This window comes from Panonychus citri, unplaced genomic scaffold (genome assembly GCF_014898815.1).
Source record: "Panonychus citri isolate SS breed McGregor unplaced genomic scaffold, ASM1489881v1 Contig00013, whole genome shotgun sequence".
Taxonomy (NCBI): Eukaryota; Metazoa; Arthropoda; class Arachnida; order Trombidiformes; family Tetranychidae; genus Panonychus; species Panonychus citri.
Genome location: NW_026515418.1, coordinates 1 through 71,301, shown reverse-complemented (window position 1 = coordinate 71,301; position 71,301 = coordinate 1). Strand labels below are relative to the sequence as shown.

General features: G+C 31.2%; 7 protein-coding genes across 12 annotated transcripts; 4 read left to right on the top strand and 3 right to left on the bottom strand.

Annotated features, from left to right (window-relative positions):
- The first annotated feature begins 34,202 nt into the window (after positions 1-34,202).
- On the top strand, positions 34,203-43,898 carry LOC128393439 (uncharacterized). Its single transcript, XM_053353627.1, has 9 exons — positions 34,203-34,683; positions 34,760-35,346; positions 35,408-35,732; positions 35,795-35,980; positions 36,565-36,694; positions 39,464-39,600; positions 40,313-40,454; positions 43,179-43,411; positions 43,891-43,898. Exons 1-9 carry the CDS (start codon positions 34,203-34,205, stop codon positions 43,896-43,898), a joined length of 2,229 nt encoding a protein of 742 aa, XP_053209602.1.
- A 1,247-nt stretch (positions 43,899-45,145) lies between these two features.
- LOC128393404 (regulation of nuclear pre-mRNA domain-containing protein 2-like) lies at positions 45,146-49,329 on the bottom strand. 2 transcript variants are annotated; one of them, XM_053353583.1, is made up of 4 exons: positions 48,738-49,320; positions 47,174-48,105; positions 46,878-47,000; positions 45,146-46,740 (listed from the first exon to the last, which is right to left on the bottom strand). In XM_053353583.1, exons 1-4 carry the CDS (start codon positions 48,883-48,885, stop codon positions 45,961-45,963), a joined length of 1,983 nt encoding a protein of 660 aa, XP_053209558.1. In that variant the 5' UTR covers positions 48,886-49,320; the 3' UTR covers positions 45,146-45,960. The 2 variants fall into 2 exon arrangements, with proteins under 2 accessions (XP_053209558.1, XP_053209565.1); XM_053353590.1 differs by lacking the exon at positions 46,878-47,000 and having other exon boundaries at positions 48,738-49,329.
- A 277-nt stretch (positions 49,330-49,606) lies between these two features.
- Positions 49,607-54,314, bottom strand: LOC128393417 (uncharacterized). 3 transcript variants are annotated; one of them, XM_053353611.1, is made up of 9 exons: positions 53,696-54,314; positions 53,486-53,580; positions 53,087-53,199; positions 52,328-52,450; positions 51,666-51,733; positions 51,432-51,511; positions 51,212-51,316; positions 50,513-51,125; positions 49,607-50,142 (listed from the first exon to the last, which is right to left on the bottom strand). In XM_053353611.1, the coding sequence occupies exons 1-9, from the start codon at positions 53,850-53,852 to the stop codon at positions 49,958-49,960; spliced, it is 1,539 nt and encodes a 512-aa protein (XP_053209586.1). In that variant the 5' UTR covers positions 53,853-54,314; the 3' UTR covers positions 49,607-49,957. The 3 variants fall into 3 exon arrangements, with proteins under 3 accessions (XP_053209586.1, XP_053209579.1, XP_053209592.1); XM_053353604.1 differs by having other exon boundaries at positions 51,212-51,321; positions 51,432-51,733; positions 53,696-54,313; XM_053353617.1 differs by lacking the exon at positions 53,696-54,314 and having other exon boundaries at positions 51,212-51,321; positions 51,432-51,733; positions 53,087-53,234; positions 53,486-53,550.
- A 1,043-nt stretch (positions 54,315-55,357) lies between these two features.
- Positions 55,358-59,233, top strand: LOC128393494 (uncharacterized). The gene is made up of 3 exons (XM_053353680.1): positions 55,358-56,908; positions 57,310-57,469; positions 58,073-59,233. The coding sequence occupies exons 1-3, from the start codon at positions 55,802-55,804 to the stop codon at positions 58,894-58,896; spliced, it is 2,091 nt and encodes a 696-aa protein (XP_053209655.1). The 5' UTR covers positions 55,358-55,801; the 3' UTR covers positions 58,897-59,233.
- A 412-nt stretch (positions 59,234-59,645) lies between these two features.
- On the top strand, positions 59,646-62,953 carry LOC128393519 (N-chimaerin-like). 2 transcript variants are annotated; one of them, XM_053353712.1, is made up of 6 exons: positions 59,646-59,884; positions 60,235-60,879; positions 61,176-61,333; positions 61,410-61,694; positions 61,816-62,205; positions 62,300-62,953. In XM_053353712.1, exons 2-6 carry the CDS (start codon positions 60,611-60,613, stop codon positions 62,584-62,586), a joined length of 1,389 nt encoding a protein of 462 aa, XP_053209687.1. In that variant the 5' UTR covers positions 59,646-59,884; positions 60,235-60,610; the 3' UTR covers positions 62,587-62,953. The 2 variants fall into 2 exon arrangements, with proteins under 2 accessions (XP_053209687.1, XP_053209683.1); XM_053353708.1 differs by having other exon boundaries at positions 60,231-60,879.
- Positions 62,954-63,084: 131 nt separating this feature from the next.
- LOC128393535 (protein dj-1beta-like) lies at positions 63,085-64,011 on the top strand. The gene is made up of 2 exons (XM_053353724.1): positions 63,085-63,302; positions 63,403-64,011. Exons 1-2 carry the CDS (start codon positions 63,120-63,122, stop codon positions 63,871-63,873), a joined length of 654 nt encoding a protein of 217 aa, XP_053209699.1. The 5' UTR covers positions 63,085-63,119; the 3' UTR covers positions 63,874-64,011.
- A 90-nt stretch (positions 64,012-64,101) lies between these two features.
- Positions 64,102-71,295, bottom strand: LOC128393503 (nuclear receptor corepressor 1-like). Of its 2 annotated transcripts, XM_053353696.1 has the most exons (6): positions 70,914-71,295; positions 70,373-70,483; positions 70,126-70,182; positions 69,141-70,050; positions 65,890-69,065; positions 64,102-65,816 (listed from the first exon to the last, which is right to left on the bottom strand). In XM_053353696.1, exons 1-6 carry the CDS (start codon positions 71,145-71,147, stop codon positions 64,323-64,325), a joined length of 5,982 nt encoding a protein of 1,993 aa, XP_053209671.1. In that variant the 5' UTR covers positions 71,148-71,295; the 3' UTR covers positions 64,102-64,322. The 2 variants fall into 2 exon arrangements, with proteins under 2 accessions (XP_053209671.1, XP_053209665.1); XM_053353690.1 differs by having other exon boundaries at positions 65,890-70,050.
- Positions 71,296-71,301: the final 6 nt, after the last annotated feature.

Genomic DNA, 71,301 nt, shown 5'->3' with positions numbered 1-71,301 from the left:
TGAAATGGACCGCGATTAGTCCCTAGTGTCGAGAATAGGAAGAAAACTGATTTCTGAGACTACCCTAATATGGATTAAAATCGTGGATCGAGCACTTTTTTCATTTGATCGACAATTTTACCGGGATAAGCGAGTGGCCTTTGATCTTCGAGAGTAGTTATAAAACCTCCGTTTCTGAGCCACTCAGAAGAGGATGTGTGGGAAAAATAATTATCTATTTTATTTATTTTGCATCGAAAGATTCTTATTCACCTTAAGAATATACTAATATTTAACTAATTAATATCAATAATCACAATTATTATAAAAGACTTAAACTTTAATGTTGATGTTGATTAAAGGAAGAGGGAAGTGGGACTGAATTAACAATACAATATAACATTGATACAATGTATAACGAAGGTGATCATGATCAGTGCATCATGATCACCTTCTAGAATATTCTAATAATCGATATCATATCGTAACAATTAATGATGACCATGATATTCATGGTCATCATCATGGTAACGTCCTAGACGAAACAACTAACTAATCAATAATTTTGTTACAATTTAAAGAAAATTATTCAAATGAATGCTGCCGAATGGTCACGTGATTTTTGTTACTGAGCAATACATGAAGTGACCATTCTGTTTACTGTTTACTTTTTCCTGTTAACTTTTTTTCTTGATTACTTTTTTCCTGTAACCTTACAACTAAGAGTCAGCGAGACACGAGACTTGAGTGGTATGAAAATGAGCGATACTCAATTGGCATATCAAAAGATCAAGGTCATTCAGGTCATCGGTGAAATAACACGCAAAAAACATCGGCGAAAATAGCTGAATTGCCCTGTGAAGACAATCGATGATTTTCATTGAACTTATTATTTTTATAAATTATTTGAATTCGATTCTGTTAGTTAAAAGTCTTAATGACTACGATTAACGTTCCCAGAATGAACTAATTTTACATGGTTGCGCTTCTACTTTTATACCCAAAAATCAGGTACAAAGTTTCTAATTTTTGACATTGATTGATTAGGTTTTCGTTGGCAAAAACAAGCTAATTAATTAAAACTTTGACAATTTTCAGTATATTTATATTTTTTTTGAAAGTGAAGGTGACATTGTGCTATTTTTGTTACATATTCCGGCCACCATTCAAAACAGCCACTGTTTGATCGTGAATCCAATCGTTTATGGTCTTCTTATGGAAATGTAAAGTTCTTAGATCATTTCCTACAGGAAATTCACCATAATCATTTTGAACCGAGTAAAACTTTCGATATAATCTAATGATAAATCGAGAATCTATATCTGCATCGTTACCAACGTTTATACCGTCCTTATTCAGTTTGTCGATTGATTCTGGAAACATGAATTCTACTGCTTTTTTTAATGAAACGCCACATTAAAGATGTTGTACGTTGATGACATTAGCTTTGTGTATTTTAATTTCGTTGATGTTTATGTTTAATCTCTTTAGATCATCAGTATATTGATCATACGTACAGAGACGCTTCTGCGAACAATAATTGAGTAGAATTTGTTTTACACTCTCCAGGCTGATCCCTTCAAGAACAATATCATTAGCGTGAATTTTTGTATCCAGGTTTCGATGATCATTAGTTTTGATGAGTGAGCTCCACATTGTCTTAACACCACCCATTCTATTCGGGAAATAACCAGATAGAGATACCTTAACAGCGATACCCAATGTTGTTAAACCTTCCGTGGTGATAGCTACCGTTTTTTGTCTATCATCATTGAACCCAAAAGGTGATAAATCGTTTACCAAACTTATATTGTAATTGTAACCTTTTTCCAACCCAAATCAACCCCAAGAGCTGATTTTAGTTCATCCCTCTGCCGTTGAAGTCTACCTCTCGCTCCGGTAAACCTTGGTCTGGATTCAATTGTGTTTGTTACATTTTGACCACAATACTTAGTCTGGTGTTTTCCATTGCACTTGGTACATTGTTTACATTCAAGATGAGTGTGATTATCAGCGTAACAAATACTGTAATGTCTGAGATTTAACACCTTGTGAAAGGTCGTATGATGTTCAATTTTACCTTTCAACAACGACGCAGCAGCCGCACATTTCTCTTTACTGTAACTAGAAATGGTTACCTTGGTGTATTTTTTTCCTTTCGAATTGTCACAGTAAATTGAGAACCAATTACCTCTTAATTCTGGATCAATCGAAACTCGATACTTGTTGAAAAATTTTCGGATCTGGCTGGATAAAAACAACACAAAGGCTACTTTATTTAATTGTAACCAAACTGGTGGCCTCTCCTTCGGTTCTTTAGAGAATCTTAATTCAATGGCATGAATATTCTCCATCTGAATAAATAAAATAAAAAGAAATGATTAAATAACTATTAATCTAAGGGTTAGTAACGATTGTATATTTCCTTTGATTTAATATAATGAACTAAGAGGAGTTAATTGAGTTTTTTTCTATTTCTTCTGATAGTTAATTGTTGAACTTCTGGTTTCAGGAACCACAGTAACATTGACTATCGGTTTAGTAATACAATGTATTAGAATTGTTAGTAATTTAGATAAAATGATTAATGAAATTAAAGCCATTAGAGCAAAAACCCCTAATTTAATTAGTTCATTTTTGATTCCTTTAAGCCAATCGTCTCCATCTTGTGTAGCTTGAGATGCTTGAAAAGTAAGATTTTCAAATGCTTGAAGATCGATCTGGTCCAACTCGATTTCTTGAGGATCATATGGCAATAGTTTCCAATTAATTTGATTAGACATTGAGGTTACTTTATGAGTATCTAATTGATTTAATTGCGATGTTACATAAGTATGACCATCAATTGAAAATGAAGAATCTCTTGGTATCTTCAATATCTTGTTTGGACATGATTTGGTGATGTTAAACATTTCAATTGTATGACCAAAACAGTAAATATAAAGTTCATTGTTCACCACTTTAATTTGTGGTCCACCAGGGATCCAGCTTGAAAGTTTAATACAATTATGTGCCTTCCAATGTTTACTGTCACTGGAATTATATTGATCACAAGTATTAAATGGTGGTGGGTACAATTGTATATCCGGTGTTATCTTAGTTCCATCAATTGTACAAATTTTCTTTCCAGTTTTATTTACCACTACATATTCAGGTCCTTGATATGTGAGTAAACAAATTGTTCTATTCAACTCTGACACTAAAACAAATGAATCAACTTTTTCCACTTGTATTTCATCTGCAATAGTATCAACCATGAAGTCAACTGCTATGAAATTATGTGTGGTACCAGGTACTGAAGCACATTTTACATTAGTCATTGACTTAATTGGGCATTTATCTTTACAAGGTAATTTAACACCGAAATATCTGATAAATGAATCTGGAAGAGTATTTTTTTCGCTTATACTTTGATTAGTTTCCTTCATAACTTCTATTAATTTTTGCATTTGATAGACGATTTCAGCGTGACGAAAGGTGAGTTGAGGGATCGATTTTTCCAATAAATCAATTCGAACTTTTAATTGTGATAATTCTTTAGAAATCGTTCTCATGTTGTCCTGATGTTTCTGTATTGCTTCCGCTGTTGTGCTTATTAGTTTAATCATTAAGTCAGATTTATCAGCTTTTGTTTGCATTGATGAAAATATTAATCCACTGCCAATCACAAACAAAGCACCTAATGAAATCGCCCCCGTGATTCCAAAATCTCTTCGTTTTCTAAACAAGCTTTTCTTGGTTGGGCAAGAACTGGTGACCTGACTCATTATATTCTTTATATAATCATCTCAATATTTCACTGAATATTCGAAAATTTCTAAGGCTGGAGAAAGGTTAGCACAAATTTCATTCAATCTACTCTTACAGTCAGACCTTTCCATTACTTTATCTCTGCAAACCTTGTAACTTTCAACTTCCTCATCCTTCCACATCATAACACAATCCGGTGAAACGTTTCCAATGTTTGTAAAATCAATTACATCGGTAACTAATTGTGAGCATGGATTCGTTATTGTTACTGTGTAATTAACCTTAGTTACTCCGTTTCGAAATTTGTAATCTGTTTCGCGCCAAATTACATATGAGCCGTATTCAAATCCAGCGGTTAATTGAATGAGTAAAATGAATAATGTGATGAATAGAATATTTTTGATCGTCATAGAGTTTTTTTCTTTCAAATTTGAATGAAATAATTTGATTTGTGAACCATGAACTCTAATCGATTCCTCGGCCTCTTTTTTGATTTCATAGGTAGTTTCGCCAATTTTCGAGATGATAGTGTAAGGACCATCGTATTTGGAATCAAGTTTATTCATTCGAATAGATTTCTCCTTAAGAACTTGTTGTCCGATTTCAAATACTTTCACCTTTCTCTTTCTATTATAGTTTTTAGTTTGTTTTTCTTTTGATTCATCAGAATTTACAATCGCTTTTTCTCTAATTAATGTCCATTGCTCATTTACGAATTTACAATAATCTGATAAAGTCGTTTTTTTCTCTTGAGGATTCAATTGAACATCGACTGGGAGATTGGGCTCTCTCCCGTATAAGAGTGAAAAAGGTGAGTGTTTTGTACTTTTGTCCTTTTACTTCTTTCACTTTTACTTTACTTTTTTACTTTACTTAATTTGATTGCTGGTTACCATTTTTATTGTACTGAGTTTGATGTTGATATTGATAATAATTACCACCCTGTTCCTGAGCAATTCTGGCGCGGCAAACGTCAGCCGTGTGATTCGGTTTCTTACAGAATTCGCAAATTACCCTTGGTTTGGTTAATTGATCAACTTTTTCCACCAAACGTTTAACTGTTTGTTCTAAATCGTTATTACTATTCTGTTTCATGAACGGATCACTACAACAATGCATGGCCCTTTCGGCTACTCTTGTGGCTTGAATTAGACCATATAATGATTGTGGATCCTGAAGGGCTATTCCATACTTAATTTGAGGTAATAACCTTTCTTTGATCATACTAATGATGAAAGTTTCAGGAGTTTTCTCATCAATTCTCATGCAAAGTTCCTGAATCTCGTATATGAATGAGATCGTTGATTGAGTCGGTTGTTGTCGAGCTTTATGCAATTGTTGAGATAGATAAGATCTGTAATCTGCTGGGCAGAGATCTCTTATCATTTTGGTTTTTAGTTCATCGTAACATTTAGGTTGTTCTTCACCAAAAGTTAAACTGTTAAACCAACGCTTAGCTGTCCCTTGCAAATAAGCTGGAATAGCTTTGAACATTTCCTCTTGATTCCAGTTTAATGCTTTAGCTGCAAATTCAAAGTTTGAGTACCAATTTATCACGTTCTCATCTTCATCTGCTGAAAAGATCATGATATTGATTGGTATATTTGGTAGCGATATTGGTGAGGTTACTTTGGCTCTTTCTGAAAGAGAGAAACTTAGAGAAAGAGAGAAACTGAGAGAGAAAAAAAACTGGTTTACTTTTCGTCGTTACTGGTTCCCTTGTTTTCTCTCTCTTTTCTCTACTTGGAATTAAAAATTATCTCTACTCGTAAGAAAATTTATATATTTATACAAATATAAATATATAACATTAAAAGAAATTTTTTTCTATTTCTTTTTCTCTCTCTGTTGTCAAGAGACTGGTGATGATGATGATGATATAAGACTCCAAATCTGATGGTGAAGTTGAAGATGAAAGTACCAGAAAGAAAAGAAAAATTATTCTAATATGACAGGAAGAAGATTGTAGGTCAAGCTTTTTTAATATTTAAAGACTTGAGAGAGAGACAGAGAGAGAGACAGAGAGAGACAGAGAGAGAGTGAAGGATAATGTTGGTGATGGCGGAAAATCTGGTTATGATGTTGTTATCAAGCTTGTTGTTAACTGTGGTTAAAGTTGAGATATCAACATGAACGCAATCACTTGTAGACTGATTATCATTCAATAAATCACTTTGCTGATTATTTTTGGTATATTTACAATTTTTAAATTTTTCTCTATCCTTACACTGATTATTATCTGATTCAGGTAAATTGTTATTACTAAAACTATTTTCTGATGGAGATAAATTGTTCAACTCTTTCAATGAAGATAACCTAGATAATCTACAGATGAATTATTTTCTTGGGAAAGTAATTTTTTCTTTCTACTAAATTGTTTTGTTTTCTCTTCTTTTCCTAAACAGTTACTATTTTTATCGTCATCAAGATATTTAGATTGATTGAATAAATTCCTCTGACCATCATCATCATCCACATCGTTATTATTACAATAGATTAATTGTTGATGATTAGATTGTTGCACATCCAAATAACCATCACTTGAATTGAACACGAGACAATTATTTTCACTAAAGATGAAACTTTATCAATACAATTATTGGTTAGTTTATCCTTTTCTCTGATAAATTTTTCAACAAGTGAAATTTTTTATTCCAAGTAGAAGATGATGATGAAGAACAAGAAGGAGATGATGAAGATAAATTACCACAATTGTAGGTAGAAGATGAAAATCCTGATTCTTTGTTACCGTTGACTGGTTTAAATGGTTGACTTTTAATACCACCAATTGTTTGCTTATTGTAATTGTTGTTTCTCAAATCACTGTAACCAGATGAGAGTTTACTGGTTATCGGTTCTATTAAATTATCCACAAGTTGATTATCACAATTAGTTGATTGTCCATGGAACGGGTTACTAGGTGATTGTCGAACACTTCTATTAACATGGAGCACCCGAAAGGTAGGGACGAAGATGATTTTATAAGCAAGTAAAAAGAAGAGAAATTAGAAGAGAAGAGAGCGAAAAAAACCAGAGAGTTTTGTTTGTTAATTTGTTGTTCAGTTGAACACAAAACTTAATAGAAAATGCAGGTTTCTCATTAACTATTATTGAAGGTGTTGGTGATAATTTTGGTAACTCTGTTGGTTTTACCGTTGAGTAGAGATGAAATCGGGCGTAAGTCGAATCGGTTGCATGAAAATTGACCAAGTTCAATTATATTTGATTATCGTTGTTGATAAAGTTAATTGTTGCTGGGTTGGTGTTGAACAAATTTAATTAAAATGATGAGGATGGAGATTTATTATCACTAATAATAACAATTACGCTAGACTCTCGGTCGGACCTCCAAAATGAAGACAATCGATGATTTTCATTGAACTTATTATTTTTATTAATTATTTGAATTCGATTCTGTTAGTTAAAAGTCTTAATGACTACGATTAACGTTCCCAGAATGAACTAATTTTACATGGTTGCACTTCTACTTTTATACCCAAAACCTAGGTACAAAGTTTCTAATTTTTGACATTGATTGATTAGGTTTTCGTTGGCAAAAACAAGCTAATTAATTAAAACTTTGACAATTTTCAATATATTATTATTTTTTTGAAAGTGAAGGTGACATTGTGCTATTTTTGTTACACCCTGTATTAATGAATATAATCTTCATCGAGATAATCAAAATATGATGATGAAAACCTTCATTGAAACAGCTTTTATCAATATATATATCAAATTTATAAATCAATTAATCGAATAAATTCATCAATCAATCAATCAATCAATAATCAAGTAAATTGGTTATTTTTAACGTTTGAACTTAATTAAGATTAATAGTTAATTAACACTCACTGATCCCGTGTAAGCCGTCGGCCAATTCAATTCAATCTTAGTCGCAATTAATTCAGTAGGGGCAAACCATCCGCCTCTGGCACAAAAAAACCCTTCCCCCTTTTTACTTTCCTTTCTCTTTCTTTACCTCTCCTGTTCTAATTCCCTCTTTCCTAATTTCACCTCTTCTTATTTATCATCATAAATTAAAAATGGCCCGGATAAAAGAAAAACAAAGTAATTATCTTTAATAATTAGTATTAAATGAGATTATTTAATTTATGTGCCCTGTTGGTTTTAGTTGGATAATTACTTCAATTTTAGTGATAATTAGAACACAATCAAGTAATTGATTAAACAAGAAGAGAAATGAAAAGAGATGTTAACACAATTACGTTCATCAACTAAAGACAATTTTATTTAATTTGGTTTGGGTTTTTATATGGAGAGAAAAACAGTTGAGAAAACATTTTAAAGTTATTGGTTCGTTTGAATATTTGGATAATGTTGTCGGTTGGTTATTGTTGTTGTTTAGAGAGAAAGAAAAAGACAGAGAACATGAGAGAGAGTAAGAGAGGGAAAATAGACAAAGAGAGAGAGAAAGTAAGTTGGCGGTTGGAGCAACAAAGAAAATAGTTGAAGCTCCTAATGGATATTGGTAATGATAACAATCGTCTTAAGATGAATAATTATAATAATAATAATAATAATATAAAGATAATTAATTGATTATCGGGTCTGTGTCCCAAGTGTTCAACTGGACCTTAATTATTGACCAAAAATCAAAGTTTTTAGTTAATTACTTTTGAATCAATTAACCAATCAATTGTGTTTATATATTGTCTGAATGTACTAATCAAGAGCTACAAGTTGATGTACAAATGAGCATCTAAATAATAAAGGGGGAGAAAAAGAGACTCGAAAATAATGAGTTCCCATGTTAAGCTTATGAGTAAAAATGAAAAAGTTGAAAAACGCTAAACAAAATGATTCAAATGATTAAATTGCTGTTAATCAAGTAGATTTTACTTGAAAATTAACTCTAATAAACCAATATGCCCTAAACTAATTATTAAGATATGTTGAAGATAATTACTTTGTTTTTCTTTTATCCGGGGCATTTTTAATTAATACTGATGATGGAAAAGGAGAGGTCAAATTGCATTATGTAGAGGATGCATAAAAGTTGGTTAAAAGAAAAGAAATAATTTTCATTTAAGTTTTTCTCTTCAAACTTTAAAAATTGTAGTAATTTCATTTTTAATGTTATTTTTTGAAAAGTTTTTTTAAAAGAAGTGTTTGTGTTTTTGTTTTGTTTTAAACAAATGAATAATTATTAAATAAAAATAATTTAAAGTTGAAAAACAAAAAATAATAAAAACAACAAAGCATCAACAACGATAATGAAAAACAGCGATAACAGCGATCACAACTATAACAACTATAACAACAATAACAATACACAGCTAATCAACCCACATTTTCCGTTCATTACGATCAACATTATACCCAACAAACACACAATCAACCATATGAAAGAGATTATTACGACGATGATCATTACATGGTCGACCCATCAACTCAGACTGATCATTTGCTCCCACGGAGTGGAAGAAGCAGAACCCAGGAGACAAGAAATGATAACAATGAAGAAAATAGTATAAAAAGTAAATCGATTCATCAATCAAAACAATCAACCACCCCAAATAGAAAATCAAAACAGGTAAAAATGATAATCCAAACTTCTGATCCTAGTGATACTGACGATAATGGACATTTCGCTGAAAATAATACTATATTTAGTTTTGCAATCATGAATGGCAATGACTCAACAGACGAAAGTTTAATCCTTGATGATAATCCACCCCTAGGTGTTAATGCTAAAAATTCAATACACGATAACTGTCTTGTCTACCCAATAAACACAGATGATCGACCTTCAATCAAACAATCATCTGATCAACAAAATAAATCTGAGAATGGAACGGAAAAGTTGGTCGACAAATTCAAGCTTCGTGAATCTTTAACTCAATCGTATAAGCAAGAAAAACAACCAGTGAAGGGAAAACAGCCCTGTATTCGACGAACAATCAATCAATCGATTTATATCCTCTTGATACAATTATTTCTTCTCGCCGTTTATCAAAAACAAGGAACGGATCTAATATGGAAAAAAGTTGACCACAATTTCTTCATAAAAAAACATGATATCGTTTACCAATCGAAAACCCTCGAAAGTTGGACTTGACCAGTGGAATGGTCACCATAAGACCGGGGAGATGTTGGAAAATTGTTATCAGCTACAGCTCGTCTCCTTGGAAACGAGATGAGTGTAAACCAAGAGTTAAAAATAAAGATGAAGATGAAGATGAAGGTGAAATGAAAGTTAAAAGATGAGCATTAAAGCTCAATGAAAACCTTATTTATAATCAGTTGTGATGAATTACCCCTTCTCCTCGTATCTAAATGAATAAAGTTACATGTTAACCTAGTGAAGATAATAAGTATTTCAACAATGGTATTAATCATTACAAAAATTTAGGAAAAAATCTTAAAATTGAAGATTCAATTGCATATTTACATTAAATTAATCTGATTGATAATAAATAAATCATAATAAAAATTATGATTTAATGATTAAATTAATATTCAATCATAAATTCATTAATTTCCGGAATTTCCTTAAAAAATAGAACGCATAAAACTGCGGAGCTTTAGCACTACTCAGTCATAATTTTAAATTTTGACTTATTAAGCATGATTGCATTTGGGGTTCGGGTTTTGAAGGGACCGGGAGAAAGCGGAAGTAGTATTCCCATGCTCTGTATGTACCAGAGTAGTATGGTTTGCCCCTACGCAACTCCACTCTGATTTTACTTTGATGAAGGCCAGAGCGGAATGTTCAAGGTATAAAATTTTCATGTTAAAAAGAACGTCATTATCAACGCATTCTTCAGATTCCAAAAATCGATTCATGATTGATGATGGGACTATAAAGGTGACAAGATGATCCATTGGTTCACAGATACAATTGAAGTGCTTTATTATTTTTCAATGATCAATGAACCAACAGGATCGTAGTCATACGCAAAAGATGACTTGTATTTTTGACGTTGAAACGTGATAAACATGAATAATATTTAAGAACCCATATACAGTCTAGTATTCTCACTTATCAGCAATGATGACTCACTTCAATCATAGTCAGAATCAAATTTCATTTGTAGGTGAGCATTTAGATGAACATAAAAAATCATCGTAGTAACGAAATTGTTAATATCATGTCGTCTTGAATATAAAAATTTGAAAATCAAAATCCTAATCACCTCTAGTGACCATAAGAAATATTCATTATTAAATCGCATTGAAAAAGACAATAGGCTCAAGCTGAATAGCTTAATGGAGGATTAACAATAATATAATGATACTCTCGCTCACCTTAATACCAGAACTTTCATAAAATTGCTCATCATGATCATCTGATGGATGAATATTTCCTTTGTTTATCGGTGGAAGATCTCTAAGATTTAATATCATTTCCTTTGAGAAAGCTTTGATTCTTTTAGACTCTTACATCTTAATGATCTTCAAAGGAACCAGGGTGAAGAAATTTCATGATAAGTTCTGGATACATGATAAAAAAGAAGGAAAAAGATGAGCTTTTTTCTTTGGTAACTTCTGAATAAACTGGAAATGGTATTCATCATGATAATAGCCTGATGAAGTTCATGCATAACAATGTAGTTATTCTATCTAACAACAAACACCCAGAATTTTTTGCTCTTTGTTTATGAAACAGATAACCAGATAAATGGAGGCTAAAAAAATGAACATTCATGTATATGTTTTATAATGAAGTTACCATAGCACTTTCAGCTGATGTAGATTTGGTTTTAATTCAATTTCTAGTGTCAACTGAATCATTTCATGATACATTCTGGGTTGGATATGAAAGTGAAGAGAAAACCACTCCAAAGTTTAATATTTACATCAAGATTCAATTCCAACGGTTCCGGTTTCCATGATTCAGAACTTGGGAAATAGCAGAGAGGAAAAAACTTTTTATTTAAATTTACATTGGTTTTTGGTTGAGAAAGTGGTCATTAGGCAATTAACTGACCAAATAATCACCTAAGTCATTACAATGAAAACTAACAGTAGTATTAATACTAATGATTCGAGACTTAATTGTTGTAAAATGATTATAATAATAAAAAACGAGCAAAAAAATAACTTGATTCACATGGAAACTAGATGATAATCAATGGTTAATGATGATTATTATCATAATGAATTAATGAATAGTTGAATCAAAACAAAAGGAAACATATTAATTTAATGAAGATTATCCTTCGTTTGACCAGTTAATTGTTGACCATCACACTACTTTAACATGTAGTCAATTTTAATGAGTTATCAATAAATGTATGAAAATAATCAGGAAAGGAGAGACAATCAAATATAATATTTATACTAATTGCTGGTTATGAGTAATTACTCATGACTAACAATTAAATTGAAACAAAATAAACACACAGCTAGAATAATCAATTGAATCATTCAATTGATATTATTTAGTTGTTATTATTCATGAATAAATTACCCTGAAAATTAACTTGAATCAATATAAAACATTCACCAAAAAAAGCTCGATAAAATTCAGATTGGAAAAATCTATGATTCCAATCTGATTTTTAGAGCATTCATGATATAAACTGAATTTCTGTTTTCTCTCTCTCTCTCTCAAAACAAATAACAATAATCTTGACCATTCCAAGCGATATAAATTCATAACCGCCCACGAATTCACTCAAAGCTTTACTTATATTCATGATTTTTCATCCACATTTTCATGATGACTTTAAAAATATTTATTTTATTTTACATGGAAACTATTGAGTGATCATATATTTTTCAATATGGATCAGTTAAAGTTCATCTCAATCTTCAGCTTCCACCTCCTCATGAGTCATTTCCTTCTACCATGTTATCATGAATTTTAATAGTAATCATTATTTACCTTCTCTCACCTTTTACTAAATTTCTTTGAGTGAAAAGAAAAACAAAAAGCAATAATAAACAATATAATGATAACATTGTAACGATAACTGGGTAAAAAAATGATAACTCAACAGTTCCTGTTGCTAAAAATACACTTTGGTATCATGATGCTAATAATGGTGATATTTTTATGATGTAAAATTCATGGTAAAACTATGAGAAAGTCATGGTGATGACGATGATTATTATTATCTGCTCATTGATTTCCCTGTAAAGTTATTCTTCAAAAGTTGGATCATTTTCATCGCATCTAAATTACTTCTAGTTTAAATGAATCGTGATAATGTTCCAGCTCAATGGGAACTTATGTTACTGTTTCATGATAATTCTGAGAAAAGGATTTTCTTTTTTTCTTTTCTTTCAAATTCGAAGATTGCAAATTACTCTCTTCCTCTGGTTGTTGTTTCTATTAATAATACTTGACAATTGATTGAGAGTTTACAATTACCATTTCTGGAAACTCAAAGCAATTGATTGAACACTTTTTACTCTGGAGTTGCAAAAGTTCAGATAATTTCAAAATCTTTGGTGAACTTTTTTTTACTAACCATCATGAAAAGTAGATTTTTACCCTAAAATTCAATTGATTTGCTACATTTACTATTCAAATTGACTAAACCTTTAGATTTGGGTAAATTTAAATTACAAAGATTCAGGATGTTGAATAAATGAATGAATAAATTGCTCATTACTCATCATCATCATGAGAAAGACCATAAATATTATCATTGGATTGAGAGTAAAGTTTCAAATTTTGTTTAATTTCCAATCTCAGTTCATGAAGATAATTTCAGTCCCATGTTAATTATGTTAACGAGTTTTTTTCTTATTACATTCAATCTGACCCAAGTTCAATTTCATGACACTTTGTCTAGTAATTAATGGCTGTTCTTCAGTTGTTATTAATTTAGATTAATTAAGAAATTAAACTAAATAATCATTTCATGATGAAATCATTGTCTCTATTCAGTAAAACAATGAATCAAATGCACAAGTATCAAATTAAATCACCATTTGAACGAGGAAAGTTTCACTAATTAAAGTTACATCATGATGATGAATTAACATTTTAAACAATCAGATTATAGTATGTATAAAATTAATCATGATAAAGTTAAGGTCATGGACTGAAAAATCAATCAACATGAAAACCCGGAAACAAAATGAAGATAATCAATGAGCTTGACTTTGAATTGAATAAATTGATTGATTGTTGATACAATTTATCAATAACCTTTTGTAAAGGTTAAATAATCAGATCATAACATGAAGGAACAAAATTTCAGAGTTTATCTTGAAATACCCTGCAGGTACCAAAAATATACAGAAATTTGTAACCAGGAAAATTGTGAATGACAATGAAACAAGAAGAAAACATTGTAATAACAATCATTGATCTAATTCTCATCTAATTGTAACAATTGATAATCAAGTAAATTCTAATTTAATGAAGGATATTCCAATCACTATAGCAACTAAAAATCTTATTATTACAACGTCAATGAATTTGATTAACTTAATCTAACCAAATTGTCTCAATCTTTGATAACTAAAGTTGACTAAACTCAATTAAATCCTTGTAAATAATACCAATCAAGAATCAATTGTTATTATTACTAATTGTCAATAGATTGTAATTAATCACTTGCATGGTATTTATGTTTCAAATTGATTGAAATGAATCTCAAAATATAATCATAGAAAGTAAATAATTTAATGACCCAGTAAATTTCAATGTAAAATTAAAAGTAAATTAAAATTTTTTCATCATTATTACTCAATAAGTTTTAATCATTAATCATAATTGTTACGAGTTTTCTACCACTTGGGAACTATGGGTTTGCGTGATTGTTTAGTTAATTTATCATCAATTTAATTGTGGTGATGAAATCATTAAAATATAACTTCGAGCTGATTGTAATAACTTCAGAATTGTACAAAAAGTTTTTCTGTAAAAGTTTTGTAACTTTATCATTATTATTATATGGAAATTATCATTACAGGGAAAAAGTGATTCCAGTTAAGGATTAATTATCATTAATTGTTGACAATTGTCAGGTATTGTTACCTGGGAATGATTTGATTAACTAAATCCAGGTCATAGTGTCTAAATACTGTCGATGAAAAAGTTTAGTTAGGAAGTTTCGTCTTTCCCATTCAGCTCGCATCGTCTTCAATAAATTGGTGAGTTAATTTGATCTGTTGATTGTATTTGGATTAAATTGGAAGAGGATTAAGTGAACCAGAAATTGATGATTAATTGAATACAAACAATTGAGTCAAAATAAAGTTTCAATTGATTAAAGATAATGAGCTCAGAATGGGAGTGAGAGAAAGCAAGAAGATTGCAGATGAAGATCAAAATAATAACCATGGTAAATCATGAGAACGAACCGAGAATAGTCTGGAGATAATGAACATCAACAATCACTGAATCTTATGGAAAGAAAGGAAGAAAGAATAATCTAAGCTCAGAATCAAATAATAGATGAAATTAGCTCCATGATAAAATGTTGATAGAATTGAATCATTGCCATGATCATCATCATAGAATGTGAATTATTATCATGAAAGATGAAGATAAATCTTTCTTATAATTAGCATAATATTAATAACGATGATAATATCAGAGGAAAAAAAAATGAAAGATCAGATAAGAACTGGAATCAGGCTTGTCTGTTGTCAGAATTCAGATTTTTGTTGAATTAAGATGAAACCATTAAACAATTTGGTAAGGAAAAAAAAGAGAGATTCTCAGGGAATGAATTCTGCAGGGAAAATTAGGTTAAGTCAGAATTCATCTGATGAAAATGATTGACAAAGATAAGGGAAAAAATTCTCACAGAAATTTCATATTTCTTATCATGAGATAAATTCAGTAACAACTTTTTTTCCACCTCCATCAGAATCAGTTATCTAACTAGGAGTTAAATGGATAAGGTTGATAACTCCAATGGTGGGTGGAGGTACTTTCAACCCAATGATAATCATAATCATCATCATCATCATCATTATAATCATCATGTAATAACTGAATTGGGATAAAATCATGAGCCATATATATTGTAACATGACTCAGGGTTGATTGAAATTGTATATTTATTAATGAAATACATCATCAGGTAGCTCTTTTTAGCATTCAGGTGAAAAAAACAGAAACTATCATTTAAACTTATCTTCATGATATTCATCAAGTTTCATGAGTCTTTGTCAGATCTGAAATGTGTTCAATATGTTGAACATTCAAAAAGTGAGGTAATAAAATACTTGTTGTTATTATTATGATATTGAAATGATTATTAATATCAACTAGTTACCATGGTGTTTGAAACTGTTGTTGGCTCATGATCATCATGGTAATGTTATTAAATTAAACTGGATCGATAGTTATCTCAGAACTTTTCTTCGTTCTTGTTTTTAATTCTTTTCCTATGGGTAACCTAATTTCATATGTTGATTATTTTTCATTAATTTCAATATAAAACAGAATCACGATAACTCATCAATCCACCGATAGTTATCATAACTTATGTATATTAATAAATTATTTCATTTGTTTTCCATCACTGAGTAATTCATCATGAAGTATTAAAGTCACCATGTTTATTAAAATGCTTTGGTTCATGAATGATACTTGAAAAAAAACTAATGGTTAGATTATAAAGAGAAGATTAAATTTCTGGGTTCTCATCAAGGTAAAGAAAGAGAAGAAAAAAAATTAAGTTAATAGTTTCATGATATTATCATGATGATGGTTCAAGAATTTAAAGAATCTTCAACAAAGAAGATTTTTCTTCTTCATTTATTGATGATAATGCTTTTCCTATGGTGATCATCAACATGATAAGTCTTCATGGTGAATGAGTTGAAATTATATAAATATAATTTGTACAGGAAATAAGCATCATGATGATGAAGATAATCATGATTAAAATGATGAAAAGTAATGAACTTTATATTCAGACTTGGAACTTTTTTTCTCATGACTCTCTCTCTCTCTCTCTCTCTCTCACTCTATTTCATCATTTTACTAATAGGTTTATAAGTTTAACTCATTGATAAAGATGATGAAGATAATGATATTGAAGATAATAGTGAATAACAGGCTGATTATCTTCATCATAATGATTATCATGAATTAAATACATCATTGCAATTGAATCGTGAGGATGATAAATGTTTCCAAATGAATTTTAACCTTTTCAACTTTTCATCCTCATCTCTTAACTTTTTCACCATATTGATGAGAACTGAGCACTTGGAAATTTTATCTCCATTAATTACTCTAGTGGATTAGTTCAAGCTGGGAAGATAATCAACTCTAAATAAACAAATCCATTTGAAGACTTTGGTGGGAAAAAAATGTTACATTCAATTTCATGAGATGTCTCACTGATAGAAAGTCAACAAAATTTTGCTGAACAAAAAGTTCTGAGCTGAAACATAAACCCAAATACTGTGGTTCAACACTATTGATACTTTCATTTGCTAATAATATGTAAATGTTTATTTTGAGTTTCATTCTAGAACTTTTTTTATTATCATTTGAATGATTGTTCAATATAAATGAATATTTTGTCCATACTCATGGACAGGGAGGAAAAAAAGTGAGTACAAAATTCAGTTGCTATCATGTTCTCATTTCCATTACTTATTATTACTGTTTGTTGTCAAGTTTTTTTTACATCATGAAAAATAGTGTTTCCGATTTTCCAGCTTGGACTGTGAATCATTTATTGAATTTCCAATAGAAAACAATGGGAAATGATAAGACAAATGAGTTATTCATGATAAAGTTCATTTATCATCATTGGCATTTCATTTTGATTCAGTCATTTGTGTCTATTTTTAATACGATTCTTCCCACTGATTGATGAGCATTATCATCATGAAGAAAAATTTAGACCAATTAACCAAATTGAGTTCGGTGAAAATTGAATTAACTTTGTTTTAAGGTCAATAAGTTACACAGAAAAAGAAAAAAAAGTTCAGCCTTAGTCTTACTGTTCGTAAGTTTTATCATGAATTTTAATGGAATTGGTTTTGTGTTGACAAAAAAATCTTCATGAAATAATCGAAATTCATTCAAACAAAACCCATGGAAATTTTTTTCCTTGTATTTTTCATGGAAGATAAAAATTAGCATGATAATATTTTCCGGCTTCGAAATATTTTTTTGTCATTAGAATCATTTTTTCTTCCTCAACTTCTTTGTATTCATTAGATGCAATTGGAAAACAATTCTTAATGTATTTTCTTGATCTCACCCACAATCTATGAGATATTCATTTATATGATATCGATAATAATAACATAGGGAATGCTAATGATTCCAATTTATCACAGCAATAATAACGATAAAAAAAGATAATGATTAATCATATTTTTCGTCCTCTTCTCTAATTGAAAAATCGACCCACAATCAGCGTCCTACCTTTTGGAAATTATTTGATAATCTTATTTGAATTTCCAATGCGACTGAATAATTAAATTTGTAGTAACGTGAGAGTTCATCACCTTGATGACTTTATCTCTTATACTCAATTCCATATTATATCCAATGTGATGATCATCTCTCTCTCTCTCTCTCTCTCTCTCTCTCTCTCTCTCTCTCTCTCTCTCTCTCTCTCTCTCTCGTCTAGTCTACGCTTTCTCAATCAATGTTGACATGTCAACTCTTTATTGTCTTCTCATGAATTTCATTATAATATCAGAGTTTGAATATTTCCTCAAATCTGAAATAAGTTACCTGAGGTTGATTGATGATCTTCATCATGTTTTTTCATCTAAAATCCAAATTTTAACCTTTTAATATATTGATAGTAATGGAGACTGTTGATTATATTTATCTCATTTCTATCTTAATTTATCCACCTCTTAAATTCTGATCATGATCATGCTAAAAATGGGTCAGTTACTTAGTCAGTGGCTGAATAGCTTTGGATCACTTTGAAACAATAGTTAATAAGATGACAAAAAAAGTAAAAAAAAAATTCTGGAGAGAGGAAAATCCTTCAATATCATGAACTCATTCATAAATCATGAGAAACAATATCATGAACAAAAAAGAAATAAGATTATTTATATTACCTAATACAAACAATGAATACAAGATCAGATGAGATGAAAAACTGATAAAAAGATAGAACCATGAAGATGATGGAAGAGATTTTGAAACAGAAAAAAAAAGTTTCATGATCTTGGAGCCCAAACGATTTAAATGATTTCCAATCTGAAGTCAATCAATTCATGCAGAATCAATAATTCATTTTCCAAACGATAATTTAAATTCTTCTTCTAAACAAGAAAAATAATCCAACAGAACCCAGATCAAAGTCTTATATCTTTCATGTAATTTTTTTCTCTTTTCATCATGATGATCATTATCATCATGACTATTGGAATGATCCAAAGTTAAACTCAAAGTTTTAATCTTCCATAATGTTTCCATGTAGAAATGCCCTCGAAACAGCTTAAATATTTATCACAAGTTCTAAGGAGCTTAATCCTTTTCCCCCCTCCCATTTTCGCCTCATGAAAGCTTGAAAATAAGATTCTGATGAAAATTGTGATGTCAAGTGAGAATGATGGTGAATATAAACTCCAGGTAACCCATGTTAATAATGATGATCGCTCAGGGTGATGGGATGAACATAAATCAACTGTTGATATCAGTTCCTTTCTCCTATCTCATTAATAATAACACAAAATTGGAGAAACTTTTTCATGGTAGAATTTCCTGAAAAATAACAATATTTATCATGTATCATCGATAGAGTACAAAGGGAATTGGAAGTGGAAATGGGAATACAATCTGAAGTTGATGAGATTTAGATGATAATATGATATCTTTGAAAGGTAAAGGAAAGACAAGGATGAAGCAATACCCTCTTATTAAGATGAGCAAAGTAGGTTAAACAAATATGATGATAAATCTTTTACTCTGATTTACATGATGAACAATTTTCATGGTGTTGGAATGAAAATTCTGGCACTGTGATCATAATCAATTCTTATTGATTAAACGGCTATCACCAGAATTGCATTGGAATTGTTTCTTTCCAACCTTAGAAAGCTACTTTTCAATCATAGTATTCATAAGAACTCAACTATCGCCAACATGGTGGCAACTTTATGGTTCCAGTTGATCTGAGATAATTGAGTTCTAATAATAATTATACTTATTATTGTCAGAAACACCATTTTCTTGCAATATCATATCATCAACGATCATTATTACCAAGAACTTTCTCCTTACCCTGAATCATTTTTTTCCCTCATCATCATCATCATGAGAATATGAGAAAAGTATTCACATTTTTATAAGTGACTTTATCTCCATCTTTTTATCATCTTTTCCTTTACCCAGAATTCACTCCCATTCATTTTCACCATTTCGTTAGAGTGATGATGATGTTTTTTTTATTCTCTTACAGGTTAACCTTTTCCTTGTTCCCATCATGATAAAAGCACAAAGAAAATTGCAAGGTAATCAACTCCACCCTTTCATATCAATTCATAATCAGGTAATTGTATTTGCCTCCATTGGCATACGCCTCAGGAAACGCAAACATGACCTCAGATCATGATGGGCAATTGGCTATCAGAACCTTGATGACGGGAAAAAATGTTATCATTTGAATCTTGTTAACTCATCATCATCATCATCAGGATCAGTGATTAATTAGCTTTTGCATTCTCGGCAATTAATATATCATAGTATGTAAGAAGCTTGTTCCTCCACTCCCAAGCTACAGTATATTATGTTACCTTATTACCTTGATTAGAGGATTAAGTTGATTAGCTTTCCAAAGTAAATGGAATGAAAATATTGATCAGTTTATCTTAATTCTTTTAAAATTTTACAGTTATTTTTGAGCTAACAAATTCTCTCTTGTAGAGTAATTGTGGAAATAAATTGTAATCAACTGATTAACTTTTCACTATTCACTAATTGTACCCAAGATAATTTTTAAGTTTCAACTAATAACCCAAATGAATGAAGATAAACATTATCATGTTGATCTGAGAATCGAAACTTTTTGTTTCTCTTTTATCATGGTTACAATGTAACCTCAAGTTACACATTAACTTTGAGAAGATTCTGTTTGTCTTTATGTATTCTAATCCATGTAACTACCATCAGGGGAAGAGGTGGTGAGGTGTGGGTGTGGAGGAAATGACGATAATCATCATTATATAAATACAAGAAATAATGAAGATGATGATGACAATGTTGATGATCCCACAAAAGGAAAAGGGTTCACCATGTTGATTCAGTTTTTTTTAAATATTCATGATGAGAATACAACTAATTGTCGTAAATTATCAATGAAACGTGCTCAGGGTAACAGTTTTCAAGTTTATCTATTCAAGATTCATCGTATTAATTAAATTACCAGAACTATTATCATTAAACTAATTGAATATATCATGAAAGTTCAGCTATGTATTATCATGATAATATTCACTTTACCAAATAATAAGATCAATATTTCAAACTCAATAAGAGATTACTCAAATTTAGAGTAAAATATCAGGATGAAAACTCATAAATTCTGTAAATTTTGATTCTAATTATCGCAATTAAACTCTAATTGAAATCTTATTACATATTTTGACCTATTTTCCAATTTCAATTTGTATTAATGTAATTTACATGATAATTATTATGCTCATTATCTAACTGAGTAATTAACTAAATGATTACTAGATCAAGAGATTAAGTGACAATTAGACAATCTCTCAAGTCTAAAAATTGAAGTTTCCATGTTGATGGAATCAAATTAATTTCATAACAATTAGAAAATTGAATCAAATTTAAACAAAAATTCAGTAACAATTAACAACTATTACTACTAAATTAATCTATTTATCTTATTGATTGATAATCTTTTCCCATATTTTAATCAATGAATAAAGTGTAACAACAATTGATTATAAGCAAAAACTTAAAAAGTATTTCTTTTGTTAATAATTAGTAAATTGATTGGACTGATTGATGATTGAAAATCAATTAAGGTTAATTGTTGTTATTATTATTAAATAGTGAAAATAATATTAATTGTGGATAATGTTTTCTCATAGATGGAGCAGTAACATTGGAAACTGCGTATTCAGTTTCATCCTGAATTCATCTCACTCAGTAATCTCATGGTGAAAGGTATAAGGTGTGTTTAGATTCATTCTGAATGATGATCAACTAACAACAATTAACTTTATTTAATATTACCTTTAATTGTCAAGGTAAATTATTTTACTTTGATAATCAATGTGAACCTAATACTTGGAATCAAATTTCACCAAAACTCATCATATCATCATCTTTATATTTAATTGAATTTGGATTAAATTTGTGATCAATTGTGATGATTTATTTTCTAATCAACTTTAAGCAATATCATATCAGTGATTTAAGTTAATTGTGATTAAAAACAAGTTAGATTTACATCAAAGGATTATGGATAAAAGTTAACCCAAAGTGTTTTGTTAATTAGTTTCATTTTCTTTTACTGGATTAACTCAATCAATCCGTTGGTTCATTTGGTTGTGTGTTGCAATTAAATATAAACAAAACTGGATTAAAATAAATCGTTACTCACAATGAGACATCAATCAGTTAATAGGGATACATTTTCTTGCTTACATCAACAATTAACTGATTCATTTTGGATTATATTAATTGTTAATATTTTCCTGTTAAGTAATAATATTGATTCAATCTTGGCAATACAAGGTAATTAAACTCATCAAAGTGTTGGATTATTTTGTTTTGTTTCAATTTCATTGTTGATCAAAAGTTACGATTAAGTTTTCATTTTCATTTCAAGTTAAATTGTTGCAACAATCAATTACCTAATTTAAGGTACCATTGGTAAAGTGACCCGAAAGTTGATATGAAGGATAAATTGTGCTTTAACAATTAAGTGTAAACTGTTTTTGATTGTTGACAATTAATCAACAATCATTAGTTAAGAAACGATGAAAGTGTAAAAACCAATTGAGGAAAAAAATTGAACCGGAAATTAGATTTTTCTTTTTTTTCTCTTTTTTTTCGCTTCCTTCTCCACCCACAATTCTGGACACTCACAGTTAGTAAATTGATAGCTTATTACTATTGATTATTGCTTTGTCCACTACCATTGTCCACTTCTTGATGAACTCCTCCCTTCCCACCCACTAATCTTCAATTCAATTCATTTACTGTTGCAATTGGCAAGATGTTTTCCTCATCCTTTTCCCCCATCACATCAAAGCATCTTTTCAATAGTAAACAATGAGGCTCAACTTTTCTCCTCCTACCAAGGGACTTACAATAGACTTGGTGACCAATGGTCAAGTCTTTTTCTTTCTCCGTTCAGGGTTGAACTCAGGGTGGACCATCAGCACACAGAACACACAAATACACCTTCAATCTCTTCATGATTCACCTCATTTTCATTTTCATTATCTTTTTCTTTTTCAAGAGAAATCATCTTATTCCTATTTTCACTAACCTTTGATGTCAACTTATTGACAGATTAAGGAAATAACTTCAACTGTCATCAATGAATGAAGATGAAGATGAAGAAAAATAAACCGAAACGAAAAGTTTATCCATTGTAAAGATTAAATCAACTTGCAAGTAGTAAATTCCCTTTGGGCCAATCTTTTTATTGTTTATTATCAATTAACTCATTCAATTCAATAATGTTCTTTGGTTGATTTCCAATCATTTTCTAATAAAATACTCTCCAGAAAATAGTTCTTCTCATTGATATTAATCCTAATAATAGGATAAAAACTCAATGATTATCTGGATAAAGTCAGAATTATATTATTAATAAAACTGTTTCAATCTCAGCGATTCAAAGAAAAGTCTCATGGAGATACGATTTTCGTTTGATGAATTAAAATGACGAAAACAAAAAAAAACGATTTTGAACTTTAATCGAACCTGAATAAGATTCAGTTGTAGAAATGACAATCAGCTGTAAATGATGAATCAACTCGTTGACACCTACACAATTAATAAGTTCACTTCTAATTGCTACTCATCAAGTTTTACTTTTTTTTTCTTTCATCCTCTCTTCATGAATATTAAATTTCAATCATGACGATGAGAACCCAAGTTACAATAATCTGTTGTTATCTTTTCGTGTATCCAATTAATCAGATTACTATGAATGTGAAACCTGATTAATAACAGATTATGATAATGAAACAATTAACAAACTATTGATTGTGTTAACAACAAGGATTCTCATTAAGCTCATGCAAAACAATTTAGACTAAACTAATCATTAGTAAAGTGATTTGATTTAATTTGATTGTTATCTGATTAAAATCAAATGAAACGGGGAAAAAAAAGGTTAAACAATTAGGATGAGATGAAACTAAGAATTACAATCAATGACATTCACCTCAATTAACATTGATTACGTTTTTTTATTTTCATTCAATTGTTACAATATAACTTAATTATTCATGCAATTTATGATAATAACTGATTTAAATTAAATTGCTCTCTGAGAATCGAGAGTAACAATAATAATTTAGGAGCAAGTTAACAATCAAATTGTGTATTAATATTAATATTAGTTGATAACTAACAAGAACTTTTGAAATTCATGACAACTTATACAATTTAGATCTTAATTTGATTGTAAATTAATTAAACTAATTGTTTAGCTGATGATCGTGAAACGATTTCTCGTTACACTCTATGGTTGAACTATTTTCAATTAACCCAAATTATCATCGTAATTTGATCCGGAAATCAATTAAACGGAAATGATCGTAATAGTCGTACAATTAATCTGATTAAATCAATTGCAGTTGAAGTTTTCTTGGTATGTTCAATGTTGATGGTTTAATTACTCAGTCGAAAAATTATCCATATGATTTTTCATCGAATGGAAATTAAGTTGAATTTTTCAGGTGAAATTAACAGAATCTTCAAGTTTTACCTGAGGGCAAATAAGTGAACTTTTAACAGGGAAAGAATAGAAAAGATTTCTGAATCAACAAGCGATTTATTTTCTTTCGATTGTTAAGTCTCTCTAATAACAATTAGATGTAAGAAAAGAAGATTTCAAAGTCCAATTCGTTTCACAATCGAATTGACGTCAAGTTCGTTGATTGTTTACCAATTTATTGTATCGATTAAAGATTAACCACTAATCATCTTTAAGTTTAATCGAGTAAACAAAATATGAAATGTTACATTTAAGCTCATTAATCATGATGATTAAGTTTCATTCAACCAATCGAAACATTTTCGTCCTTAAATTTTTACGAAATTTTTTATAAATCGAACCAGAAAATTAGTTATATTGTACTTTTTTCTTTCACTGTTTCGATTATCAATTACGAATCAATGTTTACCTTTTGTAAATGGTTCTAAAAAAATGTTCTAATGATTTCGATAATTGAATAGTTTGTATTCGCAAGTAACAATTACATAAATTATCATTACCAAAAGTTCATGTGTTATTGATTCCAGAACTTTTATCTAGTTTTCTTCACCCAATCTTACAGTAAACGGAATAAGATTTATCCTAAGTTCTGGAAATAAGTTCAGTCTACTTACTGATAAAAGGCTAATGGAAAATGGTAAATGATATTTTTTTTTTCTATCTATTTTCATGGTAACTGAGGAAAGAATATATATTGGAATTTTTTTTTCTGTCGATACTGTGATTAGCTCCAAGATCAGAGCTGAAATTTGATGATATGTTGAATTTGAAGAAGAAACCAAATAGAGCAGAGAAAATAAATTGTTTCTCAGGTTTCAATTTCAATTGATGAACAATTAATGATCATCAGATTATCTTCTGATCATGATGTTGATCAGAAAAATTTCAATCATTATATTTGAATTGCGACCAATCAGTTTATTACGAAAGAAAAAGCAAAACAATAACCATCATTAAGAATTGGTTAATATCTCATGATGATAAATCGTAAAGTGACTTATGAACTTTACTCTGTGTCGATAGTTGAGCAAGTTTCATTATCGATTGATAACAAAACGATATTAAATAATAATGATAATGATAATCTGGTTATTCCCATGAATTTTCAGAATTCTAAACACGAAATACAATTCTATCAATCATCATCACATGTCCATGATAATGATCATGAGTCGATACATAAATAAATTAGATAGATAAGAAAATGAATCTTTGGAACTTTTTTTAATCAACTGAAACCACTAAATGATAATCGAATAAATTTACTCCAATTAGAATTGTAGAGAAAAGAAATACTTCAGCTCAAGGAGATAATCTAACCATAGATAATCCTCTCTGATGATGATGATGATGATGATAAGAAAGAAGATAATTTTCATTACTATTAATAAATAAGAAGAAGAAGAAACTAATAATTCTATCCAAGAATAAGAAGCAAACTTTACCCATGGAATTATCAAAAGTTTCTCCTCATCATCTAATCATTGAAATATGAGCTATCCTGTTGTTGAATTTTTCTTTTTCCATAAAGTTCTGAGCTAAAAAAAGTTCTGATACTGAACAAATTGGTCTAAGGTAAATAAAATTGATGAAGATAACGTGACTTGGTTCAATTTCATTGATACAACATAAACAGTTATTTTCACAATCTAATCGTAGCTAATGATAACGGTACAAAGTTTATGTACTTTTTTTAGCTCATCCCTTACGAGTTAATATCATCATGAACTATCATGTTAACAGAAAAATGTGAAAATATTTATGATAATATTTATTTGTTTGTCTGTAGTTTTCTCAGTTTATGTGATAACTTGAAAGAGGAAAAGTTTCTAATGAACACTTATCGATAATATTACACCAAACAGTCAATTTCTTATGATTTAATTTCCTTGATGGTTTCAATCAATTTACCCCTTTAACCATTTAGATAACGTACCTTGGAAAATATAAACACTCAGAGTTAATCTTTTCATCTCATCATCATCTGAATCAATGAATGAATTTATTTCTAATGTATAAATATACTTGAGATATTATCTTAACGATCATTTTATTTTCAATACTCATCATCATGATGGAAACCGATAGTCTGAAATGATGTTTATTTATATTCAAATGTTTCCATAGTTATTATGAAATTCTGGTCAATTGGAAAAAGGAAAACATCAACCAAAGAAAAAGTTCAATTCTAATCATTATTATTATTCCTCTTTTTACCAATTCTATTATCATGTTGTTCTGTACATTGATACTTGATTGATGAATTCATTGATGTGAACTATGTTGAAGGAATATAATATAAAAGATTATAACATTGTTACAGAATTAGATATGTGATATCTGATTATCCTTTTAATACAAAGTGTCCACTACATGGGTGATGAGTGTCCATTATCATGAGAGTCGTTACCATGGTTCATGATAACATAACCCATAAGCTTAAGATTTGGGATTAAGGTCAATGAATAAGAGGAGCATTGAAATTGTCTCGTTGAAAATTATCAACTGATTATTTGACACTGAACTTATTCAGATCTTTTCTCAAAGCCTAACAATATCAACTTTAAGACGGAAAAGGTGACAGTTTAAGGAAAATGAAGATTAAGACCCAATCAACAGAAACAAAATCAGAGACAAAAAAAGAATAGAAAGAGAATAAGAGGAGATTCTCTTTGAGACAATTAAAGGAATCTCTCAAAAAATGATTCTTTAAGAATTTTTTTCGATTCTTAAGTGAGTCTGTGAATTTTGAAAATTTTGAGAAAATTATCTAATTCAAACCTCGCGCAACGAGTTGAAGATGTCGCACGAAAAATTTTAGGTTTGTTTACATTTAAGAACCAAAACAAAAGTAATTAATCAAAGTAAATCTATTCGATTTGAAATTTATCTAAAACTATTTATTTTTTGATTTTGATCATTTTTGATTTAGAATTTCACAATTTAAAGGTTTCACAGTTCATAGAAAGAGTATTTTGATATGATTTGGTTATAGCTTTCGGATTCAGTTGTGATAAAAGGGTAAAGACTTGATTTGATAAAACAGATGAAAATTTCGTAGTAAGATAAATCTGGTAAGAAGATAAATTTGCAATGAGATGAGTTTGAGTAAAAAGATAAATTTCGTAAGAGATCAATATTGATGAGGAATAATAATTTGAAATTTGACAAAATAAAGTGAAAAAGGATTAGTTCCAATCCATTGGTTGTACTTCTTGACTGTAATCCATTGGTGTTTCTTGTGAATTATTGACTTCAATTTTTTCTTGTTTTTCTTGATTTTGTTGATTTTGTTCATTTTCTTTGTCATAATCTTTTACCTTTGGTTCTTTCATGAATTCAACCTCATTGTTAACACCTTCAAATGTGATTAGCTTTTTGTCACAACCGATTTTCAAGCTAATTGAAACTAAAAGAAAAAATCAAATAAAAGGTAAATTTTTGTAGTCTTAATCAGAGTTTTAACTTTAACGAAAAAATTAAAAATTAGCTCGAAATTTGTAGTTAAAAAACACAAAAAATGAACAATTAACTTACATTTGATTTGATTGGTTTCCATTTTATGATGAAGTTGAAAAAATCAAATGAATAACAATGGAAAATGAAAACCAGAAATTGAACCACAGAGATTTTGATGAAATAACAATTTCACAGTTGAAAATCACTTTGATTTATATCAAATCAAATAAAGATGAAGATAAAATCACTTAATTATTTGAATTGATTAAGAAAAAATTCAAATTAACGGAGAAAACAAGATCAAAAAAGAGAAAAGAGAATAACAAATGTCACTTTAAAGGTCGAGAAACACAAAGCAGCGTCTGAAACGAAAAAGAAAAAGCTATTGTTTTCGAATTCGAATTTTTTGTTGAAAAAACATCTGTTACCTTTGGTCGCTATTTATTCATTAAGAATTGATCTACGATATGATTCTTGTGATACTTGTGGCTAAAATCTTTGCTTTTGATTAAAATTGATTTCCCAATTACTGCATCAGATGATATGATATAATTCAAAACATTAGAATCAAAATCTTTCTTTATCTCTTTGATATGATCAATTTTAAAAGAAAAGATTCCAGTTTCACCTCGAAAGTCAATCTTTAAATCTGAAGTTTCGAGCTTTTGTCCAACGAAGTAAAAATCACTCTGTTCTTTGATTATGTATTGGACTGAAATATAATCACCACCGTTGGTTCGAAGAGTAGAATTGTCACGTTGTTTATCTTTACAATAAGTTCTTGAAGAAAATCGTTGTCCATTGATTGTAATTGATTTGCAAAATTCTGAAAATCTGTTGAACGATCTTCCTGTTGATTTGGTTATTTTCCTGAGAGTTTCTATTTTCTCCATTGGGGAAAAATTTGCTCTCAAGAAAGTTATCCGAGTTGCAACACTTTCAACTTTATGTTTAATTAAACCAAAATCTGCTCATTCTTTGGTGGTCAAATTCCAATATGAAAGTCGATTTTCCAGAACTTCGATATATTTAAAATCACTTATAAAAGTACGAACCAGACTTGGAGCAATATGAGAAGATCTTCTCACTTTTTCTTTCAGTGCTCCCATATAACTCTCCAAAGGATATGATGAGACATTAGAGCATGGACCTAGATTGTATAGCGAATCTGGTAAATGAGACAAGATATGTAGGTTATAAGTCTTGAAGGTATTGCCGTAAATTGATATTAGACCATGTTGAAACTCTGAGATCAAATTCCGAATCTCTTCTAATCTTTCTGTAGTTATTGGTCCACAATGAGAGAGATGGTAAAGTTTAATCAAACAGCTCAGGTTATTTATAACTCGTGGCTTCAATAATCCTTTAACTGACGGTAATAGGTAATATACCAGAAAATTTTCAAATTCTGAAGATTTCCAAAATTTCACTTGATCTAAATCCCATGGAACACGATTCATATCCGATGGAACCATGATTTTCGTGATTCGATTCGAAAGCTCACTTTTGAATGAATTTTTGTCTGTAAACTCTTTCTCAAATAATTGTTTTCTTCCATCTGTTAGCCAACCTTTTTTTATAATTGATCTCAATATACCTAACACAACACAATGCATCGGTTCCACTGATACACCAGAAACTATATCAAAGCTTCTCAGCTTTAATAAGGGAGAAGCACCAATTAATCCTTTGAAACGTTCATTATCTGTCGGATTTTGACCGGATTCTAATGAATCTGCAAAGTCAATAAAGTCTTGATGTTTACGAGAAAGATCATTGAGTTCAGATTGACTTAAAATGTTGAAACTTCTTGCACGATTTTCAGAAGATGCTTCAATTTTGCACCAATCACATCCATAAGTATGATTGAATTGTCTCACAGATCTTAGGTAAGCTCGCATTGGAGCATCAGCTATCAGTGCAATAACATGAAAAGTCGCGTTGAAAGAATTTGATTTTGTGTACCAAACAACAGGTTCATTTGCTAAGCTTTCCAATTCTTCACAAATAGGGGTAAGATATTGCTCAACATTTGGTTTCGATTTTCCAACAAAAAGACCAATAAGAAAGAAATGTTTTTTTCGAAAATTTGGTTTCAGCTCATTAATTGATGCTAGTATTGGGAAAATCTTTACACTAGACGAGTTACCAGCAGCCACTTCATCGGCATGAAGGGTTAATGTTAATCTTTTAATTCCATCTATTTGAAGTTGATCTTTCAATCTGTTAGCTTGAAATGCTTTACAAACATCATCGACCGATTCGATTTGATCTAATTCATACCAATTCGAGTCTTTGATTGATGGCAAATGAGATTCGAGTTGTTTTCTCAAAGGCATGTGGAGAAAATACTTATTCTCTTTCAATTTGGGTGAAACTTGTTGACCATCACAATCGTACAACTTATAATCTTTTGGTTCTCCAATATTTGGACCATGAATATGGCCTTTATCACAAAGAATAAAAACTTGAACATCATTTGATTTTGATCTCTTGTCCCAAAAGTAGCGAATATTAGGAATGATTATCGGATCATCCGAATACCTTTTATTCAAATTGTTGATTAAGTTGACCATCATTTCAGCTGTTGTTAAGTTTAAGCTTAAATTTGAAAGCATCGAAGCAAAAAAAGCTTCTAGATATTCTTTCAAAGATGGATTATGAAGATCACTTTGAACTATTTGATCAAAATCTGAATCAGAATTTAGACCTTGCTCATCAGGATAAATTGTTGTAGATTCGGTTTCAGTTTGAGAGGTGAATTGATTATGGGAAGCACATTGATGATTAGGGAGAGACTCTAAATATTCACTTTCTTGTTGAAAATGGCGTTTCCTTTTTCTCCGATTAATTGATCGAACTGATTCCATTTTAATTCAAACTTAAAATTTTCACTTATAATTAACTGATTAACTTTTATAAAACTGATTAATTAACAATTAAACTATTGAATTTAATATTGTTTATTCATTGACCTTTCAAAGAGAATAGAACAAAACAATGTAAAATGTTCTTTTCTACGTTACCATGACAACACTTGTAGCGAAAGGGGAAGAAACCGGAAAAGGAAGGATTAAAAATTCTATTCTTTTTAAATCATTTTTTCTGCTCAATTCAAAGTGAAGGTCGTTTTTGTTATTCTTTTCTTTTTAATTTTCAATTGTGATTTTTTTTAGTTTTTCAATTTTTCTTTTTTACAAATTGTTATTGAAACTTTGACTTTCATCAAATGTCAAAAGTATTCTAGAGTTTTATGGACTTGAGTTTTAAACGAAAGAAAAATACAGTTTTAGTTGAAGTGAAAAAGAAAAATCGTTTTTTCTCCAATAGAATTTACAACCAAACAACGTTAATTGGAACAATGTGTTCACTCATGGAAAACGAAAAGCTTTTAATTGCTCTTTGTACGATAAGAGATAAAATTTTCGGTGATCAAACTATACCTTTCGGTTTCAAAGTTCACGAAGATCTCATTCCATCTAATATTGCACCGCAACACTTATCATATAAGAATTTGGTTAAAATCTCAATCGATGGAAATTATAAACCAGTAGCTGCTTTGATCGTTGCTGTGGGAAGTAAGTGTGAATATTTATAAATTTCTATCAGATTTTAAATCTATTATCTTTTTATCAACAGGTGATTCGAAAGAGTTGATGAGTGCCTACAAGAAGTTCTTTAATGACCAAAAAGAATCATTTTCAAATTTATCGTCTAAAATAAGTCATTGGTTTCCAGCTGACGAAATTGTTATTACTCCGAATAGAAAGACAAAATCTTTAGCCACAATATCAAGAAGCGATTTCGAAAATTTTTGTAAATATGCCAATATTAGTGGACAAGAAGTCAGCCAACCACTAGCATCAACTCCAACATTACCATCAAAAAAAAGAGCGAGCAGAAACATTGTTACAGTTGATCTCGAGGATGAACCATGTGAAACATCAGATAAAAGATCTAATTCTCATATGCAAAAAAGTGTTGATTTATCAAAAGTTAAAATTGAACCAACAGAAAGAGAAGACCTCATCGCTCAGTTCGATTCAAGTATTGGTGGTTTAAAGGAAACATTGGGAGCTACTGATGGCAATTCACCTAAGGTTACTTTTATAGCGAAAATTGTTTATTCCTTAGATTTGCTCTCTAAGATATTGATCAATGGCCAAATCAGCAATCAGAATTTTGCTGGTTCAAGTTCTAATACCTATTATATAGCAGCTTTTGATCGAACTTACGAGTCTGGTAACACAACGTATATCGAAGGTCTTCTACCTGTATTGACGAGAAATTATCGAAAAGCGATCAAATCTCTACCGAGAAAGTTTAAAGAAGCCAGGCCAACAGCTATAATCACCAAGTTAGTCGCTAATACTTTTCCGAAGCACTGGTTACAAACAACTTTAAAAGGATCAGCGGGAAACAAATCATTGATTACCATTTGGAATCACCAAAATCCTCTAACAAATCCTTGTTCTGGATCTTTTGAAAATGGTCTAGGTGATGCTAGATTGAAAGCAATTTACGGTGAGTTATATATATTTCTGAAGATTTTTATTCATTGTGCGTTTTCTTCTAAGATCATTCCGTCCGTAAATGTGGAAAGTTATTCTATGATATATCAACCGAAGAGGCTTTGACGACTGCTCTTGGTAAAGCTTTACACTATCGTCGTTCAAGGGTTCCATCTAGATCAACAAAGGTCGGAGTTGATGATGAAGATTCCGATAATTCCGATTCGGAAGAAGATGATCAAAATTCTGATGCAGATGAAAGCTCACATGCATTAGATCAATTAGGTGCTTCCACTCTTAATGTCAGCTGTGATTCAGAAGAATCGGTTAGATTGACTCGCGGTGCAGCTAAAAGAAAACAACAGAGATATGATTCTAAAAAACAACCTAATCCTGTTCGTCTGAATAGCAAACAAAAGACTCAAGATAAATTTCCAAATGATGAAGATAAAAGCGATAAAAGTTCAGGAGAGGAAATCGAAAAAGACGAAGTAGATCGAGCTTCTAATCTGTTATTACCAAAAAATACCGAATCAGCTATTGATACAGCTAAAGGAGATGATAATCAAATTTCAAATCAAGTTAATTCAAATAAGAAATCTGTTAAAAAACAATCTGGAATTTCATCATTGAAATGTGTTGCGATCTTGCAAGATATCCCTTTAACTCAAAATTTACCTGCAGATCTTATGGAAAAAAGGTCACAATCGTTTATCCTTTCAAGTACCCCAGATCAACAACCTACAATAGTTGCTAATACCAACTCAGTTACGAATACTGATGCTAATAAGATCCCAAAGAAAAGATCTTATGCTGAATCCTGCTCTTCTACTGAGAAAAGATCCAGAAAAGATGACTTGGTTTCTATTCCCGATGTTTCCGAAAGTGACACAAATCAAGAAGATAAAATTCATCAAGGCCTTAATTTTATTGAAGACGATAAAAATAAAAAAGAGCTGAATGATATTGATGAAGAACAGAGTGGAAATGAAATCATGGAAGAAGATCAAATCGATGAGCAAGAAGATGATCAAATTGATGAGCAAGAAGATGATCAAATCGATGAGCAAGAAGATGATCAAATCGATGATCATGAAAATGATCAAACCCATGAGCAAGAAAACCGAGGTATTGGTAAATCGGAAGAACCAGATCAAACTGTTACACTTCCACAAGGAGAAATCAAAGATAAAGAAAGTTTTTCATCAAATCAAATTGATCCTTCACCAAATGGAAAAGTTTTTCTTGAAGATTGGATGAGATTTCTTGATAAAAATACAAGAGATTCTATTCTAGCTGCCAAAAGGAAAGCAATCTCTGAATCAAAAAACTAGTCAAAGTCAAAAGACTCAAATTATTGCAAAAAAGTAAGATCTTACTTTTCTCCATTACGAAATTTTTATGCTACTAACATTTTATCTTCTCTAATTGGTCAATTCAAAACATTACCAATCAACACAACTAACCAATACTAATCCAATTTGAAGTACAAAGTCAAATTTTCAATCCAAAATGTAACCAAAAAAGAACAAAATTTAGTTCAAAATCATTGCAATAGGTAATCCAACAATTAAATCAATTATACTTTGTTTTAACCTCAATTCGATGTTTTTGTCAATACATGAGATCTGGTTTAGTAATTTCAAAGATTATGTCAAAACAATTCTCTTCGTTGGGTCTTGTTTCTAAAAAATCTAATTTCAACAAGTTTCTGAGCCAACGATTTGATAAAAATTGTCCAAAAAAAAGAAAGTGTGATTTTCTTCAAAGTGATGAGTCTAAGGTTAAAAAAACCGTTCCAAACATCTTAGTGCCAACAAAATATTCAACTCGTATCGATCGTGTTATTGATCAGCCTGAACCAGGCTCTGTGATTAATCGGAAAGCTGAACTAACTGTTTGCTTAACCGATAAATGTGATGATGGAACCGAATTTGGAATAGTTTTACCTTTACTACTAGATGGCAAAAATGAGCCAATCAAACAACCAATTTTGATCAAATTCAAAACAATTATTTTGGAATCCATGGGGTTTGAATTTCCATTTAACGAGTTTTCAAACTCGGAAAGAAACCATTTTGAACTTGAATATAAAGGTCAAATCATGACGGTACGATTTATTGCGACTGGGGGTGAGTACTAAATAATTTCCATTTTACTTGACTGTAATTAATTATTTTGTCTGAATATCTTTTCCTTTTCTCATAGCTTCACCTCTTGACGTTCAAATCAGCTTACAAGCAAACGTTAAAGAAAATCCAGAGTGGAGATCTTTAAGAAAAATGATATGCTTAGGAGATGATTCTTTGGTCAATTTGACCCATAAGCCTTTGCGAGAAAATGATGTTCCTTCACAACTTATACTAGGCCAATCAGCTTATGATGATCTCATAACAAAATTAACGTGTTCAAAATCAAGTGTAAATCAACGTTGTTCATCGCCTGTACGAGAAGCTCATAAATATGATGCAGTTGGATGTTGGGACGAAGCTCTTCCTAGTGTTGCGAGTGAAGATTTTGCTACTACATGTAAAGAGATTAGAAAAGAATCTAATCAAGAATTCAAATCGAAGTTATCAGAAGAAGATAAATTCATCGAATTGAAGATGCAAATGAAAGAACTGACCAGGAAAAAAGTCACTTTATCAGAAATGGACACAACTGGCTCAATCATATTGACAATGATTGATATTATGACTAATATTACAGATCTATTGGACGCAAAGAACCAGAAAGCCATTCAGACAGATTATGTTGTCCCAGAAATTGATAAAACATATACATGCAAAGCAAAGGTAAATTATCTGTTGTTTGATCTTTGTCTAGATTAATACTGATACTTTAATCTACATATAGAATCAAATTTTTTTGGAGGGTGTTATCGAAATCAATTTAGATTTATATAAAGATGCGTGTCGTAGAGCTAAGCCTGGTAAGCCAAATTCGTTTGCGTATTACCTGATTAATCTCTGCTTCCCACAAGCATACTACAAAGGTCTGATTCTTGGAAAAAAATTTCAAACCCAACAAGATATTGAAGAGCTTCGTCGACAACAGAGTATCGGAGAAAAAGTTAAACTTCCGTTGCTTTATGCTTGGGGATTCGATGATCCTTTTAACAAGCCTTATGATGGTGATTTTGATCATAAAAAAGGACAAGAAAGAATAAGATCATTCATAAGTACGATAATATTAATCAATTTAAGAAGAACAAATTTTATCCTTTCTACTCTTTTTTCATAGATCATCTTTACAGAAAATCAGGATTTTCGCGATACTCAGATGACATGGAAAGTAGCGTTCGACGACAAATAAATAAAATTCTCTACGCCGTAAATACACCGAAGAAAATACCAAAAGACTTAAACAAGAATAAAAATTCAACGGAAAAAGACCCTCTGGTTGATGATGATGAGGATTATCTTGATTGTTTTGATGTGAATCTTTTCAAATCTAAATGATATTGTCTAATTTTGTCTTACAATTTTATTCTAATTTTTCGATTTTCCAAATTTTCTACAAGAAAATAATAAATTTACTTTTCGATTTTTATCAAATTTCGACAATATAATTTATTCCAATGAATTGAATTAGATATTCTCAATGAGAATAACAAATTCTATTATTATTGGAAAATTAAAAGGTTCTTATTTTTAGATAATTTTCAAATTATATCCATTTTATTATCTTTGCTGAGAATTTGATCTGATGAAAATTTATTGATAAAAATCAATCCAAATAATTTTCTTTTGGATTCAAAATTTACCACTAAAAAAGATTCATTTGAGAATCATTTTCTTTCTCAAATTTTCTTTAACTTCGAGAATCTTTAAAGAGTCTAAATGGCCAGCAAGGTTAATTTTGAGACTCTTTAGAGAATCTTCTCTGTTGATTGGGGACTTAATCATTTAGTGGGCGAAATGAAAACTCGGTGAAAATTAACTATTCAATTTCTTGATACTTGATCAACTGAGAGATAATTTTGACTTTCTTTTTAATTCCTATTCTTTTAGGTGCTGATACTTTAAGACCAAGTGATTGTCCGAATAGTATTGAACATTGTTCAAAGGATATGAAGACAATTCTTAATGATACAAGATTCACTTTTGCTCAAAACGATGTTCAATTGGATATTTTATGTCTGTGAGTAATTAACAAATTCCAACTGAATTATTATCTCAACGGTGAATCAAATGGTTCTCATTATTTCAACTGTCACTCTAATGAATAAATTGTCCGATTGGATAAACGATTAGTCTTTTTGATTCGTTCAAACATCTTAATTGATCAATATGTTGACTTTTATTTAGCTCTCGAATGAATCGAATCAATATAAATTATCTTGATCATAAATAAATTTACAATTCGTATAATATGTTTGGTTAACAATCGAAATGTTTTTCTGGTTGAAAAAACTGTTGGTTCATTTTATCATGAACAATGAGCTGAACAAATGATGATTTTTGTAGTAAAAAAAAATTCTTAATATTGAATATCATAGAATAATCATCGCCCAGGGAATAGTGATTCTATCATGAAGAACTCATAGAAACGAACACAGTTGAATAGAATTGAAGGGGAAAAAAAGAACAAAATTTCTTCTTCATTTTATCCAATTTCTTTCCAATCAGAGTGAAGAGACAATAATGATAATAATAATAATAAAATAGAAAATGTAATAACAAGATGATATTTTTCATTCCATTTGAATCCATTCTGAATGATTCATTAACCCAAACAGTTTTCGTGTCGTCTGTTTCTCATGATAAGTTCATATTCAAGTGTTTACATGAAAATTTCATTCTCTACAAAATGAAAGATGGAAAACCTGATGATTACCTTTAGATTCTTTAGATATTTCTGTCTACACTTCTCTTATTATCTTATCCTCAGTATCTTTAGCATCCTCATCTTTTTACCATACTCAAAGCCACATCCACAATCAACCTAATTTTATCTTCAATATCTTATATATATATGTGTACTTTTTTTTCATTATCACTTTCATTCTGATAGTAATTGACTTGTATTGTTGTTGTGGGTGTAATGAGGGTGAAGAAGTTAAATCAACAAGGAAATGGATCAATTACAAAAGGATGAGGATGAAAGTTTACTTTGGAAATGATGATGATAATTTTACGAATCTAATATTAGACGAAAAGTTTGTTTTATTCAGTTTTTTGGCTTCGTCTTCTGTTCATCAAACTTGTTGTTCAATCAATTAGTGAATTCTATTAGGTTGATAGCATCGAAAATAAGGGAAAACTAAAGTTCTCAGACTCATAAATAACTGTATTCATCTCATGGAGATGTTTAAATCTTCTGAGTGAATGTTTATTTCCATGATTCCATTGATATATATACCTAAAGATATATCATGGAAATCAGAAATCAGTTTTATCTTCTCCATCTAAATGAGTATTGAACTTGTAAAGTTTGTTATTATATTGAACCTTTGACATGATAATCAGAATGATAACAATTTCCTCATGAATTGAAATGAATCTTGAAAGGTTTGATATCTAGATCAATGTTAAAGGTCAGTTATTTTTAATGATAATTTTCAGCAACTCAATTTAACTTATACATGTATTATTCAAATGAACAGAATTTCTGAATTTACATGAACTTTATCGTTTAGATTGTTTAATATTCATAGAGAATAGGAAATAAAGGATTTTTCTCTTTCTCTCTCTCTCTCTCTCAAAATCAACACAGAACTCAGAACTATTGTACTGAACTTACAGACTCAATCGATTATCTAGAATCTTAGTGAAACATTTCCCTCTTCTCATGCTACTCGAGGTTAGATAATGATAAATATAATAAAAGATTTGATTAGCTTATGGTATCTAAAAGATAATCAAAGATTAGAAGAAACTTTTATGAAATATTAGTCTCAGAGTTTATTTAGATCTTTCATCGTTTCTCCCATGTGACATTTTATTTTATTTAGTCAAGTATAAAAAATTGAATGAAGATCATATCATGTAACTAAAATATTATCAGTAATCCCGAGTATGCAAATTATTCAGTCTCAGAAAAAAAAGAATAGAAAAAAAAAATTCTGATTAACTGATTAAATGAACGAAATGTATCACTAGTCTCATCGGAAGTTTTTCTTTCTCATTTTTCATATTCAATCACGAACCAATTCCCTGGGTTGATAGCATTTCGAATAGTCTAGAACAATTCTAATAAAAGAAAAAATTCCAAAAGTTTAATAATAATTACATTGTTCGATAATTGGTCCAACAAAGTTCTTAAGGTTGATCATCAGAAAATAAGGCCATTCGAAGTTTTCTGAGAAATGATCGCGATGAACATCGAAGTTTGAAATTTGTATCAATAGTTTGAATGTTTCTCGATTTACAACAATTAACGTTCGCAGAAAGTAATTGATTAAAGGCTTTTATATGATTGATAATAACGATTGATTAACATGATATCTAAATTTAATAATCATTTGATTTTCTTTTAGATAATAATAACTTACCTGCTAGTATAAAGTGACATCTTCAAGTGCATGAATATCATGAATATCATGAGATATTATAAGGGTTCCTGGAATTCAGATCTTAATCAAATAAATAGTTCTTATCATATGATATTGAATTGTTAATGAAACTAAAAGAGAGGTTTTTATAATTAATAACAATTTAGATGACTGATTATTGAGTAACTTATGTAGGCTTGATATCAGCTGAAATAAGGTGACAATTTAAGTATTGTTGATGATTATAATTAGACATTATTGATCTTACTCATTGTAAAGACAATAAGATAAATTAATATTGACTTTTTACTTGTATCTTTTTTACCGCTGATGATGATGATGGTGGTGGTGGTGATCAAATTTGCGATTAAATTGTTTTGTTGGATGACTGTTAACTCTTGTTGGGATGATTACAGTCATTTAAATCGTTCCATTACCTGTATCAATAAATTCATTGAATGTGATTCCATGTCAACCCTGAAAAAGGATTCAATCAATCCTATGCTTCATCTAATGGACAAACTGTGTTCAAAATCATCCAAGTTCAGAATAGGTAAGAAATCATTTACACCGATGAAAGTTTTGAATGAGAGTAGCTGGTGGGGTGGAACATTGGAAAGATAAAGGGGTCACATCAGAATAAGATGAACACACTCTCGATTTATATTTAAGATGATGAGAGAAAATTGTGACACAAAAGGAAGATGAAGATGAAGGTACCATCATCTTAACTCCCATAAGATACAAGGAAGAAGATGAAACAGCAGAAGGAGAGAGAGAGAGCTACAAGATGTATTGCTGAGTATTCCAACTTTTTGATACCTTACTTGCCACTCTCTTCAATAGGAACCTCGGGATTCAAAGTTACCATGAGAATCATCATTGGTTTCCTTGTAATAATAAAAAACACTTATGATAATCAGAATAATAAAAGTCTTTTCCAATAAATTAGCCTTAATAAATTGTTTCCAATGTCTTAACCTTTACCCCATCTAAAGGGAGTAAAAACATCATGAAACAGAAGAAAACATTCAGATGATTTAGAAAAATTCGATGAGTAAAGAAAATGCAATAATCTTTTAAGAAGATAAAATAAAATAGTTCTCTTCTTATCATCTTATATATATTTCTTTCTTTTTATTCCTTTTCTCGCAATTTATCATCAATCTTCCATATTACATCTTGATCATCTCTCTCTCTCTCTCTAACTGTATAAATTCAAATTCTGATTCGTGATTATCTTGTTTTCTTTCATCTATACCCAGAATACCTGAAGCACGCTGAATGTTATCACCGATTAGCTCCAGTCTATGAGAAATGTTATCAATTATATTACATTAGCGAAAGGAAAAGGGGTCAACTTCAACGTAATATAACGGACTTCACTCATTTACTCCAATGGTGCTGGTAAGTTAATCATCATAAAATAATCAATATCTCACCGATTCCCACCTTCCATCCCAATTAACTCTTTTACGATTTAAAAGTTTCTCCAGTTCAATAATAATAGCATTGAAACCCGATCTTGAAATTAGGGTTACTACCTGTTAACCAGTCAATCTCTTGGGTAATCATGTTATCAATCAATAAATTGATATACGATAAGAAACTTATCGTGAAAACAATCAATTGATTATAATCTATGATTTCAGATTTGATCTGTAAAAACTAACATAATGATTATTTGAGTGCAATAACTTTCAGATTTATCGACAAATATTAATAATTGATTGACTTTTACGTTGATTTAAGTTTTAAAAAAAAAGCTTTTCCTTCATATTATTATTGTTTGATTAGTATAATTAACTTCTAGAATTAGTTTAAAATTAACTTTGTTACTCTTGAGATTCAGAATGTATCAGATTTTTGGTTTTCTCTGATTCTTTTCACTCATCAACATCAGTTGATTAGTTGATTAGGAAAAATTAATCATTTAAAAAGTTCCCATTGATTGATCAGAGTTTTTACCTTTTTTTTACTCCAATTAGTTCATAAATTAGGATTTCTTGTTGTTTATCACAATCAAATTCCCATGAGACTGTAGTTATTATATATTGATGATAATCATCATCATCATCTCTCAACATGATTACTGTATACTCATTAAGAATCATCAAAGTTGATGACCATCATGATGACCATTAATGATTATATGAAATTGAAGATCAAGTTTTCCCAAGAATAATATTTAACCTTTTCCGTTGTAATTGTCAATATATGAAATCTAATCAACAATCAAAAGAGATTATAATTAACCTTAAATCATGTAAATTGCTCAATGAATTAGGTACAAGGGTTAATAGTTATTACTCTAAATGATTATGATTAATATTATATCAAGAATAAATTGTCAATGTTCAATTTGTGTCTCTCATTTTCACGTATATTAATCAATAAAATTGATTATTAATAATCTAGTCTGTTGATTGTTGACTGAATCAAATTAAACCATAATGATAATCAATTGTTCACAAGCATTTTCAATTAACTATCAAATGATTGACGAAACAAAAATCATTACCTGTTAATATATTTGTTTACTAATGATGATTATTCATTAATTGTATTGTTGATTTAATTAATTTAACACCAGAAAAGATGATTAACATTTAACGGTAAATAAATGCAGAGAATCAATGAATTTCTAATTAATTGATTATATTGATTATCATTTAGAATCCATTTTGAATCATTAATTTGAAAAGAATTTACTTTTAATTGTTAGTTAATTACTAAATTGTGTTGAGGAAAAAAAATCAGTTGGTAGTTACTTATAGACAACAATTACCATCATGTTTAATCAAAGTTAATTAAATTTGGATCGACTTTAATAGTGTTGATTAGATTTGTAATCATTTGATTATTATTGGTAAATTTAATTTAACTGAAAGTAAACATTAATCAAATGAAGGAAAGTATTAAAGTTTAATTGTTGTTAACCAATTGAAGTTAACGGTTAATTGTCTTGTAATGGAAAGATTAAATTTCTTAACTTGGTTAATTGTTTGTGTATTAATATAAAAGGTAAACCTTAATTACTATTTAAATTGTATGTAGTAAAAAACAAAAGATTTAGCAACAAATCACTTTAATCAACAAAGGTAATCCAAGTTGATTATTTTCTATTAGAACAATTAACTAATCAAAATGATAATATTAATAGAATTTTTTTTCTCGACTAAATTGTTTTAATCACAATTTGATTGTAATTTTATTCTTCTACCAATTTCCAACGGAAATAAAAGTCTCAATTAACTATTACCAATCGTAATTAGTGAGAAAGTTTTTCGAATCACAATTAATCAAGACAATCGATGGCCGAGAATAATCAATGATTAAGATGAGGAGGACAATTTAATCTCGATGATTGTTGATTAACTGTCTTATCTGGTGCTTTATGGTTTCATCTCTTTTTGTGTGTTTAACAAGTTAGGGTAATACTGAAGCAATTTAATTATCATCAATGTTAATAGACTAGAATAGCCTGAGGGTAAACAGAATAACTTTCAACAGCATAGACACTCAATTGAATCATCAAACCTTGTTTGACATTAGGTCTTAATTTACCTTTTCCTCTGTTAACTTTTTTTTTTCATTCTATTGTTTTTCTATTGATTAAACATCAGGTTAACCATTAATGTGCTTATTTGGTGAGACTGGGATGTGAAGGTGGGACTTTGTTGATGATGGTGATGAAAAGAGACCAGGAATTAGTCTGGATTAGGCTTGAGGCGATTGAACAATTTTTACGCTTCTCTCATTATCCAAACAATTTACAATTTGATGAAAGATAAATTGTCAAATTTTCTTTCGATTGTGTTGATTTACCTTCTTCTGGGATTAGTTTATCATCACAATATAATCTTAATCATTTTTATCGTTTTTTTCTTCACCATTTTCATTTCATCAATTCTTTCTCATCTTCATCTTATATATACTCGATTTCACGATAGTATGAGTTCAATGTTTTTCGGTTGTAGATCTTTTATTTTATATCCTTAATCACGTCATTTAATCTTCCACTAATCTGCCAATTGTTTTCTTTTTTCTTCCATGTTACCTGGTTAATCTTGTTGTGGCTTTTTCCTTAATCCCGACCTAATGGTTACCTTTATCCTTGTGCAACTTAAGTAATTACAAAAACCACCGAAAGTGCACAAATGATCCTGTTCGAAGAGCCTGTGGCTCTGAGGCTGCCAATCTTGCCGAGCAAATTGTGATCATTAGCCATGGTCATGATGCTCTCGATAATTGTCCTAAAAATTTGTCATCATCAAGTTGTCTTGTACATTGGGATTCGCTGGGCTTATTGGCCAACACAACTTATCATAAAGACGGTAATATGGACTTTTTAACGAGCGAAGGTAAATTTCTCTATCCTGATTATACTTCCGGGTCGCTTTCATCAATCACAATTAAAGGTTCAAATGGAAAAAGTGGAAAAACTTTTCTAGGGAAACTTTTCTCAAAATTATCAGTCTCATTAATCCAATTGATGAGTCTCATGGTGATCATCATAATCCACGGTGATTTAAATTTCATCATTGATTCATTGACGATTATTAAATTATCACCGTCGGTATCTAGACAATTAACTCCATCAATTGGACCGCCGATTTCACCACGACCATTGTTACTAATGAAATCTTTTAATCCGAATGGCCTAGAATCTGATATTAAAGGAAAATCATCACAATCAAAGACATGATGTAAATCACAAATGATTAGTTTCGCTAATTATTTGGTAAACAAAACAATTCTGGATCAAAGGATTTACCTGAAGACACAATTGTCACCAAATTTTTTCAATTGATTGTTGACAACTGTTAATATTTGTCTCCAGTTGATTGACAATTAAAAGTAATCGTTATCATTTATAAGAAACAATTTTTTTATACTCAAGAAAAGAGAGTGAGACCCAAATGATTGACAATTTTTCAACAATCAAAAAGAAAACAAGACAATTAACTAATCACAATCACTGACCAAATCTAATTAAACATCTAACTATCTGGAAAGTGTCACAATTAAATCATATCAACTTTCTGTTTCTGATTACAATCAACCATTTAAATGGCAATCGCATATCATAACAATCAAATCTAATCAATCACTTTATAAATATTATTATCACAAATATGTAAACATAATCACTTTCAACTCTTTTAATTGTTATCAAATTAAATTATTTTAAAATCAGTTGAACAATTAAAATGAAATCAGTTAAATGGGAGACAAGTTGATCAATCAAGATTATATTTGTTTTCCTTAATTGTTGCTGCGAATGTTAATTTTTCTGTTTATACGAAATTAAATTATTGTATTGGATAAATTGCTCGTTGATTGAGTAAAAGTTATTGTAACAATTAACTTGGTTGTTTAATCAACAACTTACATATTGAAATGACAATCATAAGAAAGGAAAAGTTTTCGTTAATTTTGATTAGTAATCAGATTTGTTTGTTTCGAGTTAATTAATATTTTCATGGTTTAAGAATCCTGACAATCAGTAAATGGTGAAGATGATGAATACAAGTGGCTCCTTGTCATCTTCAGGTTAATCAGAATTAGATTTTTCCTCCAACAATCAACATTAATCATCTCTAACTACGGTCAAGGATCCAAGGGAATTGCAATTAATGGCGATGACAATTATGATTATAATGATGGTTGATGAGGTTTTTGTTTTGTTCTCATTGAATTGTGTCATTAACAATTAATTATGATCAAGATTCCACTTGAATGTTGCAGTCAAAATAAAAGTCTATATCAGGAATTGTTGAATCAATGGGAATGATAATTAATTTAGATGAATAATATACAGCATTAAAAATGAATTAACTGATTACTTTTGAGTAGTTATTAGAATTTTTATCATTAATTGATTAATTTACACTAAATATTTTGTTGTTGTTTGGGTAGAGTAAAAAGTTTGCAAATTTTTCTAGTTAATTTGATCATTTGTGATTCAGTTTATCACTATAACTGGTGATTGATATAAATTGAGTTTTGTTTTGCCATTTTTTTTACAGTAAATTGCCTAAGGGGATTTAGGAAAATATTATATTAAAATGAGTTATTGTAGTAAATCAAATTGATTCAGGCTTCAATATTAATTTATTTGTACACACTCATGGGTTTGTATTGCATGGGGAGAGTAAGATAATAGGAAGAGACGGAAAGAGGAGAAAGGAAACAAAAAAAAAGTAGAATACTAGAGAGAGAGAGAGAGAAATGAAGATGATGAGGATGAAAGGGGAAGATGCAATATCGTTTAAAATGAAAATAACAATTTTTCATTTTGTTTGTTAATGAAAATTTTTGTACAACAATTTAAAGTTGGTCCGAGCCCATTTTGCTTCAACTATTCAGATTTCAGAACTTTTTTCTTGAATAGATTATAGAGAACAAAGGAAGAAAGAAAAAGAAAGAGAGAGAGAGAGAGAGAGAGAGAGGAAGAAGTGACAAAGTTGATGATAGTAAAGGTGTGTAAGTGATTTGTATGCTCTTTCCGAGAGCTTTCGAAAAAAAGATTTTCTGAGCAAAGTTTTCTACGAGCTAAAAAGGAAAGGAATACAAATGGTAAAATCATGAACCAAGTTGAAAGAGTTTGCAAAGCAACTCAACATATGATTCAAATTGAATGTGTATTTATAGATGATTTTTGGATGATAATTATGATGATTGGCTTGAATGAGTGAACCAAAGATGAGTCGCTTTGAGTGGAAAGTCTTTTTTATCTCAATCAATTAGAGGGATGGTGATGACAAGAATGATTTGTTTTCTCACTTCGTTCCAAATTAGTTTTTGTTTTATCCTTTATGTCCAGTAGATAATTAAAGATGAATACGATTTGACAAAATTTTTCTTCGATATATTTATATATATATATACTTTTATCTTTTATTTCCATCTAATAGCGTCGATTGAAAGATCCACGGGAACCATGTTGAGGTGTTTTCCAATTTCTACCTGGACCGGTATGATATGAGTTTGGTGGATGTCCAGGGTATTGCGAATTAGGTCTTACTGGACTCATCCAACGTGGTTCCATATTACGAGCATCTCTTGATGAATGATGGTGACGTGATGGTGGTGTAAGTCGTGATCGATTGTTACCTTGCTGTCGAGGACCATATTGTTTATGAGGTGATACTGGTGATAACGATGAACTGTTTGCAATTTGATTAAGACTCTCAGGTCCACCCAGTTGACCCATTGATGAACCTGAATAAAGGTGATCTTCACCAACAATACCCTCAGAGTTTTGAGTTTCAATGACTTTCAAAAAACGTTGACTTTGTAAACGTGAAACTGGCTCTTCATCATCAGAATTACCCAATTCCATATCAGATGGTTCAAAATTTTCATGAGCTTGTTGACCAGAGGTAAGATAACCTTCATATTGGACTGTTTGTACAGGGACAATTGGTTTATAAGGTTCAGCCCCTGTAAGCTCAGAGTCCGTTCTTGAAGAGACAACTGCTTGAATGGGTTGTACTGTTTCACTTTGTTCAACTTTATAAAGGTCATTCGGGGCCATGGTAGCTACGACTGATTGATTAAGGTGTGAGTAATAATCATAATCATATGTTGGATATAAATCCTGGGACATTATGGCAGCTCCAACACTAGGAATTGGCGGAGGTGGAGGAGGCGGCGGTGGTGGCGGAGGTTGTTGAATTCCACAAACCTTTAAGAGAGAGAGAGAGAGAAATTTATATTAATTAGATTACGAAAGAAACAATTAATATAAATCATGGGAAGATAAATAATATTGATTTCTAATGGACTTTCAAATAATAAGTGCAAGTATTTTTCGCAACTTACAAGTGAATCGCCAAGATTAGGTATCGGAGGAATCGGTGGAGGTGGAGGCGGAGGTGGTGGTGGTTGTAATGTTGACACGAGAGTCGACTGAAGATGAGGAGGTTGAGATGATCCCAGCACAGTCTAGAAATTAATGCGAAATCATAAATTAAATTTCATATCAACAGAAGCTACAATCTCTAATTACCTACTAATCATAAACAATAAATTAAAACTGATTAATAAACTAATCTAATAATAATACAGTAAAGTATCAAAACTAATAGTAAGTTTAGATGGTTTTATTATCTGCTTACCCAATCAAGTGATGAAGCAAGAGCTGGATTAATACCAATTGCTGCTTGAAGTGCTGGAGGTAAAGTAACAGGGGCTGGATGGGCATATGAAGGCTCAATTGGTTGAACAGCTGATCTATTTGATACCAGGGGCATTCCTTGCATAAGATTAGATAACCTCTTGTCCAAACTACTTATGGGCTGACCATTGGTCCCCTCGATAGCGGGTAATTGAGGACCGTCGTCTGAATTGGTTGGTGAGGGTGCATCAGCACAGGGTGAGGGTAATGGAGAGGGTAATGATGTTTTTGATTCGGATAACTTTTTTTTAACACTTTTCACCCTTTGGGCGAAATTTTTGTACGCACTGGCGACTATTTTAGCTTCACCTTTTTGAGTTTCATAGAAAATTTCACTTTTCTCAAGATATTCAATGAGATCATTTCGAATTGCAATTTCTTTCTCTAAGGTTGACACTAAGGATTCCATTAATTTAGTTGCATCGTCAAAATCTTTACTATATTGTTCCCCATGACTTTTATCTTTCAGATTATTAAGAACTTCTTTACTGAGAGCATCAATTCGAGATGAATTAACTGCTTCAACTTTCTGTTGACGAGCTGCTTCAATCTTTCGCGCTCGCTTAATCTTCTCAACCAGTTGAGATAATTTAAATTCTGCGACAATCTTGGATGCAGAAGATACTTTAACAGATGATCCAGTTAATAATGTACGAAGTTCATCAACAAATTCAATTGGATAAATGTTCCTCTCCTGCCAAATATTGAGAACACGGTTTATATTAGGTCTTATTTTATCATCTCGGACTAATTGGATAGCATCTCGAAGGATCTCCTCAAAATCTCCCAAATAACCAGGTATATTTTTCTTCTTTGCATGTTGGACAACATCATTGGCTAAATAGAATAGTGTCAATCGGTGAGATATTTTGCCTGAGGAAAGAGAAAAGAGAAAACAAAAAAGGAAACATTGAAAAAAAGATTAGAGCTTTGAAATTGATGAGAGAAAATTAGTAAAGTCAATTAATCACGGAAACAATTACACAATTAAAAACTCGCTCTCACTTGTCATTTGAATGTTGGGATAGAATGGAGAAGATGAAAAATAATAAACACTGACAGTGGAGGAAAAAATCAATGATTAAATTGATGAAATCGAGATGAATTACTAAATTAGGAGTCAATCACAATATTCAATATTTAGGTCACGTAAAAATTGACCTGCAAATGATGATAATTAACTGAAAGATAAACAAAAATAGTATTTTGATTAACACTTATTTGAGTCTGTAGATAAAAAAATATTGGAATAAATTAAATAACTTGTCATGATAATATTAGAATATTTTTTAAGGTAAAGAGCGTGAGCTCTGTTGTGATAGACAGAAATTTGATATTTAACTTTCACTGACAAGACTAAACAATAAGTTGATTATCTTAGGTAGTTTTATAATTGTAAACAATAAGAAATTGATGGAAAGCCCAAAACCACAAGATTAACAAACAAATAAACACATAAAAACATAGAGAAAGTGAGAGAGTAACACAATTGAATGAGTAGATACCTTTTTCTAATGCTTTCATCCATAGTTGGACAATCCGTTTGTGGTGACTTTTGTGATGAAGTACCCATAATGATAACGATTGAATACTGTCCTGTGTATTTACACATGAATTAAGCTTCTTTTCCAGTGATGTTTCATTGAGGTTCATTTCCCAATTGCTGTGGAATCAACAAAAATTAAGAATAAAACAAAAAACAAAACCAAAAAACCAAACAAAAACAGAACTGGTGTGAACCACACGAGTGAAAATGGAAACACCGAACCAAAATAACCGAATGAACAAATCACTGAATACCCAGAGAATCACAACAATAGTTCAATAAGTGTTTCAAATTATCGTTAAATCACTAGAATGGAAAGTTAATCATTTAAATATAAATAAAGAAAGTAAAACACACCGAATGAAATTGTTAAAGAAAATGAAAAAAAACAGATGATTGAAGTTCTTGGGGACCGTTGATAAAGTGAATTCGGTAATGACCAACCTTTTCTTTCCTTAATTAAATCAACCAAAAGTTAATTTCTCCAAATTATCATTGAACAATTTAACAATAATTCTACTATTACAACTCTCCGTTAATATTCAACTCTTTTTAGAAAAAGAGATCATGATTAATTGATCGAAACAGTCGATTCATCTGAGATTAAATGTCCAATTATGATTCTCAATTGTTGCTCGATTGTTAATCAAATGTGCAGATTAATCACTCGATCAAAACTTTCTGTGAATCAACAAGATTAATTAGAGTAAAATCTTGATCAATGAGTGACTATTTATGTTAATAGAAAATCAACATGTGACAATTACAATTACCTGTCAAGTAATTTGATTGTTTTGTGTGTGTGTTTGTTTGATTGTGTAAACATGATAAAAATTTGGAGGTAATTTTATTAACTGTTAATCGTTTGTTGTTTCATAAACAACGGATTAAATTTCAATTGAATTTTCAGCTTGATAATAATAATTGAATCGTTGAATTAAAAATGCTTTAGAACTGGTGGTAGTTGATTAGCAAATAGAAGGAAAGGAAAAATATAAATGAATCGAAAAGTATAATTATGTAGATTGTTGTTGATTCCAATTGAATTGATTTCTCTTCTTTTATGTAAATTTCGCTTTCACAATCAATGTAACCATTTCATTCCCATTTCGTTAATAATAATATAGTAATAATTTCAAGAATTAGTGTCCAAGAAGAGAAGAGTAAACTTGATTTTGGTTAATCATCGGATCCTTTAGCGTTAATTGTAGCTAATCTCATGTTGATTTGTTCAACAAGATCATCAATCCGCTTGGATGTACCTCGAAATTTATTGATATCAGGACCGAGCATTTGAGTTAATGCTGGAACTTCATTTAAACTGATTGCCATGAATCGCACTAAAGCAGTTAGACAGAGGAAAACTATGGAGAGAAGATAAATAATCAATTTGTAAATGAAACATCATTAGTTAAATTGTTGGAAAGAAATTACGTTTCCGCAAGTGGAAAAGTAAAGAAATGAATTATATAAGATGGAGGAAGAAGCTTCATCTCAATAGACGAAAATGATACTGTGAACATATTTGGCACTTAACTGTAAATCTCAATGATATAAATAGAATTAAAGTTAATTTTGTTTTCATCTCTTTGAGAATCAACTATTCTCTTACCTGACTAGTTAACGTTTTCGAGACAAATACTTAAAAACTTGATGAGAGAATCTAAGCTATAAGTTATTGAACTTTTCTTCCTTTACATTATAATTAATTGTAATTAAAAAGAGTTTACAAACCTCGATCTTCTTCCAAATTACCATGAAGATATTGTAGAATTGCGGTTGCTAGTTCGGTGGCTGATTCCTCGAAAAGTTCTCTCAACGAAAGGTTAAAAATTAGATCAACACCAACTTTCTGTAAAGTTGTTAGTTTATCATTGAGAAGAGCGTGAACGGCGACTCGAATGGTCACTCTACAGTTACTGGCTGGAGTTCCATCAGGTTCATTCCATTCGGATATATACATTAGCCAGTCAAACGAACATGGTTGACCACAGAAGTTGCATAAAAGTTTGCCGAGTTCTTCCTGTTCGGCAAGAGTTAGACTTTCAATTCTGTAAATATAACTCATCAATCGATGATTTTTACGATCACCATGAAGAGCCAGAACAAAGTCATCTTTCAATGCTGCCGATTGAAGGATCTCTAAGGTTAGAAGTGGTACATTGGGGGGAAATTTACCATCTTCTCCATTTAGAAGGCGTGAAATTAAGCTAAGGTGATCATCATCAATCTTCCAGGCTTCACCTTCGGTTTTCAGATAATCAGTCCAATCGTCCATTAGCCGACGCTCTTCCTCACTCAAAGCATCGCCAACGAGTTCTAATATTTTCTTGATCGCTGAAACACCCTGGATAATTATCGGACAAAGAAAACAAAATAAGAATTGTATATATGTATTGAAGGAATATCGAGTGTTCAAATTGATCGACTCACATCAACATCGGCATAAACGATCGGTGGGTCATCGTATTTAGGAGCTTTTCGCTTGGGTTTGATTTCTACTCTTTCATCAGAGTCTTGATCAGCTGCTGACTCCTCCTTTTCTTCAAATTTTTTTTAATCGAAAATAGAGAAAAAAAATTAATGTCAATTTAAAAGGAGAGAAAGAAAAGGATTTAAATAAATGAAAAGTTTTGGGACCATTAGGACATACCTTGTGTCGCTTCCGGGTTCTTCTTATTGTCTCCCTCAGGGTTTGACATGTCCTTACTGTCCAGGTGAGTCGTTCGTTGGCTTAACAATAATTCAAAAGGATTGTTAGAAATTGATGAAGATCCAATGGATTGAGTATTGTTAACAAAACTATTCGAATTGGAATTGCTGTTAAGAGGATTATCAAGCAAGGTTGGTGGTAGCGGGTTCGATTGATCACTTAAAAATGAATTACCAGTAACACTTTGATTAATCGAGTTTTCTATCGGACTCTGATAACGGGAGAGTATTTGTCCAAAGTTCCTGATGGAAGTAGTAAAGTAGAAACAAAATTAGTTAATAGTTAAACAAATAAGGCTACGAAATGATATAAGTTGGTTGACGAAGATGATGAACTGAGGGAGGATGAAAAAAATAAACTCAAGATGAAAAATGAGTAGAAGAAAGAAAGAAAGAAGAAGAGAGAGAGAGAGAGAGAGAGAGAGAGAGAGAGAGATGAAGATGAAGATGAGACTAAAAGTGAGAGTTAGAATATTAGGGAGGATGAAATTCTAAGTTCATGGAGAAAGTGGGAAGACAGAGAGAAAAAGTGAGTAAAGAAAGATGAAAGAAATGGAGAAAAAAAGGAGAGAAATCCCAAAATAGAACGAAAAGTGAAGATTAGAATCAAAGAAAAAGAATGAAAATAGTCGATCATTATTAGAAGAGAAGAAGAAAAAGTTTTAGAGAAAGAGGAAGAAAAAAGAATATGAAAAAATGGAATAGATTTCCTAAATCTTGGGTCACAATTAGATTAATCCAGTAGAATTTGAGTAAATATAAATTTCCGAAAGATTGTGAATTGACGAGGTTACATTGATTCTTAATTGTGGAATTGATGATTGGTGTTGTTCTTACGTTGAGAGAACCTCAGAGGGTAAATTGATGATCTCTGGTGGGATTCCATTTCCTGTCAAGAATTGAGCCACTTCGTTACTGAAGTTATTGCAATTATGTTTGAATAAATCGTAAGTTCCAACTCTGAATAAAAAATCGAGATTTAAACAAATTTGATTATGGATTAAATTGGATTAATGAGTTAGTCTTCAAATCGACGATAAAATGTTTCTGTTATTTTTATAGATTATCAATGAAATGCCAAGGACATTTAACTGATATTTTATAATAGATTTTGGCAAAACATCACAACGAACAAAAAAAATAGTTCGTCGTTTGAATAATCGTTAGATGATCAACAAGGAAACTCGAAATTCTATTTTCTTATTTAAAGGAAAACAAAATCAATTCCACCGGATAGGACACAGTTTACAATTTACAAAACAATTAATTAGCAATTTTAATCAAATTATTCAAGGAAATAATCAATTTGAAATCGGCGCTTCATTAAACCTCAAGATGGCGTTTCAACTACTAGCGCCATCTCTTAGCTTACTTGTAACATGACTAATCAAATTTTCTGTCAACAATTAATAATTAACTTGATTGACGAGGTAATTAGTAGATAGTTGTTTGAGGTCATTTCGCTGATGATGATGAAATTCATTGGGGATATTGAGAGTAACTCAATGGAAATTGTTGGTATTTCGAGGAAAGAATAAAAGAAAAATTCGTGAAAATAAATTGTACAAAATTAGAAAATAATAATCAATTAATTACCCGAAAGAAGTTGAATTTAAGGTGTTGATATATTCCTGGAAAAGGACGAAAGGTATTTCCGAGTATCCAAGAACAATTTGAGAAGTAGGTCGACCCATTGGATTAGAACCATCCTGAAAGAGAAACAGAATCGATTTCAAGAAAGATTCTAATTACAAAAAAAATTGAAGAAAAAGCAACATAAAAATCTCAAAACAAAGGATAATTAAAAAGAGAAACAATTAAATAGAATCTCGATAACAATTATAAATCCAGGATTCAGCAAAATTCAATCAGTTATGAGATGAACTTTCGCAAAGAAACTATCAAACTTAAAATCCCCTGATAGAGAACAAAAATGTTGACAGTAATTAGCCTAACAGATTAATCATCTCTCTTAATTGTCAGCTTAATTCTTACATAATAAGGCATCACAGCGATTCCCTCTTGTCCAAAGAAATATTCATTACCAAAATAAACGATACTTGTATGATAAATGGCGTCGATTTGTTTACCTGAAAACATAGAGAAAAAAAAATTGAAACCAAAATGAAAATCAGCTGATAAAGTAGATCAATAATTAATGAGAATTGGATAAATGTCATGTAAACAAAGTGACAATTTACTAACCAAGTAAAAGGTAAGAAAAATGTTTCGCCATTCCATGAGATAGATCATAAATCAAAAGGTAAACAATATTTCCTTGACCAGTTGATTCAGTTGATAAACAAGAAAGGTCAGCTTCATAAGAGGTCAATTGATTTGAATGGTTTTTAGTTGAATCCATGGTTTTGTTGTTTTGATGATTTGAAACAATTTAAAGAATAGAATTTAATTTTCTAAAACAAAAGAAAAGGATCTTCTCAGGTAAACCAAAGGTAAGATGGATCAACAATCAATGGTCAATAAAAAAAAAGGTAAACAATGGAAAGTGATGTTCAGTTTGAAGACAAGATGACAAGTGAATGAAACATTGATGAAATTAAAAGGATCAAGATGATCAACTAAAAGGGTAGATAATGAATGACACAGCAATAAATTGATTGTTACTCAGCTGATGGTTACATCTAAATGGATCCAGATGATACTAGAAATTAGATGAACTTTCTTGAATCAAGAATAGATGATGAAATGGATGAGAAGGGTTTCCAAGATGATGAGAATCCATGAGAGAGACAGAGAGAAATGGAGATGATCATGAAAAAGGAAAATAAATTATTAAGATGAACACATGATGAGAAAATAGGACGATGCAGATGACGAGAGAGAGAGAGAGAGAGAGAGAGAGAGAGAGAGAGAGAGAGAGAGAGAGAGAGAGAGAGAGAGAGAGAGAGAAGATAACAAATGATGATGAAAAGTGAGAACAGGTAAATGGATTAAAATACTAAATAAGCTGTTCAAATTGTCTCAATTAATCTTTGATGATGATGAATGATTTTAGTTTTTTTTTCCTTTAGTAATTTGATCATTGTGACAATTTTTCGAGCAACAATCAATTCGTAAACAATTAACTCTTTTGTTTTCTTACAATTACAAGATTCTAAAAGTAAACAAAGATCAAGATAATTGATTAATTATTGTGACGAATATTTTTTTCATACATTTTCTTTAATTTTTACTATTTTCGAAGATAATTTTCTAAAATCAAATTAAAATTCGCATTTTCAATCGTTATTTTAATCATAAAAAAAAGAGCCAAATACAAATGATTAACTATTCTAATCATTAAATGTATCCAAGAATTTACAATTAAATCAATTTACCTTCGTTGAGTTAAATTGTTAACATGTGAGAGGTTAGATCTTTACCTTTTAAAATAACAATTGACAATCTGACAAAATGATCAAGTTGAAATCAATTCTATTGAATTTTTTTGTCCATTCATCGAATTTCTCATTAATTAAATGAGTTGATTGTTTTTTTTCGAAAAAAGTTCTGAGTAATGTATTTGGAGAGAATTGAACATTTGTATATGCGAAAATATGATGGAACAAAAATCGAACAATTTGGAAAGTAAAAGAATTATTTCTTTCTGGAAATCGACTAGTTGATGCGCAGCATCCTCATCCTTTTTCCTTTTCATCTTCATGTTTTTCCTTCTTTATCAATTCTGACCAGGGATGAGAATCTTGCTCTCTCTCTCTCTCTCTCTCTCTCTCTCTCTCTCTCCATCCTCCAACCTAATTCCATAGAAATTGGTAACTATAGTTACTCATCATCATCCGCATCCTTTTCTATCTCCTTTCAACTCCCTAACCAAATTCTCCTTCTCATCTTTTCCCTTTTCTCTCACTCTCCTGTTAATGTGTATAAACTGTTCCCATTTATTACCATCATTTTAGATTAGATTTTTTTTCTTCATCACTTAGAAAAATAAAAGAAAAATCAACCAAAAAAACTCCCATTGATGAAAAGAAAAAGTGGTTCCATTGATGAAGATAAAATAGTTTTATTTGAATTCAAAAGTAAAAATTCATATTCTTTTTGTGTAAACTGAATGTTCAATCATCATTCTCAACGATTTCTAACTGATAAATGGTTCGGAACAAGTTAATCAATTGATCTAAATAATCTTAATATCTAAAATCATCCAACATAGTGAATTAATTTCCATGTCCAAACCAAGAAAAAACCTCATCGATTTAAATGATTAGTTAATGATTAGATTGATCCATCTCTCTCTCTCTCTTTCCAAAAGCAAACCCTTTGGATCCCAGTCATTAACCACTGGTTGATATGAACATCAAGTTGATTAAAGATAATTATCATCAATTAAATATACCAAAGTCTTTAATATGTATTCTAATTCCAATGTTATCCGTATTAACCCTAATTCAACCGATTATCGGTTCACCATCAACAGCCAATTCCAACAATTTACCTCTCAAACCACTAGAACCTTCAGCCTCTCCATTAATCCTTCCTGGGACAAACAAAAACACTCCTCTTGATCCATCATCAACAATTAACTCTAAAGATCCTCCATCATCATCATCATCACAATCAGTGAATCATATTTTTGAATATCATTGCAGTCCTTGGATAGAAGATAAAATTTGGAGGCGAATTTATCCCAGATTAAGATTAGACTGTGGATTATCATCATCAGCATCATCATCTAGAACCGGATGTGGAGGAGGAGGAAAAGGAAGAGGAAAAGATGACCCATCATCTCAATTATCAGATGAAGAAGAACAGGATTCAATGGATTCATCAAAAGTGAAACGAAATCAGTTGACCGATACTTCATCTCGCAACCATAAAAGTGATACAATTATTTTAGATGAATCAAAGTTATCATCATCTCCCTCACCTTCATCATCTTCAGCAACATTAACATCGAATCAATCAAACAATAATTATAACAGTAATAATAATAAACGTTCATCCATGTGGCCCACTCATCCACTTCCTCGACGAATGTCCGAGAATTTAAGTCCATCGGTTTGTAGTTACACTGGAAGCGCAACAATTAACGATTCATTGGATTGGATGCAAGATTATCTGCACATAATGAGAAGCTTTAATTACGCTGAGTGCCTTTTGTTTGACAATTCATCAATTGATTCCATTTGTTCATCTAATCCTAATCAGAGAATTGAGAAGCTAAAATCATTTCATTTCGCTCATTGTGATCGTTATCCTTTGGTTAACGTTCTATCGGACGATGCTTGGGCTAAGGTCATTTCGCCGTTCAAAAGAGACTCACTTTGTGTTGACGTTCTCAAGGAGCTTAATCTTCTCGATGCTTTCGCTAAACAAATTTACTGCCAATTCGAGCAATTATTGTCTCGATATAAATGTGAATCATATTCCATTAAAGGAACTTGCTCAGCTTGTAAGGTAATTAGCCAACAATTAGCGACAATTTATTCACAATTATTGTTCCCATTTATTATCATTCTCTTTGTATTGTTGGGATACATTTTCTTTCCTTGGAAATTAATTATTTAGTAATTTTCATTGTCTTTCGAGTGTAGATTTTGTTGATTGTTTCACTTACATCATGATTCAAGTGATTGTTGTTAATTGTGTCAAATTTAATCATAACTTTGATAGGGAAAGTTAAATAGCCTAAATCTGTTTAGATTTCAATGGGTAAACAAAATTCTGTTTACTATCGTGTTAATTGTTATTAATCACGCAATAATTTGTGCGATTGTGTCAATGTTTTCCTTGACTAAATTAATCATTTATTTTGATAAATTGTTAATCTTTAATTGTTTCTATTTGATGATCAACAGAAAGCATACAAAGAATGGGTTTGCTCAATGGTCCTGCCCTTTTACTTTGATGGTATTTACATAAAACCGTGTCGATCTTTTTGCGAAAAAGTGGAACAAAAGTGTCCTCATTTTCACCCGGCGACTACTTATGCTGGGGAACCCGTTTTCATCTGTATAGGTTTGTAACTAATTAACTTAATTACTGACAACAATTAGACTAATCAATCACTCCAATGAAAACTTTAATCAAAATATGAATGTTGAAACTTTTTTTCAGTTCACTTTCACTTTCAACTTTGTAGTTCAATGTTAAGATTTAGTTGATTACCGTTTAGCTGGATTAAATTATTTAATTAATCATGGAAAGATTTTACTAGAAACGTTTAACAAGTATAAAAATAGAGCTTTAATTAAACTTGATTGTGTTTACATAACAATTTAACCAAATTAACTTAAACCAGTTTCATACACATTACATTTACCAGAGATGCAACAAATTTATAAACAATTTTCAATGGTTATGCTTAAATTAACCCTTATGATAATCATGATAATTAGAGTCAACAATTAGAACAATTAAAATATCAAATTGAGAAAAGGAATGAGGATTGATAATATGATCGATATCTTTAATTAGAATTATGAAAATTATCTCGATTTGATTCTCAAAGGGATTTGATTGGGTTGTGTTTTAATTAGAATTTCAGATTGAGGAAATTTTTCTTTCTCTTGATTATTTCGAATTTCATTTTTTTTCTTCTTCTTCTTCTCAATGTTCTAGATCCAAAGATTCCTTATTTCGAAAACTCATCGAATATACCTTATGGTTCACCTGGGGAATGTTACGAGTCCTGCCACCTCGCCAATGAAACTGACCTCTATTCGGACAAAAGTGATAAGTCAACGTGCCCATCGTACGAATCGCTTTTATATTCTGTACTCAAGAAAAGTTTAAAAGAGGAAATGGATGATTGGAAAGAAATAGAAAATAACAATAATTATTCTCAAGCATCTTCATCATCATCATCATCTCCATCAGCATCTTCCTTAACAATCCAATCCAATGGAACCTTTAACGAAGATGAATCAATTGAATTAATAGCTAATAATAATAAGAGAAAATTGAAACAAAAAGTAAACAACAATGTTCATGTCCGTCGATCATTCAGCTCATTATCCGAATCTTCATCCAGATCACCATCACCATCACCACAACAATTAACCTCCACTCCAGCCACATCTTCATCTTCTTATGGTATTCGACTTAGAGATCAACCGATTGAAACGATTGACAGTGTAACCACCCACCCAGGGGCTAATTTAGATTCAATTGGTTCACATAAGATTTTAATCAATGGTATCGATGGACAACATGTACAGTCAATGGCTCTTCCGTTAGATGATGATGGTAGTGAAGATGAAGGTGAAAGGGATGACGATTCCATCTCAACAACATCTTCAGCCTCATCGACACTTCCAACCGTCTCTTCACCACCAACTCACTATTCGGTTCAATCTTCCCTTCCCAATGCCGATATTAATTTAACTCTATCAACAATTTACCATTTCTCATTGTTATTTCTTCTATTAGGTTTAGTAAGATGACGACAATTAACATAAATCATCATCTAAATCGTAACATTTACACAATTTTAAACCAAAAAGAAACCAAAGTGACAAAGTTTTCAGAACAATTAACTAATCATTTAACAAAATCTTACATTTCCCTTTCTCCTTTCAACAACCAAATCAACAATTTATTAGTTGTTATTAGCAACTCCAAGTTCTCAATGTTATTAAATTACTAAACTAATTGAATAATAAAAAGATGCCTTTATTCTTGTAATCAAATTGTCCCAACAATTAATTAAATTTGCTAGAAGAAGAAAAAAATTCCTACAATCAACCGATTGGATTTTACTATCTTGCAATCAAAATGTAAAACATTCACAATTAACTTAATCAACTGAACAATTTTGAGGAAATAAAAGTTCAACTAAATTTATTGGACATTAATAAATTGTTAGTAATACAAACAATTTACTATAATAATAGAAACTAAATTAATAGCAAATGTTATTAAAATGTTCAATTAAGTGGACACTTTAATAGATAATGGATAAAATGAAATAGTGAACAACAATTAAGGAAAAACAATGTTGACAATTTAATCTAATTGTTATTAGTTCTGAGAATTTTGATTAATCTGAATGAATGAGTGAATGTTAATTGTTAGAAAAGTTATAACAATTAACCTCAGTGAGAAAAGTCAACGACTCGAGAGTTGAAGAAAAATGAACGAAAGAAAAAAAAATTGTTCATATTAACCTCCCAATGGAAAAGTCTCTCATTTCTGGTTCTTGTTTACATCTTAATCTTTAATCACGTTGTTTATTTTTCTCGTAATTTAAATTGTTTTAAATGTTCCAATCATGGATCAATTTAATTGGATTATTAATTGTAACATACTAATAACAGTTAATCAGTTGTTAATCTCTTCCAGTCATTCTAATTATCAATCTAATCAAAAGTGTTTCTCTTCTGTTTGTTGTTGTGTCAATTAATCAATTCTCATGTTGGTCTATACCCTTTGGTATGTATATTTACATTTCCTTTGTTTCCCTAATTAGTTTTCAATGAACAACAAATGATTACTTTTAATCTAATTCAATTTAATCACCTTGATATCTTGATTGTTATTTGATTATCGATGCCCAACCCAATCTATTCAAATTACATTCACTTTTCTCTTGATATTTTATTTCCATTGATGATTTTTTCTTCTATCTTTTTTTTTCTCTTTCTTTTTGTCTCTCTTTTTTTTGTCTCTATGTTTTTGGTTGGTTTCCAATGTTTTCTTATGGATCTTTTATTTCACTTATTCTGGTGGTGAATGGATTATTCTTGACCATCAATCGCCATCTTTGACATCTCATCAGACAGCTGATACCAAGAGAAGGTTTTAAACTTGATCTTCTTTACTTGATTCTGTTGGATTAAACTTTCCTCTCGAATTTGGATTGTGATTTGATCGCAAACAAAACACCTAACCAGTTGTTTGGTGCTTTTTTCATATTCTATTCTCTGTGTTTGTGTTGGTTTTTCTTTTCTCTTCTACTGTCAATCAATTTGACTATCATTCGTTTTATATTGGTAGCAAATATTTAATACTCTTATCGACGAAGAGAAAAAGCCAACACCAATTACTTTGAAAGTGATCTGATTGTTTTGGCCATTGGGATTGTTTTTGTTTCTGTTGTTTTACTGTTGATTTGAGTGACCAAAAATTTACCCTGTGTATATTTAAATTGAATTTACCATGTCATCACTATTGAATGTTGACAATTTTCAAGCAGCTAAACTGGAAACCCTTTGGAAACATGATTTGTATGCTCTACAATTAAAAGCTCCAAAGCCTAAGCGAGTTGTTTGTCAAGCACATATTCCCGATCGTCCTCCTCACTATGGAAGGGAATTCCATGGGAAGATCACTCGAGAAGAGGCCAATAAACTACTCAGTGGTGAAGATGGACGTTACCTGGTTCGAGAATCAGTGAGAGCTCAACATCAGTATACACTATCATTAAGGTGTGTGAGTGTGTGGAAATTGATCTTTAATCAGCTATTTGTGACTTGACAATTCGCAATTGTTGATCAACACTTAAAATCGATGAAATTTACATTCAACAACTTAGTTTATGTTTGGATTTTTCATCAACTGATTTTTATTGTTGTTCACACCATGAGAGAATTACTAATCTAGTAATTAGTTGAATAACATTACACAATTCGTTGTAGTGATTATTACGATGGCGTCAAGTTTGATAGTCATTCTAATAGTTTTTTTTTTCTCAATTGAATCGATGTTTTTTTTTCGTTTTTAGGTTTGAAAAACAGACTAAACATTTCCGTCTTTATTACGATGGTAAACATTTCGTTGGCGATAAAAGATTTGACACTGTTCATGATTTGGTCGCTGATGGTTTAATCATAATGTACCTCGAAACTCATGCCTGTGACTATATCGCTTCCATGAGCAATGGTGAATATTTCATTTCCTAAAGAACTTTCATCTTCAATCTCTCACTAATTGTTGTTTTCTTTTCATTAATTTACAGTTGCCTATGAAGAAACTCCTCATTATACTTTACAGAAATCGCATAAATTACAGAAGAAGATGTTCAAAGATCAAGGAGAGATTAACAAAATAGACGATCTCAAGATTGGAATCAAACGAATCGACATTCACGAACCTGATGATGAGGTTTACGACGATGTAATTGATGTGCAAATGTTTGAAAAGAAACATGGATTTAAGTCTCATAATTACATGGGGCTTCCTTTCTGTGACTATTGTGGTAACTTCATGTGGGGATTATTAGCTCAAGGTCTCAAATGTGAAGGTTCGTTCATCTGTTTCCTCTCATCAGAACTTCCCTTTAGATGTTTAATTACAATGACTAATCTAATTGAATTTGATCTATTCTATTTTTCCTTTCTTTTCTCTTCTTAAAATTGATTTAGATTGTGGTTTTAATGCTCATCGTAAATGCTCTGAAAAAGTGCCAAATGATTGTTGTCCCGATTTAAAGCATATTCATCGGATTTTCGGGATCGATTTAACTGCCGTGGTTAAAGCTTGCAATACTGTTCGTCCTTTCATCATTGATATTTGTGTAAAAGAGATTGAGAATCGTGGACTTCACATTGAAGGTCTTTATCGTGTCTCTGGCCTATCCGATGATGTCGAAGCGATCAAAGTGGCCCTTGAAAGAGATTGGGACAAAGCTGAACAAGTTTTCAAATCTTGTGACGATGTTCATGTAATTACTGGTGTGTTAAAAATGTACCTTCGTTCATTGCCGATTCCATTGATTTCATTTGATGCTTATCCTCATTTCCTATCGGCACTTAGTAAGTATATTTGGAAAATTTTTATTATATCAATTCAATCATGTTAATAATGTTCTTTGTCTTTTGTTTTTTGTTTTTTTTCTCGCAAAAACAGAAAAAAACGCTTTAGATGAGAAAATCTCAGGACTAAAAGACGCTGTTTCCAATTACCTGGCCCCCGCTCATTATCAATCTTTGCAGTATTTAATTGCTCACCTTGAAAGGGTTTCCCAACATGCTGATGAAAACCTGATGTCGGCTCACAATTTGTCAACGGTTCTGTGTCCAACCCTGATGAGGACACCAAACATTGGACTCAAACCATTCCAATTAAACTCTTGGGATCAGGAGATTCACGTGCTTGAGATTTTAATTAAAAATCATTCCAAGATATTTCGATAATATTTCATCTTTATCTATTAATATTTGTTTTCCTCTTCAGTTAACTTTTTTTTTCAAATTTCATCCTGACAATTAACTTATTCCTCTTAGTCTTAAATTGTTTCTCACCGATCATCCTAATTAGTTTCTCTTCGCTATCTCTCTCTAAAACTTTTGTTAATTCAATGCAATATCTCACACCTTAAACCAACAATTTAACTCTAATTGCCAAACGTTCAAAAAAACGAACAAATTTTTTATTTATTGTTTCTTTTTATTCCTCATGGTTTTATGTTTATTTTTATCATGTTAGTTGAAAAATTCATCAGATCACAAAATTATCCCAATTGGAGACTAAAGTAACAATTAAAACAAGTGTTTCAATCAATCGAATCTAATTTATTAACTCATGATGACAATTAAACAATAATCTTGAAAATTGATTTTCAAAGAAAATCACATGAGCTCCATCTCGCGGATAGAAAATCGACTATTTAGAATGAAAAATTTTCTTTGTTTAATTTTTTTCTCACTTTGTATCCCTTTCGTTTTTCATGCTAACGAGGCTTCTCATCAGCAATTATCAACGTTTCTTCAAGCAAATTAATTTCGTTAATCGTGAACAATTTTGTCGAAATCATTGTAACACCATGTCTAAAACTGCTTTAATTCTTGCTGCCAATGGATCTGAAGAGATGGAATTAGTAATTACCGGTGATGTCCTTCGTCGAGCTGGTGTAAGTGAAAACCTTTAAATGTTTCTCTCTCCTTCTCTATCGGTTCATTAATTAATCCACCATCTTGGTTATTTAATTTGATTCTGTTTCTATTCTGTAGATTGATGTGACCATCGCTGGCTTAGAGGGATCTGGTCCGATCAATTGTTCTCGGAAGGTTGTCATTGTCCCTGACAAAGCTCTTACCGATGTCTCTTCAAGTGAATTTGATATCGTCATATTACCAGGAGGTCTCGGTGGAGCTGAGGCTTTTGCGAGTAGTTCAGCTGTTGGGGAATTGTTGAGAAAACAAGAAGCTGCTGGACGTTGGATTGGTGCCATTTGTGCTGCTCCGATTGCTCTTAAAAGCCATGGTATTGCTCTGAAGAAACGTCTTACATCTTGGCCTGGTAAAGAGTCAGAATTGATTGACAGTTATGCTTATCAACAAGAGAGAGTTGTTGTTGATGGTAAATTGATTACAAGTCGATCTCCTGGAACTGCATTCGAATTTGCTCTTGCAATTATCGAACAGCTATTGAATAAAGAAAAGGCCGACGAGGTCGGAAAACCGATGTTGGTCAACCTTTAATTGACCAATAATTAACAATGGAACCAAAAAATCAGTTGAATCTGAAAACAATCAGCTTTTAATGAACTTACTAACAATGTAACAATTGAAAGAATTTTTTTTTCCAATTTGCTAATAAATTAGTTTTCATCATTCAAATTATTTTTGATTAATCAAAATGAGCTCTTACCTTTACAAGTTGAATTGGTTGTTATTAACCGAAAATATAAAAAAAAAGAATTGACAAAATAAACAAATAATTGGTACTGTTAATAATCCTGACAAATAGTAATAATATTTACAACCGGTTGTGCTTATGAAGATCAAAAATCACGTTGATAAAACAATGTATTGGTCAATATGACTTTTTGATGTTAAATTTCATAAACAAAAACAACAAAAAAAATTTGAATTTGTTTTCTTTTTTCCATTATAATTTATGTTCAATTTCAATGTGTGTGTAAGTAAAATCATTCATCTGGAGATGGAGATGACTGTCGAGATTCAGTTGGCTGACTTGGAGGAGAAATGGGCTCAAAGTTATAACCACTCAGCCAGGAGGAGGCAGCGGTTGTGGGTTGCACTTGTGGAGGAGGCGGAGTGTTGTTTGATGGGTTGTTTTCTTGTGAGCAGGGGATGATGCAAACTGGTTGAGCAATAGGTGTGAGTTTTGAAGCATCGTCTGAATAGCTTTTAGAAATGATATTAGCAATTCGATCCTTGAAGTTTTGTCGAGATGTTTGGTCGTCTTTTTCATTTGGATTATTGGTTAAGTGTTGAGGTTGTTGTTGTGTTTGGTCAAAATGGGAAGGTAAACCACTTCCGGCAAATGATTTAGATGATCCTTCGTCTCTTTCATGTAGCCTATTTTGTTGCTCATTCATTGGATAATTACCAGAAATCTCGTTGGTAGTTGAGACATTAGGCCTTACATCGCTGGGCTTGTTTTCACCCGAATCAGGCGTTTGTTGAGATTCTTTTCTAGCTTCTTCACCAGGTTGGTTAATTTGTCGAGTAATTATCGCAGTGATTAAATTAGCAGCAGTGATTTCTCCTTTTGAATGGTTTCTAGGTTCATCTTTTTGGAAAGAATGTGAAAATATTCTTGAAGCTTCAATATCACTTAATTCAACCAATTGAGCTCTAGAAAGATTCTTATTTTGATTATTTTGTATCTCCAAAGCTTCAACTGATTTACGTCCATGAGAGTCTGATAATCTCATGTCTTGTTGTCGCAATTCTTTCTCGAAAGCTTCTTTAGTAAATGGAAGTTTATGAATTGTTTGAGGACTTGAAGATGTTGATGGACCAGGTAAATATTTGTTATCAATCAATTTTTCATCTTCAGGGTGGTAAGGATGATTGATATTTTCTCTTCCAGGTTGTTGTTGTTGTTGTTGTTGAAGCTCAGGATTTGGTATTCCGTAATGTTTGTCATCTAGTAATCTCATTTTTTCAGCAATTTTAGATTTTATTCCCATGTCTTGAACAGTTCTTGATCTTTGCTGCATTTCCATGATATTTTTGTTCATCTGATCACTTGATTGTCTATCAGTTGAAGGTGACTTAGATTGATGGACATTTCTAGGTAAATTCATCATTCCCATACGTTGTTGTTGTTGATGATGTTGATGTTGTTGTTGTTGTTGCTGCTGCTGCTGTTGCTGATGCTGTTGTTGTTGATGTTGTTGTTGTTGTTGTTGTTGTTGTTGTTGTTGTTGTTGATGTTGTTGATGTTGCTGCTCTTCTCTTGAATTTGTTGTATTTCGTCTTGCAACTGCTACATCAACGAGAGTCTTGAAAGCATCGTGTGAATCTGGATAACCAGGAGAGGTGATAAAACGTGAGGGCCAGGGTTCTGCTCTCATATTGATATCACGAGGTGAATTTGACTTGACACTTTGAATAACTGATTGTTTACTAGTAGGATTACTGTATTGCTGTATGACATTTTGACGTTTTGCCTGAAAAAATACATCATTATATAACATTAGATATATAGATTTATTTATAAGGTTGAAAAAAAAATTAACTTACCATTGAGCCAATAGGGTAATTAGACGCTGGACCTGGTTTTGGAATCCAATGTTCTGGTGTTGGACTTGACCTGGAAGGATTAGAGTGAATTAAGTGAGGTGCGAGTGAGGGATTAGGATATTTATGATCATTGTTTCCAACATTGACTTGAGGGGGCATTCCACTCCCCGCGACGATATTAGGTAAATTGGACTGGAAGGGGTACATAGATTGTGGTACTCTCCCTTGTGGTGAAATATGTGGACTTGAGTCTGATGGTCTACTCAGTAAAGAGGATATGGAATGTGATTCTTTAACATCACTTGAAGGTTGACGAGGTTGCATTTGTTTAGATGTGTTAAAATCGATCATTATCTGGTTGCTTGATTGAGACTCAGGCAAGTATTTACTTTTCATGTGACCTTCATTTGGAGGAAAGTTAATTGGTGAACCATGATACGGTGATTGAGTGGGAGGAGGATGAGGATGAGGAGGATAAGGCATATTTGATTCTGGCATTCGTCTATAATAAGAGTCCATTGGATTAGGTTCATAAACACCAGGACCACCAGGATAAGGTTTATTTAGATTATCGTGATGTGATTGAGGCTCATTTTTTCTTTTCGCAGAATCTTGAGGTACTGGTGTTCCTAAAGTGATCGAACCAGAATCCTTTGGATAAGTGGGTGTAAGTTGACGAAATAGTCTCTCATAATTCTGTTGATTACTATACTGAGTGGAATGTATTGGTCCATGTTGAGCCATAATAATTGGTGTACCTTGAGTGATTGATCCTGATGCCATTTGTGAAGGGATCATCTTATCTCGATAAGGTGGTTTTGGAGATAATTGAGATCCACTTTGCATTTGATAGCTTTTATTTGATGTAATCAAAGGTGGTGGAGGTGTATGGGTAACAGGGGATGGATTTGAATGAGGAGCTTTGATGGTTGGTGCTCTTATTGCGTGTCTAAGTAAAGGTGAACCACTCGGACCATGAACCATCATGGGACCGAAACTAGATCCATCATTGTGGATGAAAGTTCTTGATTCTAATCTTGGAGGCTCAGCTGGCCTACTAATTTGTGTATTTTCATTAGTTGATAGATTAGAAACTGGTATATCATGTATAGATGTCCTTTGTATTTGGTTAGAGTGAGCTGGGGGAGGAGTTGGTGTCATGTGAGCAGGAACAGGAGATTTTTTGAACTCATTTCCCCTCATGTTGGAAGATTCGTATCTTTCTCTTTTTGTGGGAGGTAAGTGACTCTGAGGATAATCGTCGTCTAATTTGCGCGTTTTTTTACTGAGATCTTGAATTTCATTGTCAGGGTCATTTGGAGGAGGAGGTGGAAAAGAAACACCCGGAGGATAAGATGAAGGGTAAGAGGCCATCATAGCGAGACCTTCCGGTTTAACAACATAAGGATGAGAGTTAAATCGAGGAATACGAATATCATTTGATGTTGATGATTTAGAACCAAATCTACATGTTTCAGAGGAAGGCATCTCTTTCTTAATCTCTTGTATTGGATAAATTGGAACAGTTGAGTTATTCATCATCATTAGGTGACTTTCTCGGTTTGGTGAAGGTGATATACTGGCAACATTTTGACCACTGGAATTGAAAGGACTGCGTGGAGGATGTGGTGGATTACCTTCTGGTACATGAGGCAGAGAAAATGGTGGTTTATTTGGTGATTGAAAACTATTTTCAATAACCTGGTGAATCAAATCACTAACAAAACGTGGCTTGTCTTCTGTAGAGTTAAGAATTGGTGGTCCGAGGATATTTTCTAATTTAATTTTAGGAAGAGGTGTTGAATTGGATGGAGGTGGTCGTATTGAATTGGTATCATGGTGAATGAGAAATGGTGGTGCACGATAACGTTGCTGAGCTGCAAGTCCTTCCATGGGTCGATTAGGATGATTCATTGTGGGCTCTTGAGTATAAGCTGATTCATGACTAACTGGTCGTACGACTCGATCAACGTCAGGAAGGATAACATGATTAGATGGAGGGAAATTGGGCATGACTGAGTTTGATCTTTGAGATATTTTGGACGAAGGTGGTGAATTACGCATATCCTCATCTCCATTACCACGGCCTTCATCTGCACTCACTGTAGCACTACTGTCATAGTCACTTTTAAGGCTACCTTGAGATGTACTGATTGCTCTAAGGTCACCTAATTTATTTTCAGGGCAGCCACTCATATCGCTACCATCTCCGCTTGTTGATGAGTTTCTTGTTGTTGTTGCACTTTCATTTGTTACAGGTGTCATAGAGGAAGTTGTAATTGGAATTGTGGTATTAGTTACAGTTGTTGTTACAGTTGCACTTTCACCTGATACTACAATGTTTATTGGTGGGCTATTTGAACGTTTTGTCTCACTATTTGACTTTTCAACTCCTTCATCGGCACTGGAAGTTGCCTCACTATCATCTTCACTATTATCTTTGAAATAATCCTCAGAATCACTGGCCTGAGGATTAGGATCACCATTTTTACTCCAATAGCTTTCAACTGATTTATTCAGATTTAATTTGTACTTGTAATTGAAATAAAATTCTTTGCACTGTAAAGCATTTTTTGATCCTATTATGCTTGAAATTTCAAACCAGTTTTTACCAATAGTAGACAATGCATCTTCCAACTTGACAATTTCTTCATCTTTCCAGTCATGAAACTCGTTAGCGAAAGATTTTTTTGTGTAAGTTAAAAGAGGTGAAATTGCTCCGATTCTCCGAGAGATCCTTATGACACAGCGAGTACAACATTTTCTAATATCTGGTGGAATGTTCATTTCTTTGGCAATAGATTGCTTCAAGTCGTTGGAAAGATCAAACCATTGCTGAGGAAGAAGTTTAAGACGTTTCACTTTTCTTTTAGTTGTTTTACAAGATTGGATCGGACATTCTTTACGAATGTGCTTGAATCGACAATTGAGACAAACTTTTAGATCTCCTTTAATCTCTTCGAAATGAATACCATACAGATGACAATTTGACTTTGTTATAGATGAACACTTGGTATTTGAAGGTATAACCTCTTCACATACACAACATTTAATAACTGGCCCATCACATTTATTTTCCTCACTGTCACTTTTATCATTGGATTTATCGTTTATTTCATTATTGAGATCTTTCTTCCCGATTGTATCATCAGCTCCTTCGGTTCCACTGTTGGCGGCTGATGATGAAGGCAAAGAGACGGCAGAAGAAACACAAGGTTGATTTTCTAAGTTTGATGAATCTTTAGTATTACCTTTAGAGTTTGTTGAATAATTATTCAAATCATTAACTATCACATTCTGAGTAGATTCACTGTTAATTCCTGTCCCAGATACCGGTTGAGCAGAGTCAATATCGGCTTGTCCTTTAGGGTCAGATTGTTGAGCTTGTTGCTGCTGTTGCTGTTGTTGTTGCTGTTGTTGTTGTTGTTGTTGTTGCTGCTGTTGTTGTTGCTGTTGTTGTTGTTTAACAAGAGCTCGGGTTCTCTTTTTAACTTGTTTCCTTAAGATTTGTTTGTAATTAACTCTTTTCTTGGAGAGGTAATAATAATGAACGCAGTCCGGTACAGTTTTCCTCTCTAAGTAACTTGCAATCAAACCAAAATTTTTCGGATGTTGCATGAACTTTTCTCTGAATATATCTTTCTCATGGTCCAACCAGATATTAACTAATTGAATTTCATTATATTTCTCTTTGGGCTTTTCTACTAATCCATTATAATTGATAAATTTATGTCTCCTAGTTTTATTGTCCTGCATTATCGGAGGTATCACTGCGCAACTTCTCATTTTACGATCTTCTAGCTCTTGCTCTTGAAGACCATCCATAATCTCTTCCAAATCGGCATCACTTCTTATCCTCTGTCCAGCTCGAGAAAGTCTCTCCCTGTCTTCCCTTTGTTTCTTCAATTCTGGAAACTGTTTCTCAAAAAATTCTCTAGTCTTGTTATCTTTGGCTTTTTTACCCGGATTAAGTTCATTCTTCTCAAGTTTTTTCAGCCATTTGGACATTAGCCTTTCGTAGGTTTCCAAAAGGTATTTTTGATTTGCTTTCTTCTCTTCATGGCGTTTCTTGAAATATTTAATCAGTCTTGGTTTAAAAGCTTTAAACTTTTCAATATTTTGATGATAGACTGGTGAGTCAGAAGGTTGGTGATAGAGAGGCTACAATAAAGATAAAGAAAGGAAAGTTATTAATGATTAGATTAATGGTAAAGAAATTACGAATCTTAAGCTTACCAAGTCAAAATTTGGACCAAATTTAGATAAAATATCATGTGACTCTCGGGCTTTACGCTGTTAGGAAGAGAAAAAGAGTTTTAATTAACCAGATGAACTTTGACTTTCATAGACCATGGAAGAGAAAAACAAGAAGATAGGAGAGGGAGAGAGGAAGAGAGAGAAAAATAGTCTTGCTCTTGAAATCGTGCAAGCTTCTCATTAGATGATGTGACAGAGGGAAAACAAAAGAGTGACGCAGACTAACCCTGTTCTCGGAGTATATTAGTTGAGCAATACTAAGCTGCCGAGTCTCTGAAGAGTTGTCTACATTTTCTACATCTTTGAGTGAATCTCGTGAAGCTGCTTTCAATTCAAGCTGTATTTTGTTATCCCAAGAAACAAAAATAACAACCATTATCCATTCAAGATTTAATTCACATTTGCGCAAATCAGTGGTTGGTATAAATGTTTGAAGAGAAGATGATTATTCAATAGAGATGAAAATTCCAAGGAGTAATTCCAAGTGGTGAAAGATTACAGATGAGAGTTGAAATTGTAACAATTGTGAGTAACATTCGTTTAAAGTTCACCGTCGTAGTTTACAAAAGGCGGGATGAGAATGATGATGATGAAAAAAAGGAGAGAAAAAAAATAAACAAATTAACATTATATTCAATAAGATTTAACATTAAGGCGAATAGAATATGTAACAACTCAAGGCCTGACACAATGATTAAAGTAAATGTTGGATAAGATGTCAGGTATTCAGCTGCACATAACTAAAGGTGTTGAAACAAATATCATACCTGCTTCTTTCTTTCCCTTAATTCGGATATCTGAGTCTCTGTTTGTGATATCTCTCTATCAATTTTATCAATATTCTGTAACAATTCATCTTTAGACGTCCTAAATGTGGAGTTGTAATCTGGTTGCGTTTCCTCACACGGCAATGTTGGTGAAATAGCTTCCACTCTAGGGTTGTAAGCTGTTTTCTGTTGTACAGGAGAAGAGAGAAAAGAAAAGGCAGATGAGAAATCCATGAGAAGAGAAGATATATTGGAGAGAAAAAAAGAATTGAAAGATAAAATTGTAAGATTTAATATCGTTGAATCATTTATATTAAAATTAAACAGAAATTGATAGATTAAAGGATAGTGTGAGATGAATGAGAACAAGAAAAGAGGGGTGAAAAGA

Coding starts and splice junctions, on each gene's coding strand:
- LOC128393439 (XM_053353627.1), top strand. CDS start 34,203: ATGTCAAAACAATTCTCTTCGTTGGGTCTTGTTTCTAAAAAATCTAAT. Junction 36,695..39,463: donor CAATTGGATATTTTATGTCT/GTGAGTAATTAA, acceptor GGATGATTACAG/TCATTTAAATCGTTCCATTA. Junction 40,455..43,178: donor CATTTACTCCAATGGTGCTG/GTAAGTTAATCA, acceptor GTGCAACTTAAG/TAATTACAAAAACCACCGAA.
- LOC128393404 (XM_053353583.1), bottom strand. CDS start 48,885: ATGAACCTCAATGAAACATCACTGGAAAAGAAGCTTAATTCATGTGTA. Junction 48,106..48,737: donor GATGAAAGCATTAGAAAAAG/GTATCTACTCAT, acceptor CTCTTTCCTCAG/GCAAAATATCTCACCGATTG. Junction 46,741..46,877: donor CTAATCTTGGCGATTCACTT/GTAAGTTGCGAA, acceptor TCTCTCTTAAAG/GTTTGTGGAATTCAACAACC.
- LOC128393417 (XM_053353604.1), bottom strand. CDS start 53,852: ATGGATTCAACTAAAAACCATTCAAATCAATTGACCTCTTATGAAGCT. Junction 51,734..52,327: donor CCCTCTGAGGTTCTCTCAAC/GTAAGAACAACA, acceptor TACTTCCATCAG/GAACTTTGGACAAATACTCT. Junction 50,143..50,512: donor TAATTTGGAAGAAGATCGAG/GTTTGTAAACTC, acceptor TTCTCTCCATAG/TTTTCCTCTGTCTAACTGCT.
- LOC128393494 (XM_053353680.1), top strand. CDS start 55,802: ATGAACATCAAGTTGATTAAAGATAATTATCATCAATTAAATATACCA. Junction 56,909..57,309: donor GAACTTGCTCAGCTTGTAAG/GTAATTAGCCAA, acceptor GATGATCAACAG/AAAGCATACAAAGAATGGGT. Junction 57,470..58,072: donor ACCCGTTTTCATCTGTATAG/GTTTGTAACTAA, acceptor TCAATGTTCTAG/ATCCAAAGATTCCTTATTTC.
- LOC128393519 (XM_053353712.1), top strand. CDS start 60,611: ATGTCATCACTATTGAATGTTGACAATTTTCAAGCAGCTAAACTGGAA. Junction 61,334..61,409: donor TATCGCTTCCATGAGCAATG/GTGAATATTTCA, acceptor ATTAATTTACAG/TTGCCTATGAAGAAACTCCT. Junction 62,206..62,299: donor TCATTTCCTATCGGCACTTA/GTAAGTATATTT, acceptor TCGCAAAAACAG/AAAAAAACGCTTTAGATGAG.
- LOC128393535 (XM_053353724.1), top strand. CDS start 63,120: ATGCTAACGAGGCTTCTCATCAGCAATTATCAACGTTTCTTCAAGCAA. Junction 63,303..63,402: donor ATGTCCTTCGTCGAGCTGGT/GTAAGTGAAAAC, acceptor TCTATTCTGTAG/ATTGATGTGACCATCGCTGG.
- LOC128393503 (XM_053353690.1), bottom strand. CDS start 71,147: ATGGATTTCTCATCTGCCTTTTCTTTTCTCTCTTCTCCTGTACAACAG. Junction 70,051..70,125: donor TTGGTCCAAATTTTGACTTG/GTAAGCTTAAGA, acceptor TCTTTATTGTAG/CCTCTCTATCACCAACCTTC. Junction 65,817..65,889: donor ATTACCCTATTGGCTCAATG/GTAAGTTAATTT, acceptor GTATTTTTTCAG/GCAAAACGTCAAAATGTCAT.